Source organism: Bufo gargarizans, chromosome 3, assembly GCF_014858855.1.
Source record: "Bufo gargarizans isolate SCDJY-AF-19 chromosome 3, ASM1485885v1, whole genome shotgun sequence".
Lineage (NCBI taxonomy): Eukaryota > Metazoa > Chordata > Amphibia > Anura > Bufonidae > Bufo > Bufo gargarizans.
Genome location: NC_058082.1, coordinates 158538181 through 158609528, shown reverse-complemented (window position 1 = coordinate 158609528; position 71348 = coordinate 158538181). Strand labels below are relative to the sequence as shown.

Below are 71348 nucleotides of genomic sequence, written 5' to 3'. Positions count from 1 at the left end.
ACGAAAGGAATTCTGCACACAGCACTCTCAGATGGCAATGAAAGGCAGTGTGAGTCTAGGGATCTTTACAACTGCATCTAATCATCATATTGACTTTCCTAGTAGATCACTGCTCTCCTGCTGATTAGATGAGCCAGAAATGATACCTTCAGCAGCACTCTATAGGGGAGGCTGGACTTGGAGGGAAGGTGTCAAAGAGCTTCCAGGAGGGATTTGATAGATTCTCGTGTAAAGCCTCATCCACGCTTCAGTGTTCTCCACAGACAGCACATGTACCCATTCATTTTACGCCTCATGCACACGACTGTTTGTCAGTTTTTGCGGCTCCGATGCGGACCCATTCACTTCAATGGGGCCGCAAGAGATGTGGACAGCACTCCGTGTGCTTTCCACACCCGTTGCTTTGTTCCGTGGTCCGCAAAAAATATATAACCTGTCCTATTCTTGTCCATTTTTTGGACAAGAATAGGCAGTTATATAAAGGGCTGTCCGTATTTTGCGGACTGTAAAACGCACAACGGTCGTGTGCATGAGGCCTTACTACGGTCCGTGTTTGGCCTCATGCATACAGCCGTTGTGTCGGTCCGCATCCGAGCCGCCGTTTTGGCGGCTCGAATGCGGACCCATTCACTTGAATGGGGCCGCAAAAGATGCAGACAGCACTCTGTGTGCTGTCCGCATCCGTCGCTCCGTTCCGTGGCCCCACTAAAAAAAACATTTTATATTAAAGGCTGTCCGTGCTGTTCCGCAAATTGCAGAACGCGCACGGACGCCATCCGTGTTTTGCGGATCCGCAATTTGCAGACCGCAAAACACACCACGGTCGTGTGCATGCGGCCTTTATAGCATGGATTCTTGCTCTATTTTGTCCATGTTCACGGATCCATCAAGTCTGTTAGTCTATGGGTTCATGAAAACCACGGATGTTTCATGGATCATTAGAAAATGATTTTTCAGCTGTGCTGCGTCAGTGAAACACGGATGACACACTTAACCCTTCACGGGCAGCTTCATGCACACAAACGTGGTTTGGTGCCGCGTTTTCTGTGGCTCGGATGTGATCCCATTCACTTCAATGGGGCCGCGAAAGATGTTTTGCAGACGAGGATAGGCATTGTTGCAATGGATTCGCAAAAAAAAAGGATGCCATACGGACATCGTTTGTGGTTTGCGGTTCTTAAAAAAAAAAAAAAAAAAAAAAATCGTGTGCATGTAGCCTTAAGCATGGACGTGTGAGTGAGGCTTAGGCCTGTATTTCATTGTGAGTGAGTGTGACAGGAGAGTTTGACCACCTGCCTACATAGAAGAGAAGCTCTGAACTGGCAGTCAGGCTGGGGACCCATAAAGCCGCTTTCAGACGAGCGAGTTGTACACTTCGGACTGCGAGTATAAGAGAGCTCCCATCCTGAACTTCCAGCACTGCCGGGGGGCACATAGCATTATATTGATTTGTGATGCTATGTAACACTTACAGTTTGGGAATGTATTGGATAACACTTACAGCATTAGGTCAGTGTTAGCCAATACATTTCAGAACTGTAAGGCCCCTTTCACATGGGCGAGATTTCCACGCGGGTGCAATGCGTGAGGTGAACTCATTGCACCTAGGGTTGTTGCGGGTATCGAAATTTCGATACCCAATCGATACTTTTGTCCCGGTATCGATACGATACCGGGATTTCAGTTTTTTCGATACTGGGCTGCGCTTCTGCGCAGCCTAGTATCTCTGAACATGAGCGCGCTGCTATCGGTGCGCTCATGTTCTCTCAGCAGCACGGGGAGAAGGAAGCTGTCCTCCCTCCCCCTGTGCTGCTGCCGCTGCCACCAATGAGAAGAGAGGGGGGGGAGGAGGGGCGGGCGCACTGCGCCACCAATGAGGGTAGAGGGGCGGGCGCACTGCGCCACCAATGATAGGACTATTTTTAATTCCCACACAGAGCGGCGCCCAGCGATGTCTCAGCACTCACCATTAGTCCTGGGCGCCGCTCCGTTTGCCCGCAGTGCCCCATTACTGTCTCCTCTCCTGCTCCACATGCTGCTGATTACTATCGGAGCGATGGGAGGAGACATCAGCTTCACTAGTGGGCGTTCCTTCTCCCTGCGCTGCGATTGGACAGCGCTACAGCCAGGAAGAAGGAACGCCCACTAGTGAAGCTGATGTCTCCTCCCATCTCTCCGATAGTAATCTGCAGCATGTGGAGCAGGAGAGGAGACAGTAATGGAGCACTGCGGGTGAACGGAGCGGCGCCCAGGACTAATGGTGAGTGCTGAGACATCGCTGGGCGCCGCTCTGTGTGGCCTGATAGTGAAAGTCAGTCTTTAACACAATACAGGAGGAGGGTGCCGGCACCCTACCGCTGACAGGGAGCTGCGATCAGAGGCAGTTAACCCCTCAGGTGCGGCACCTAAGGGGTTAACTGCTGATCTGCCAGTACCCGCCTCCTGTATAAAGGGGTAATTTGTCATTGGTGGTTCAGTGTGCCCCCCCCCCCCCCCTCAACCCCCCATCCCATTAAAATCATTGGTGGCACAGTGCGCCAGCCCCTCTCAACCCCCCAGTATTAAAATCATTGGTGGCAGTGGCCACAGGGACCTTTCCCCTCCCCCTCATTGGTGGTGCAGAGGCAGCTTCTGATCGGAGCCCCAGCTGTGTAAGCCATGGCAGCCAGGACGCCACAGAAGCCCTGGTTGCCATGGTAACATCCCTGATGCTGTGTGCACAAGGCACAGAGCAGCAGGGACAGTGTGAAGTCCTATTCACCCTGATAGAGCTGAATAGGACAAGGGATGAAAGATCCCAGGTTCTAGCCCCTAAGGCTACTTTCACACTTGCGTTCAGAGCGGATCCGTCTGAGACTGATCCGCTCATATAATGCAGACGGTGGATCCGTTCAGAACGGATCCGTCTGCATTATATTGTAAAAAAATTCTAAGTGTGAAAGTAGCCTGAACGGATCCGTCCAGACTTTTACATTGAAAGTCAATGGGGGACGGATCCGTTTGAAGATTGAGCCATATTGTGTCATCTTCAAACGGATCTGTCCCCATTGACTTCCATTGTAAGTCTGGACGGATCCGCTTGCTGCAAGCAGCGTTCAGGTGTCCGCCTGCTGAGCGGAGGCTGAACGCTGCCAGACTGATGCATTCTGAGCGGATCCGCATCCACTGAGAATGCATTAGGGCTGGACGGATGCGTTCGGGGCCGCTTGTGAGCCCCTTCAAACGGAGCTCACAAGCGGACACCCGAACGCTAGTGTGAAAGTAGCCTAAGGGGGGAAATAGTTATTAAATAAAAAGTGTAAAAAAAACCCCCCACCAAAATATGAAGTATAAATCACCCCCTTTTCCCAATTTCACATATATAAAATATATAAATAATAAACATATTACATATCGCCACGTCAGAAAAGTCCAAACTATTAAAATAAAAAAATAAAAATCTAGGTGGTGAACGCCGGAACAGAAAAAAATAAATAAAAACTGCGCGATTCGCCATATTTAAAAATGCGGAATGCACGTGGCTTTTTTGGTTTATTTTTTTTCGCGTGGTATCAAGTATCGCAATACTTTTTCATGGTATCGAAACCGAATAAAAAATTCGGTATCGCAACAACTCTAATTGCACCCGCACTGAATCCGGACCCATTCATTTCTATGGGGCTGTGCACCTGAGCGGTGATTTTCACGCATCACTTGTGCATTCCGTGAAAATCGCAGCATGCTCCTCTTTGTGTGTTTTTCAAGCAAGTGCAGATGCGGTGTGATTTTCACGCACGGTTGCTAGGTGATGATCGGAATAGAGACCCGATCATTATTATTTTCCCTTATAACATGGTTATAAGGGAAAATAATAGCATTCTGAATACAGAATGCATAGTACAATAGGGCTGGAGGGGTTAAAAATAAATAAAAATAATTGAACTCTCCTTAATCCACTTGTTCGCACAGCCGGCATCTCTTCTGTCTTCATCTGTGAGCAATATGACCTTTGATGTCACTATGTTCATCACATGGTTCGTCACATGATCCATCACCATAGTGATGGATCATGTGATGATCGTAGTGACATCATCAAAGGTCCTATTCCTCACACAACAAGACGGAAGAGATGCTGGCTGCGCGAACAAGTGGATTAAGGTACTATTGTACTATGCATTCTGTATTCAGAATGCTATTATTTTCCCTTATAACCATGTTATAAGGGGAAATAATACAATCTACAGAACATCAATCCCAAGCCCGAACTTCTGTGAAGAAGTTTGGGACGGGGTACCACAGTCAGTTTTTTTTTTTTTTTAATCACGCGCGTGCAAAACACATTGCAGCCGCGCTATAAAAACTGAACATCGGAACGCAATCGCAGTCAAAACTGACTGTAATTGCGTTCCTACTCGCGCGCGGTTGCTGCAATGCACCGGGACGCATCCGGACCTAATCCGGACACGCTCGTCTGCAAGGGGCCTAAGGGTTACATAGCATCACAAATCAATATAATGCTATACGCCCCCGGCATTGCTGGAAGTTCAGGATGGGAGCTCTCTTAGGCCCCTTTAACACGAGTGAGTTTTCCGCGCGGGTGCAATGCGTGACGTGAACGCATAGCACCCGCACTGAATCCTGACCCATTCATTTCAATGGGTCTGTGTACATGAGCGTTGTTTTTCACGCATCAGTTCTGTGTTGCGTGAAAATCGCAGCATGTTCTATATTCTGCGTTTTTCACGCAGCCCTGGCCCCATAGAAGTGAATGGGGCTGCGTGAAAAACGCATTGCATCCGCAAGCAAGTGCGGGTGCGATGCATTTTTCACTGATGGTTGCTAAGAGATGTTGTTTGTAAACCTTCAGTTTATTCAACGCGATTAAAGAACAATGTCATCAAACGCATTGCACCCGCCGCAGAAAAAAAACGAACGCACCTCGATAGCATTCGCAGATGACATTTACTGGACCTATAGCTGGCTTGAAAATTCCAAGCTGAGCATGCTGACAATTTACGCACTCGACGGCATCGTGACCTAATCACCGCTCGTGTGAAAGAGGCCTAATCACTGCGCGCTCAGAGTCCGAAAGATACAACTCGCCCGTGTGAAAGGGGCCTAAGTGTTCAAAACGTATGAATGCAACTGAGCTGGGATGAAATCAATTTACTCCAATACAATGCCAACTCATTAGGAATATTCAAATATGTAAAAAAATAATAATAATATGCTGCAGTGTTTCTTCAAATTTTTTTACAGATGGGATCTGTTCTGTTTTAGCAAGACAAATAGGGGGACATTTATCAATAATAGCGTAATTTGGGCCAAAGAAATACTGACATTACAAGTAAAAAGTGGTGATTGGTTTCACCTCCCATATAAAAAGGCGCGCACCACTTTTAAAATATAAACCTGATCATCCCCCTTTTTCTCTCCATTTGCGACATTTCAGCCACCCCCCCCCCAGACCACACTTGAGACATTTGAAACATATTTATGACTTTTGTAATAACATTTTTTATTTTAGAATATAAAATTTAGTAGCATATATGTAGAAAGTGCGACATTTACAGTGATAAATTGCGAATCTTGTCTCAGATTTGGGACATTTTTGAAGTTGTTTTGTTTTTGTTGGATGTCAATTTACTAACAACTTTATTTAGATGGTTTATATTAGATAAAAATAAACGTATCCTGTTTTAATACCTATCACTTGTTCCCACGAGTTGGTTTTCTTTTCGTAAATGCGACTTCTTTTGAAAAAGTTGCATCTTTCTGCCATAAATGCGACTTTTTACACAAAACACCACCACATAAGCTGGCTTAATTGTCCGCAACAATTTGAGCCTTTTCTGCAGATAAGAGGATGATAAATGAGGCGTAATATGCACCAATTGATAACCCCGAACACTTTGACATTTATAACTTATTTCTGGCGTGATGCATTCTTTATGGTGAAAATTCTGGAGAAAACTGTTGATATATTTTTTTGCGCATTTTACACCATAATTCTGGCGCAACATGCTTAGTAAATGTCCCCCATACTGTACGAATCAAAAAAAAAATAGGGGTTGTGCACTCTGTTTATACTTATGGCCAATCATCAGGAAAGGCCATCAATATCTGGTCAGCTGTAGCAGTAGCTCTGGTGTAGTGGATGCTGTTGATTATGACAGCGCTGCTCCCTATCGCTTCAGTGGAAGCGGCACTGCAGTAACCAGTGGACTTACCAGTGAACAGCTGGTATGCGGGCTGTTGGACCAGGGGTGGGGAACCTTTTTTCTGCCAAGGGCCATTAGGATATTTGTAACATCGTTCGGGAGCCATACAAAATTCTCAACTTAAAAATTTGACTGCGCTATTGGGTCAAACATATAAGTGACTTAGGGGGGAAGTCACAGAAATTGCGCTTCAATAAAAAAAATAAAAAAATCTAGAGCGCTTTATTCTTGCAGCACAAAATGGCACCTGCACTATATCTATTACATATAGCTGGATCTGCTCTGTGTTGGCAAGAAATATACTGTATGACAAATAGAGGGGTTTTGCACTCCTTTTATATTGATGGCCAATCAGGAAAGGCCATGAATATCTGGTTCCCCACCCCTGGCCTAGTCTGTCACATATGAATCACTGACGCGTGCTGTCCATGTTCTCTATGGACAGCACATGGAACCGTTAACAGTAATGTGGTTTTTCACTGACCCAAAACAGCAGAGACATGCACTTTTCTGGTCCACTCCACGAAGCAGACCATGCATGCCCATTGAAGTCCATGGGTAAAAAAACACCGACAACTGGCAGGAGATGCACTGCCTGGAATTCGGATGTCACAGCGGGCACAAAAACAGACATGTGGACCTTTCTCAGACTGACTTCTTTACAGATAAAACCCTGACCGTTTTGTCACAGATGATTGAAAGAGGTCTAAGGGACATAGATGCCTCCACAAAGCTCTGTTGCCATGTGCTTGAGCCCCGAGTGACGCTGTTGTCCTCTTGCTTCTCCAAGGAGATCACAAAACAATCCCGAGCACAAGCAGCGGAATCGCATACAGCCAGTCTTATTTGCCATTTTATTATTAGGGGCTTTTTAATAGGACAGATGTATATGATTTGTATATTTCAGTACAGCTTAGGTTACTTCACACTTGCGTTCAGAACGGATCCATCTGCATTATAGTTTAGAAAAAATTCTAAGTGAAAGTTAGATGGATCCGTCCAGACTTTACATTGAAAGTCAATGGGAGACGGAACAGTTTGAAATTGAGCCATATTGTGTCAACTTCAAACGGATCCGTCCCCGTTGACTTACATTGTAAGTCTGGGTGTCCGCCTGCTGAACGGAGCGGAGGCCAAATGGTGCCAGACTGAAGCATTCTCAGTGGATCCGCATCCACTCAGAATGCATTGCGGCCGTACGGATGCGTTCGGGGCCGCTTGTGAGAGCCTTCAAACGGAACTCACAAGCGGAACCCCGAACGCAAGTGTGAAAGTAGCCTAAGATACGTGAAATCGAAAACGTCCCCTATCTAATCATGCACAGGCTGCTGCTTTGGTTCTTCTCACTTTAGCTGTCTGTTCTGATTGAAGCAGGAGGTAGGGAGCTGGTTTCTATTACTGCAATGGTAAAATAATTATAACCTGCAAGCAACTGAAGCAGCAGTAGATAAAAATGACTAGCTATCTAGCACAGAGATGCCCAACCTGTGGCCCTCCAGCTGTTGCAAAACTACAACTTCAGGCATCCCCTTATAGCTGAAGGCTATCCATGCATGATGGAAGTTGTCGTTTTGCAACAGCTGGAGGTTCATAGGTTGGGCATCCCTGATATAGCACTTTAATTTTGGGGCAGAATTTGGAGACCTCTTAATTCCTGTTAATTTTTTTTCCTTTGAGGATAAGACATTTGGTACATAAGACCCATGTTTGTACTTGGATTTGTGAAAGTAATTTGGCTATATCATAATCTAATTTATGGGCAGACTATACTTTAGTGGCAAGAAATTATAAATTACCCTTGAATTACAGAATCTGTTTTATTAGGCTAGTTTCACATGAGGGTATTCAGCTCGGGAAACGCTCTGTGTGGGAGCAGTATTTCTCGGACTGAAAACTGCTCCTCTTACGTGAGCTTGCAGCATCATAATGATTTATAATGCAGCGAGTGCCTGTCTCACCACAGGTCTGCTGAACCGTAGTCACATAAAGAGGTGACTACAGATCAGTACACCCACGGAGAGGCAAGAATTCACGGCATCATAAATCATTATAATGTTGCAAGCTCATATCAGAGGAGCAGTGTCCAGTCCAAAAATACAGCACCCACACAGAGCGTTTCCCAGACTGAATATCATTATGTGAAACTGGCCTAAACATGTATACAGGGCAAACTGTCAATCAATGCATAAGGAGGGGGGAAGGTTATAACTAAGATAATTGTATAATATAAATGATAATCTCTGTATTCATCAGACTGGCCACAAGCATCTTAGTGGTTATAGGCAGAAATTCCCTCTACCACTCCTGCAATGTGATCCTGGGATGAGAGATGCTGATGTCCTTATGGAGAGCGACTTCATCAGCGTGAGGAGTTTTATGGGCCAGGAACAAGGCTCCTTACACTGCTTAAGATGCCCTCCAGAAGGACATATAGTACACCCCAAATCTTGACCTAGGCTTCTTACCCAATTAAGCCAGTACTCTGCTCTGCACTGATGAGGGGCAATCACCCTGAAACAGCTGACTGCAGATGAGATGCTGGCTTACTTAATATCGGAGTCATTGACCTTTAGGATAGCTGCCTTACATCTAGTGGCATCAGAGACAGAGCTTAAGAGTTTATTTGCATCCCTTCTTCTCTGGGATGCTGGTGGATTCCTATTATGACTGATGACTAGTGTTGAGTGAAGCGAGCTTCGGCTGCTACATGTCGCTTCGTTCAAAACTTCGGATTAATACTTTACGGAGATCCATCTCCAAACAGTAGTAAAACGTAAGGGCGCCAATAAGCCGAAGTTAGTTATTCATGAAGTCGCACGTGACTTCGTTAAATAACTTCGGTAGTTGATTTTTAAAGTGGAAAACCACTTTAAAACTTGAAACCGAACTTGGCTTCAGTTCCGACTAGTACCTCAGAACTGAAGCAGAGTTCTGTTTCAAGTTTTAAAGTGGTTTTCCACTTTTTACAGGGGAAAAAAGCCTTAGGGTACATTCACACGTCCGTAGTGTATTGCAGATCCACAATGCACCCCGATAGAACTGCCTATTCTTGTCTGCAATTGCGGACAAGAATAGAACATGCTCTATTTTTTTTCCAGAGCTGCGGACCAGAAGATCGGGGCCGCGCTCTGGAAATGCGGATGTGGACGGTACACTGTGTGCTCTCCGCATCCATTCCTGCCCCATTGAGAATGAATGGGTGTGCACCCGTTCCGGATATTGCGGAACGGATGCGGACCCATTCCACGGACGTGTGAATGGACCCTTACACAATGTTTTTCTAGGAGGAAAAAAAATGTAAGAATATATATATATATATATATATATATATTTTTTTATATTTCTTACTGGTATTGCCCCATCTCTAAAAACTTGTATTAGAGAATTTACATATTATTTATTTTACATTGTGAATGCTGTATAGACAATTCCCAAAACACAATGTAGGAATTGCTGTCCGTACGCCCCCCTCAAAAAATGGTGCTGTAACAAGCCACAATATGTAACATTGATGGGGGAAAAAACAAAAAACATTGGGTATTCCTGCTCCCATTCAAGCGAACAGGAGTTAAGCTGCAGTACCCCGGCAGGGCCACTAGACAGCAGACCGATACCTCTGTTTCTGGCTCCATCCACGGTTTAGTTTTTCACTGCTGCCTAAATAACTGATATGGATTGCATCCCCAGGCTGGAAATCACATTTAGAGGGGTTACCCAGGTAGAGATAATGATGACCCTGTCCTCAGGATAGGTCATTATTATCACAGCGGCGGGGGTCAGAGTCCCCTGCACACCTGCTGTACAGCACGTGTTTAGTATTGCAGCTCAGCCCCATTCACTTCAATGGAGCTGAGCTGCAACTAAACCATGTGACCGATGTGCGTTGACCTCACATGGCCTAGAGAGGTTGTGGTGCTCACAGCCTCTTCTAACAGCAGGGTCCCAGGTAAATCTGATATTGATGACCTATCCTGAGGTTAGGTCATTCATATTTCTAGAATAACACTTTTAAGACCCAAACTAGGTCACTTGAGGGTTAACAACACGTTTATGGCTGCTTTCACACAGCCATGTGTAGTCTGTGAAATGTGGTCTATGTGATGGCTGCATTTCCAGGACTGACCACGGCTTATGTGAGCCAAACTTATCATAGTGATATATGATGTTGTGAGTTTGGCTCACATCAATCATGGTCAGTCTTGCAGCATAAAAGACACTGAAAGGTGCCACAGGCGTGCATAGGCTATAGTAGTCCAAAAAATTGGTTCTATAAACAGCTTGTTGCATTCATATGTTTTTGTTGGAGGCTTTGTTAGGGATCTCCATCACAGACTATGTTTAAAAAAAAAAAAAAGAAAAAAAAAGAAAGAAAAGGCCAGGCACCTTGAAATAAACCTGACAGAACCAATTCTAAATAATGGGTCTGTCAGAGTTTTCAATGTTGGGCTCCTATAACTAAACAGAACAACAGAATTACTTAGCGCAAGTGTGAACGAGGCCTTACGTCTTGGGCTGTAATGTAACTCCTCTCAGACTCGCTGCTAGTGATTTAAAGGTGTTGTTCCTATTCAAGTTTTTAAACCAGCACCTGAATCTGAGTATTTTGTAATTGCATGTAAAATCAGTGGCGTACCGCCAATATAGGCAGCGCACGCAGCTGCTATGGGGCCCGTGGCAAGGGGGGGCCCGGAGTGCATGAAAGGCTCCGCCCCATGTCTGTAGTTTTGTATTAATCATTGCCAGTCTTCCGTCCCGATCCCTATCTAAAGCTTGGGCGGGCCCTGCTTCCCCTCTGCTCAGCCCCCTCCCCCCTCCCTCGACCCAGCCAGTGACATACCGCAATGCCGCTCATTCTGCTCTGGGCACTCGCACTGCACTGGCCAATCAGCATTTAGCGGTGCAAAGCTCCTGCTGCTGATTGGCCAGTGTGCGAGTCGCAGGCTCAGAAGACAGCAGCAGATCAGAGCAGAACTGTGCAGGCGGCTGGATGGGCAGGACGGCAGGCTTGTGCTTACCGCTCTCACGTTACGCGCTGCCGCTGCCACTACCTGCCTCATACTGCCACTGAGACCCAAGTCCCATCCCAACTACAACCAGCCCCCAGCATCGCTGGCATGCCCCTTGCCTGTTGCGTGCCACTGCAAATCTGCCACCAAGGACAAAGTAAGTTGTACACTCACAGCAGTGAGTGACAGACTCTACGTTTAAAAAAGTTCACAGGGTGTGGTGAGGGATGGGTATTGTGGGAAAAGGGCAGCAGCAGCAGCAAGAAGAGTTCCTGCAGGTTTGGGGGGGCACTGTTCTAAAAGGGTTATTATATAGAGGATTTAGGAGGACAGTGTGCCCCAGCCCCCCCCCCCCCCCCCCCCAATGAACTCTGCAGTTTAATTGCTAATTTGGAGTACTGTGTCATGGGGGGATGGTTAGTGGGGGGAAGAGGGCAGCAGAAAGCAGAGTTTCTGCAGGGTTGGGGAACACTATTCTATAAGGCCTCTTGCACACTGCCGTGTTTCACGGCCGTATGCGGGCCGTGGAACCGCGGCCTGGATCCCTCCTGAGAGCAGGAGCGCACGGCGTCACTGGTTGCTATGACGCCGTGCGCTCCCTGCTGCCGGCACAGTACAGTAATACACTGGTATAGATCATACCAGTGTATTACTGTATTGCGGCGGCGGCAGCAGGGAGCGCACGGCGTCATAGCAACCAGTGACGCCGTGCGCTCCTGCTCTCAGGAGGGATCCAGGCCGCGGTTCCACGGCCCGCATACGGCCGTGAAACACGGCAGTGTGCAAGAGGCCTAAGGCTCATTATTATTCAGAGGACTCAGGACAGTGCACCACCCCCTAGTAATTTAACTCCTCAGGTCCCACGATCAATTAATAGTAAAAAAAAATTATAGATTCATAGTTAAAAAAAAAAAGTGAAAAAAACAAACAAAACAAACACTGATATATTAAACATTTAAATCACCCCAATTTTACATATAAAAATATATAAACAATAAAAAAAAATCATATTATCTATTGCCGCGGCCGAAAATGTCTGCACTATTAAAAAAAAGAACCTGTACGGTGAGCGCCTTAACAGAAAAAAACAACAACAAAAAAGGGCAGGTGGTGGGATGGGCCAGGGATGGGTAGTGGGTGGAATTAGGGGGCCCAATTCAGATTCTTGCTATGGGGCCCAATGATTTCTATGTACGCCCCTGCATGTAATTAAAATTTGTTCTGTTATTTCTTTGTCCGGCTCACTAAGGTGGTCGCACATGCTCGGTTTCATGCTTCAACTGCCTCCTGAGCTGTGATAGGGAGAGCATGGACACGCCCCCTTAGCTGTGAAGGGGAGAGCATGGACACGCCCCCTGAGCTGTCAGCTTGATATAACTCTAGCAGAGCAATGAATGGGGAGATCTGTGTGACGTACAGGGCTGGTTCTAGCTTAGTCTCTTTCTAACAGTCATTTTTTTTACATTATTTATGGGATAACCCCCCTTTAATCAGCCTGGAGTTCTACATTCTGTGCAGTCCCCTCACTTATAGTCTTTGTGAGCCTGCCTTGTGGGCATTACTCCAGCATTAGAATACAATTGTGGGATCACCATGGTCAGACGGTTGCTCTTCCAATTTTCTTTTTCTCTATAGGAATATAGTAATCATGACTTTCAGTATAGTCGTTCTCATTTCAGCCAAACAACAGTGAAGGGAAAGGCAATAAAGGAATATAAAAACGTAAATGAATATACATCAGTTATCCATAGAGATAATGATAACTACTGAATATAGACAATTTTTATGGCATCACTAGAAAAGGCTCTGCACTCATGATGTTAGAATGAAGAAGGGTAAAGATTGCAACACAGATGTAAAGTTCAGGATGGTCTTGGCTGGTGCCAGGTTTTTTCCTGGAGTCACCCGATATCATATTTCTGTACAGTATGTCCTTCAGTACAGACATTCTTTGAAATCTAAGTTTAGTCCATACCCCTTTCCCCCTTTGCAGGAACAGGGGCTTTAATACAGTCCTAATCAAAGGTTTAAGACCACTTGAAAAATGGCAAAAAAATCATATTTACATTGTTGGATCTTAACAAGGTTCCAAGTAGAGCTTCAACATGCAATCAGAAGAAATGAGAGTGAGACAAAACATTTTTGAGCATTCAATTAATTGAAAATAACGATTAAACTGAAACAGGCTGTTTTTCAGCTGATCTAAATTTTAGGACCACATGCCTTTAAAAGGCCAAATCTGTGCAAAGATGTGGATTCATTGTCATTTTCTGTCAGGTAGTCACACGTTGTGATGGCAAAGGCAAAAAAAACTCTCCCTTTTTGAACGTGGTCGGGTTGTTGAACTGCATAAGCAGGGTCTCTTACAGCGCGCCATCGCTGCTGAGGTGGGACGCAGTAAGACAGTCATTTGGAATTTCTTAAATGATCCTAAGGGTTATGGAACAAAAAAGTCAAGTGGAAGACCCCAAAAAATGTCATCAGCACTGAGCCGGAGGATCCAATTGGCTGTCCGTCAAGACACTGGACGATCCTCGACCCAAATTAAGGCCCTTACTGGTGCTGACTGCGGCCCCATAACCATCAGACGGCATCTGAGACTGAAGGGCTTCAAAAACAAAAAACGTCTTCATAGATGTCGTCTGCTTGAACGCCACAGAACTGCTCGTTTGGGACAGAAAGTTTTATTCTCCAATGAGAATTTTTTTTACCTTGATGGACCTGATAGTTTCCAACGTTACTGGCATGAGAAGCAGATCCCACCTGAGATGTTTTCTACGCGCCACAGTGGAGGGGGCGCCATAATGGTCTGGGGTGCTTTTTCCTTCAGTGGAACAATGGAGCTTCAGGAAGTGCAGGGGCGTCAAACGGCCGCTGGCTAAGTCCAGATGTTGCAGAGAGCATTCCTCATGACTGAGGGCCCTTGTCTATGTGGTAACAACTGAGTTTTTCAACAGGACAACGCTACAGTACACAATGCCTGGAGGACAAGGGACTTCTTCCAGGAGAATAACATCACTCTTTTGGCCCATCCTGTATGTTCCCCTGATCTAAACCCAATTGAGAACCTTTGGGGATGGATGGCAAGGGAAGTTTACAAAAATGGACAACAGTTCCAGACAGTAGATAGCCTTCGTGCGGCAGTCTTCACCACTTGGAGAAATGTTCCGACTCACCTCATGTAAACGCTTGCATCAAGCATGCCGAAACGAATTTTGGAAGTGATAAACATAACATCGGAGCTACTCATTACTGAGTTCATGTTTGGAAGTTGGATTTCTGTTTTGGGTTTTCTTTTTTTGGAGGTGTGGTCCTAAATTCTTGATCAGCTGAAAAACAGCCTGGTTCAGGTTATTCGTTGTTTTCATTAAATTGAATGCTCAAAAAATGTTTTGTCTCACTCCCATTTCTTATTGTTGCATGTTGAAGCTCTACTTGGAAACTTGTTAAGATCCAGCCATGCTAAATATGATTTTTGCAATTTTCAAGTGGTCTTAAACTTTTGATCAGGACTGTATGTGTGTTAGTTGCCTTTCATCAATGCCTCACCTTTACCCTATTGTCACCCATTTGTTAAAGGAATGATTTTTTTCATTTTTTACAAATAGCAGGGATGATCAGATTAATAAATTAAAATAAAAATGTGATACTTAACCTCTGGAATCCTATTTGATTACAGCACTGCTACAACTTTGACGTGCCATATACCACAGCAGCCAGTCACTGGCTCGGTGTGGGAATGGAGGTGGTTCTGGACGATAAGAATGGCATTTTTTTATTATTAATCTGATAGTTTTCCTGACGCTCGTAAACCTTTAACAACTGCTGCCAGATTCCACACAGATTATAGCGGATTCCTGGGAGCCACAGCAGTGGAGTACCCTGAAATCCGCTTATTATTTGGAAATTCCTCTAAAACACTCCATACATCTTAGTTACAAATCAAAATGTGTAAGCTTCACAAAAGAACATGTTGAGATACAGTTTCTGTAAAACACTGTATTTTCACTTTAGAGTAGGCCCATCTTTTAAACACAGCATAGGCAGCCATACTGTAGACTAAATCATTATATACGGGTATACAGCTCACTAGTGACAGCAAAAAGGTTTGAAGCAGATTTATTGCCAACTACTGCAAGTCAGCAACACATATAACTGGCTACCGACATCCCTGGGGGAAGAGGAAAAAAAAAAAAAAACATAGGCTATAACAGCAAGCAGCACCTTGAACATACAGTAGATAATTGGGGATGGGCTCATGCACTGCTCACCACTCTGGGGCACTTGACTGTAAGGCGTCATCCACACGACTGTATCCATTTTGTGGTCCGTAAAATACGGATGCTGTCCATATATATATTTTTTTGTTTGCAGACATACAGATGCAGAAAGCGCACTGACCATCATTTGGGCGCTTTCTGCATCTGTGGGTCTGCAAACAAAAAAAAAAAAATTATATATATATATTTATTTTTTTGTTTTGTTTGCAGACCTACAGATGCAGAAAGCGTCCTAGTGATGGTCAGTGCGCTTTCTGCATCTGTATGTCTGCAAACAAAAAATATATATATGGACAGCATCCGTATTTTACGGACCACAAAATGGATACGGTCGTGTGGATGACGCCTTACAGTCGAGTTCCCTAGAGTGGTGAGTAGTGCATCCATAAATGTCTGTTCTGCAGAAAGACACAACACATCTTATACTTGGCCGCAAAATGCAGGGTGTTCTGCAAAAAGACACAACACATCTTATACTTGGCCGCAAAATGCAGGCCATGGACAGACTGAAGTCAATGGGTCTGCAAAAAAAAATGCGGCTGAAGCTCGGATGGGATACGTAATTTGCGGATCTGCAATTTGAAGACTGCAAAATACACTGTCGTGTGCATGAGGCCTTAAAAGGGATTCCTAGAAGGTGCAGCTTGTAGGATGGTAAAGAGCAGTTGTGCCAAAAGTCAGGCAATGCCTGTTTATAGTGTATGTGTGTACCTTTACATTATTTTTTTTATACTTGTTCCCGTTTTGTTGGTTTGTCAGTCACTATACGTTTCCTCAATCAATAACGACACGGCACACAGGCGGGAGTTGAAGACAGCATGTTTCACAAAGAGATGGCTCTGCGTTCTAGCCTTCAGGTCCCAGTAAATCAAGCAATAACTAATAAACAAAGACAAGTGGTCCCTGTCTATTGCGCCCAGGAAAAAGCAACAGAGAATTAGAACACAATAAAAATGGATTCCAGCGAGGAGTCACCACATGTTCAATGCTTTTCTCTAGAAGGCTTTTCCGTGGCGTGCACTCCTGGTTCATACAGCAGCAGTGTGATAGGTGGGCAGTATTGCACTTTTTGTAAACTCTTGCACCAGGATCAGATTTCCATCTCTTTGTGCTTTTGGAGACCCAAGAGGCAAGCTTCATTTTCTTAACTTTTCCCCATGCGGAACCTGCATGCCATGCATAAATACATATACTCTTTTCCCTGGTGAAGAGCCAACTAGTGCATTAAAGCAGACTTTAAGGCCCTAAAGCAAATGGTGGACCCAGCCTTGAAGACAATGACAGTTACTGTGGCACTTTTGCTTTCTGTATCATCTTGTCGATCTCCGGCGGTCTTTTGGCACAAAGGATCTCAAGTCTACTGTCATGTTGTACCCTGCTATTCCAATTCATACTCATTTGCATAGAATATAATGCTTTCAAATAACCACTGACGGCGATCATGATCTCCGTTCCTGCTATGGTGTGTCTCCATTGTTGGGCAGTTTAACCATGCAGTAATCAGCCAGTGTTTAAAAATAAAAATAAAAAATGCACCATAATTTCATGTTATCAATGCAACATCCTTAGAATGCATACAGTATAACAAAATATTGGGCACTAGAGCTGGCACAGAGTGGAAATGGTCATGTGTTAGGAAGAGGGCGCACGTAATCAGTCAACAAGAGGTATATGTGATCGTAAAACCAGCAGAGCCGTCCTGTAATGCAGGGGATCTGACTATGATGGTTTAGGACTACAGGCCTAGCCTTTGTCAGTGGTGCCACTATGGCAGGAGTAAGAGAAAAGTCCCTTTCCAATATATGAGTAACAGTGGGATGCAGCACCCATCTCATCCTATCTGAGAACTTAAAACAAAAATATAGGATAACACACGGTTAAAATGAGTCAGTCCCAGGTGGTCCTAGTCCTGCTACAGTGCAGCGTACCAGCCTGGACCCTAGCGATAACTTATACAATATATTTCTCAGCACAAAATCAGATGTGAAATTAAATAAATATGGTTTTAAAAATAAAAAAATACAAAGAAAAACCTAGATGTGTTTCTGAGCTCATAAGTCCCAGAAAGTGCACAGAGTTTGAGACTCTGGTTCCATATTCATTGTGTGAACTTTGGGTTGGTTTGCGCTGATGTTTCATTGCGGTCTCTCCCTTGCCAGTACAGCTGATGTGAGGGCATCACGTCTGATGTATTTCATGAAACATCAGTTCACGGGGAATTGATGTTTCTGGACCAAAGGTCTTCCCTGCTCGTCTCTCAAAGGCTGCGACCATCTGCTTCACTACCTCATCGAAAAAGACAGCGGCCAGCTGGGAATGCAGCAAGGACCGAAATTCAAAGGATATCTGTAGGATAAAGAGAGCAAATCAAGTTACAGCTAGAAATCATTAAAAAAAATTGTTTAAAGGGCAGGGGATAACTATTAGATCGATGAGGGTCCTACCACTGGGACCGATACCGGTCATGAGAACAGGAGTCCTGTACCCCGTGAAGACCTCCCCACCCAGAAATGAATGGAGCAGCCAGAGTATGTGTGCATCCGCTCCATTCATTTCTAGGGGAGTTTGGGAGATAGCCAAGTACAACGCTCATCTATCTCCGGGCCTCCCAAAGAAATGAATGAATGTATTATTTCAGTCATCTCATTATTATCACAGGCAGAGCTACAATAATAGATAACACATGACCCAACATTCACAAAAGGGGATGTGACAGCTTATCTACTCCCTCCTAACCTCTGTACAGATCACAGAGCATGCCTAGAACATTCTCCCATAGAAGACAATAAGTTGGCTCCTGTCTAGTTTGTCTATGACCCATGTGGCTGTTGTAAACAATCTCTCTGAAGCTGGGTTCAGACCTGAGCGTTTCACAGCGAGTTCCTACGCGCTGTAAAACGCTCAACAGGCAAGAACCAATGATTCCCTATGGGAATGGTTCTCACCTGAGCGTTTTACAGCGCGTACGATCGCGCTGTAAAACGCCCGACGCCCTAAGAAGTACAGGAGCTTCTTTGGGGCGTCTTGTCGCGCGTTCCCGTACATAGACTCCAGCGGGAACGCGCGACAATGGGCGTTCGCTTGTTCCGGAGCCGCGATTGTAAACGCGCATAAAGAGCGCTCCATCCTGTAACGCTCAGGTCTGAACCCAGCCTAAACGCTGTTAGGCAAGATTGCCGCCCTATAACCTTGGATAGAGAACAGGATAAAAAAAAAATAAAAAAATATAGGCAACACATTCCCTTTAATTCCACTGTCTAGTTAAATAGCTACTAGAGAGGGGCTGTTGAGTTATTCTGATTGCCCAATTGAATTTGGGAAGCAATTTGTTCCCCTAAAGTGGGGAAAATTGACTTGTACCTCACAGGGGATGTTTTGCCTTCCTCTGGATCAACTTGCAGGATAACAGGCCGAACTGGATGGACAGATGTCGTTTTTCAGCCTTATAAACTATGTTACTATAACACAGCCCACTCCCAAAACAATATTGCCATTGTTTACTGTAAAATACATTTTATTGTGCACACAGTAAATAAAACATTTTTTCTATAAATTACACCGTAATTTATGTATCCCAAACCAATGCCAAAAAATAAAATTTCTCCCACAAGAAAATAAAAAAACAGCACAATTTGCTGCTGTAACGCAAAGAGGCAAAAAAAATAAAAATAATTATATTATATTATGGTGGATCACCTGGCTGCCATCATGTAATTGGGTGAATTAGACACTGAGCACCTATCAGTATATTGAATAAGTATTAATGCTGTATAGACAGGCACCCTACATCTAGTCACACGCAGAGAAAGATATATAAAAAGGTACTGAATGAAATTTGATAAGGTCTGGGGAGACTGGTGTGCATCTCCGCTCACCTTGCATACTTCGCATTTGCACTCGACAGCCGACGGCCCTCACTGATCCCCTGATTCCCTACCCCATGAGCAGGAACCTTGCAGTGTTGCTGTTGCTGCTACTGACATTAAGCCCTTTGTGTAGGCACTATGTTTGCCTCATGTAAAATGTCTACTATACAAGTCAATATCATGTAATCTCGCACCTGGGACTCCCGATATATATCAATGTCATTGTGTATTAGGGCTATCCTTGCATTTCTTAAATAGCCCCTGCGTGGGTTATCATGTTGTCCTATGTGTGCCATACTTGTGTCAACCTCTTTTAATAAAACGAGAGAAAAAAAGAAAAAAAAAAAAAAAAGTACTGAATATTTTATTCCATTGCCAAAACTAATATACAGAATACAATAAAGATGTAAATAAAATATAAATAAAAAATACAAGATAAAAAGGTGTGTGTCACACAAGATATGGATAAAACTGTAAATGCAGGGAATATGCCCCTAGAGCAGTGATGGCGAACCTGTTAGAGACCGGGTGCCCAAACTGCAGCCCAAAACCCACTTATTTATCGCAAAGTGCCAACACAGCAATTTATCCTGAATACTACAGTCCAGTATAGTATATCTTCCATGTAGTTTATCATTTAGGTATAATGACCTGCCTACATTCAATGTGCTGTCCATGCTGTTCATAGTGCGCCCAGCGCTGATGAATGGCTGGTAAAGTCCAGAGTATATTGGTACACAATAGACTTTCCAAGGTGCGGGTGCCCACAGAGAGGGCTCTGAGTGCCGCCTCTGGCACCCGTGCCATAGGTTCGCCATCACTGCCCTAGAGGGAAAAAATATCTCCTATAAATATCAAGTCAATATTTCTTATTATTGTCAAGACAGATATTGGACAAACAAAAGTGACGTTGTGTCCTCCTAAAATGTCTGGGGGGGGGAAAAAATAAAAATAAAAAATAAAATAATTAAAAAAAATCTGGTGGTCAATACCGGCTAATTGCAGTCCTTATAAATGTACCATCTTGTTGACTGGTATAGCTGTATGTAGTGGTTAGAATCAAAAGTTTAATATATTGATGGCCACAATCAGTTATATATGAGAATCACAGTTAATCCTTTATAATGGCGGAGTTTTGTAAATCACAGTTCATTCCAGCTGGCTATGCTTTAATAGTATTAATGGAGGTCTTTCTCCACCACAGCGGTTTGATCATATACAGGTATAAATAGATTATATGCAGTTGGGTATTGTGCTAACCCCGGCGTCTCACGTAGCTGTACTTCCAATATCCCAAACTGCCGTTACCTGTCTTGGCGTCTTCACGGCTTGCTGCCGATCATGCAGGCCCGGCTTCCCTTTTGGGATTCCCCGATGAGTGTAAAACGTGGGTGGGACATCACTCCTTCAGCGTCCCAGGTGTATCATGCCGGTCTTTTACAGCGGATTTGCCAATCACTGAAAAGGCAGTGTTGTAGTTGGAAGCGCTTCCAAAAGGGTTATTGAATGTTATCTATCTATATCATGGGGCATGCGGGTATAGTCACTAGTCACCAGACGCATTTCGGAGTTCCGACCTGACTCCATCAGTGGTTACCCACGTATACCCATAAGGCTTTTTTTTTTTTTTTACCCCATCTTTGGTTACACAAAATCTGAAATGGATATTGGATTTTCTTTTACGCAGACAATTTATAGTTAGTTTTTTTCTTTGTATAGATTTATCTGGGAATAGTTGCATATCTTCCATTCTCAATTATCAAAAGTCCATGATGGGCAGTACCTCATATATTCCAATGTTAGATTCCAGATTGCTTTGTTGCGGTAACTCTGTGTTTTTTTCATTACATGCGTTTTTTAGTATGTATTATATGGGAGATTGCATTATAACCGTTCCATTACATATTTCTTGAAAGGGAACCTGTCACTGGGATTTTGCGTATAGAGCTGAGGACATGGGTTGCTAGATGGCCGTTAGCACATCCGCAATACCCAGTCCCCATAGCTCTGTGTGCTTTTATTGTGTTAAAAAACCTGTCCCTGACTCATCTCACATACAGGACACATCTCAGGGTAATTTGCATATGTATCAAATAGTTTTTTACACAATAAAAGCACAGAGCTATGGGGACTGGATATTGCGGATGTGCTAACGGCCATCTAGCAACCCATGTCCTCAGCTCTAAACCCAAAATCCTTGTGACAAGTTCCCTTTAAAAATATCAAACATTACTCTATAAAAAAAAAAAAAAAAAAAAGTCTTACTCAAGGAGAAACATTTCTTCTAAATCAGGCATGCTCAACTTGCGGTCCTCCAGCTGTTGCAAAACTACAACTCCCAGCATGCCTCAACAGCCTTCAGCTACAGCAGGGCATGGTGGGAAGGCAAGGCCGCAGGTTGAGCATCCCTCTTCTAGATAAACATTGATAAAGGGGACATATGGACTTCATGTGTAAAACGTAGTATCCTAGTTGTTCTTAGGTCACTTATTTTTTGTATTTTCTATTTTCATTTCCATTTTTCTTATTTCTATTGTTGCTTGACAGATTTTATTCAGTATATGTGAATTCTTCATCTGCATATATATGGTAGACAGGGGGGGGGGGGGGGGCTCCTACCGAGGGAGGGTCGGAGTGCTGATAAACAGCCAGATCCTCCGTCGGCCAGGTGCGCCCGCCCCAGGAGTCTATAAGGAGCCAAACAATTCAAGGTCTGCATTAAGCCCTTCCGGTATAAAGGTGTTAAATTTAAATAAATATATATTTTTATTCTGTACGTGATATTTTCATAACGTGATTCACTCCCCTTCAGTGTTCCACCACCATTTCAATAGGTGCAAAGGATAAACCCATTGGATCCTGGTTATGGTGTAGCTTAAAGTGTTTCAAAAGTGAATGTTTTTCATACCCATTCCTGATATTATTGATATGTTCCGATATTGGTTTTTTAAGAGTCCTTTTCGTTCTCCCTATATATTGTTTTTTGCAGGGACACTATCATGTAGATGACACTCGTGCTATTACAGGTAAGGAATTCTCTTATTTAATGTTCAAACGGGGTTGTTGTTGAGTATAGTTTTTCTCTCTTTTTCTGGAAGGAGGTTATTTTGCAGTTGCCACATTTATTACAATATAGAAACCTCTTAATTTTAGCCTTCTTGTCTTATTGTGTGGTTTGATGGATGGGGCGACTTTTAGTCCTAAGGGTACTTTCACACTAGCGTTATTCTTTTCCGGCACAGAGTTCCGTCCTAAGGGCTCTATACCGGAAAAGAACTGATCAGTTTTATCCTAATGCATTGGAGAGCAAGCCGTTCAGGATGCATCAGGATGCCTTCAGTTCAGTCTTTTTGACTTTTCAGGACGGAGATAGTACCGCAGCATGCTACGGTTTTATCGCAGTCCAAAATTCTGTAACATGCGGGATCCGGCACTTTTTCCCCATAGTTTTTCCGGAAGACACTGGAGAGACGGATCTGGCATGTCAATGCATTTTTCAAACGAATAAAGATGCGTTTTGACGTATCCGGCAGGCAGTTCCGGTGACTGAGCTGCCTGCCGGATTTCCTCTGCCGCAAGTAGCCTGAATTTGGGGCTTTTGTGTAAATAATCTGTGGTTTAATGGCAATGGAGGGGCCTATCAGTTTGTCTTTTTTTTTATCGTTTTCAGCAATAAAGAAGGTATTTCTATCAAGCTCTCTTACTTTGGCTAGAGATGTTTCTACCTTTGTGAGAGGGTATTCTTTGGCAAGGAATTGATCTTTCAGTAATTTAGCTTCATGTTCAAATCCCTCCTCACTCGTACAGTTGCGTTTTGGACGTCTGAATTGACCTTCTGGGATGTTTAACAACCATCTGGGTAAATAACGGGAGTGGAGGATAAAACTATTTCTTGCTGTTGGTTTTTGAAACGTACAGCAGGTCAATTTATTATTCTCTACTCTGATTTGTAAATCTAAAAATTCTATTTGATGTTTGCTTATATTGGATGAAAAAATATGAATCGATCTTCCCATTGGCACATAAAAAAAGTTTGCATAACTGGGGGCGAACCTGGTGCCCATGGCTGTTCTGACCTGGAGGAAAGATTCCGATCCAAAGAAAAAATAATTGTGCTTTAAGATAAATGCCACTCCTCCTGCTAAATATTGGATTTGTTCCGCTTGAAACATATGACTTTTTTCCCAATTGTGTTTTCATCGCTTTTATACCCTGTTCATGATCAATAATTGTGTATAATGATTGTACATCTAAGGTGCCTAAAATCCAATTGGGGTTCTATTCCAAATTTTCTATTATTTTTATAGTTTGTGTACTATCTTTTATGTACGTTTTGGTGTTCTTTATTACAGGAGTAAGGTAAATAAATATAATTTAATTTAGAAAAAATATATACTACAATAGTACATAAATACTCAATTTTATTAAGAAAATCACAAAAGACACATGATCAGCACTGGTCACAAATAAGACAATACATACAGGTTACAATACATGTTAAAAACCAAGTGAACCGATGGTGGGCTGCCAATACATATATCTAAGGTAAAGTGCGAGTGCATATATGCACTCGCACTTTACCTTAGATATATGTATTGGCAGCCCACCATCGGTTCACTTGGTTTTTTAACATGTATTGTAACCTGTATGTATTGTCTTATTTGTGACCAGTGCTGATCATGTGTCTTTTGTGATTTTCTTAATAAAATTGAGTATTTTTGTACTATTGTAGTATATATTTTTTCTAAATTAAATTATATTTATTTACCTTACTCCTTCAATCGGTTATATATATTCTAATTAGGGGTAAGCCCGCAATCTTGTTAGGGCTATATATAGGTTGTTCTTTATTACAGGTTGGAGTAGTTTTCTATATATTGCGATAAGCTTGATGTTAAAGACCCAATCCCTAAGATTATTGGGCGACCTGGTGGATTCTCCAGATTTTTGTGTACTTTTGGCAGACAAAAAATAAATAAAAAAATGGTAATCTTTGTTTTGTGTTCAAAATAAATGTGGCTTCTTGTTCTAATAGGATCTTATTTTCCACACCCTTTGACAGTAATTTGAGAGTGAGTGGCTATATTCTTTAGTGGGATCTTTAGTTATTTTCTTATATGTGGTTTGATCTAACAGTTGTCTGGTACATTCTTGTTCGTATTTTTTAGTGTCTAAGATCACAATCGCTCCTCCTTTGTCTGCTGGTTGAATGAGGATATTGTTCCGAGTTTGTAACTGTTTTATTGCCCGAATTTCCTGGCTTGAAAGGTTATTTCTATTAGTTTGGATTTTTATACAGCTTATTCTACGCATTTACAGAATGTGGCGATTTCCTGTCTGGGAACTTTGGTCGATCGTTGTTTTCGTTCCGTATGTTTATATCTTTCACCATTTATTGTGGCTTGTGTAATGGGATTTTTCATAAAGTATTTTTTATAAACACAATTTTCTAATAAATTTCTCTATCCCTATAAAAGTATGAGATTTGTCCATTTTGGTGGTAGGTGCGAATTTTAAACCTTTGTTAAGAAGTTTGGTTTGAGAGTCTCAGTGTAAAGGTGCTAAGATTTATTATTGCATCTTTAGACTTATCTGTGCCTTTCTTCTGTTGTAAATTCTTAGTTTTTCGTTGTCCTCTCCGAATCTCTTCTTTTTTCTTGTGTGATGTCTGTTGTATTATTTCTGAGGAACTTCCTGTGTATAATTGGCTTCCGTGTTTGTGATGGCGATATTCCTTGTGTTCCCAATCCAAATTGTCCTGTCTCTTCCTCAGATTGTATTGGTGTGGTATTAAAGGGAGGGGTGTGTTGTGTTCGATTTGCTGATAGTCGTGACATCCTTCAAATTAGTGACCTGTAATGTTGCGGTGTTTTGTCTAAAAAATGTTCACTTGACTGTTTCATATCTGTTAGTAACTGGGATATTAAACTTTGATTGTGTAATATCTTGGTCCTTTTCTCCTATCTCTCTAGTGACTTTGCGAGCATAGTTCTGTGGTTTCTCTAGTATTTTTTTGGTTGTGTACTGTCCTGATTTATTTTATTTTTTAAACAAATTTATCCATAATTTCCCATTCTAATTTATCTAAACTTTTGCATATTCTGTCTTGCCATATGTTGTATTCCTCGTTCTTTGGAAGTTGTTCTATCGTCACTTTTATATTATTTATTTCCTCTGTTGTGTCATTCAAAATGTGAGTTCTTCTTTTGATAATTAGTTGAACCAGTTCTATAGATTGGGTCATTAGAAAAGATTCCCACTCTTTAATGAAATCTGTCTCAGAGGTCCTGTGCTGGGGTTTTAGATAGGTATAGACCTTTAGGGATTCTCCCATGGTCTATTTTTTTTTTTTAAGGACCTAATCAATGATGAACAACCAGGGAACACAACCAAATCTGGATTAATATTTACTGTCAGCCATGTTCCCACACCAACCATCTGCTGAAAGGTAGAAGAGGTAGTGAGCTCCACAGGGGGGGCCCCTGCTTCAAAGCCAACCAGATTTGGTTGTGCTCCCTGGTTGTTCATCATGGACATCGGGAATCACGCAGAGCGTAAACGGCTAAAAGCTGAACTATTTACATTTGACATAGAGGACACAGATACAAAATAAGGACAAATCTATGACAGAAATTTTTAGGGAACTGGAAACACTTTTACACAAACAATTGAGACAGACAGAGGTGGGAGATTAGGTCCTTAAAACAATAAATAGACCATTGGAAAATCCCTAAAGGTCTATACCCATCTAAAATCCCAGCACAGGACCTCTGAGACAGATTTCATTAAAGAGTGGGAATTTTTTTATTTATTTTTTAGAAACAATCAGGAAAGTACACAACCAAAAAAAATAATATATACTAGAAAAACCACAGAACTATACTCGCAAAGTCACTAGAGAGACATGAGAAATGGACCAAGATATTACACAATCAAAGTTTAATATCCCAGTTACTAAGGCTACTATCACACTAGCGTTTGGTGCGGATCAGTCATTCATCTGCACAGACGGATCCGTTCAGATAAAATAACCACATGCATCCTTTCAGAACGGATCTGTTTCTATTATCTTTAACATAGCCAAGACGTCTTGGACACCATTGAAAGCCAATGGAGGACGGATCAGTTTTTTATTGTGCCAGATTGTGTCATAGAAAACGGATCCGTCCCCATTGACTTACATTGTGTGTCAGGATGGATCCGTTTGGCTCAGTTTCGTCAGACGGACACCAAAGCGCTGCAGGCAGGGTTTTGGTGTCCGCCTCCAAATGGAATGGAGACGGAACGGAGGCAAACTGATGCATTCTGAGCGGATCCTTTTCCATTTAAAATGCATTAGGGCAAAACTGATCCATTTTGGACCGATTGTGAGAGCCCTGAACGGATCTCACAAACGGAAAGCAAAAACGCCAGTGTGAAAGTAGCCTAACAGATATGAAACAGTCAAGTGAACATTTTTTTATTTTATTTTTTTTTTTAGACAAAACACTGCCACATCACAGTTAACGAATTCTGAGGATGTCACAACAATCACCAAATCGAACACAACCCCCCCCCCCCCCCCCCCTAATACCACACCAATACAACCTGAGGAACAGACAGGAAAATCAGGATTGGGAACACAAGGGATAATCACCATCACAAACATGGAAGCCAATTATACACAGGAAGTTCCTCAGAAACAATACCACAGACATCACACTCAAGAAAATAAGAGAAATATTCGGAGAGGACAACGAAAAACGAAGAATTTACAACAGAAGAAAGGCACAGATAATTCTAAAGATGCAATAATAAATCTTAGCACCTTTACACTGAGACTCTCAAACCAAACTTCTTAAAGGTTTAAAATTCGCACCTACCACCAAAATAGACAAATTTCTTGATACTTTTATAGGGATAGAGAAATTAGAAAATTGTGTTTAAAAAATACTTAATGAAAAATCCCATTATACAAGCCACAATAAATGATGAAAGATATAAACATAAGGAACTAAAACAACGATCAACCAAATTTCCCAAACAGGAAATCACCACATTCCGTAAATGCGTAGAATCTGATATACCGGTAAGATTTATAAAAAAACAAAACTGATAGAAATAACCTTTCAAGCCAGGCAATAAAACAGTTACAAACTCGGAACAATATCATCATTCGACCAGCAGACACAGGGGGAGTGATTGTGATCTTGTACATTCTTCGTATTTTTTAAATGTCTTAGACAACTGTGGTTTGATCTAACTAAAAGATCCCACTAAAGAATATAGCCACTCACTCTCAAATTACTGTCAAAAGGGTGTGGAAAATAAGATCCTATTAGAACAAGAAGCCAAATTTATTTTGAACACACAACAAAGATTACCGGTTTTTTTATTGTCTGCCAAAAGTACACAAAAATCTTGTTTTGAGTCTTTAACATCAAACTTATTGCAATATATAGACAGACTACTCAAACCTGTAATAAAGTAACCAAAAAGTAAATAAAAGATAGTAAACTATAAAAATAATTGCAAATTTGGAATAGAACCCCAATTGGATTTTAGGCACCTTAGACGTACAATCATTATACACAATTATTGATCATGGACAGGGTATAAAAGCGATGAAGACACAATTGGAAAAAAGTCATTTTTAAAGCAGGACGAATCCAGGAGGAGTAGAATTTATCTTAATGCACAATTATTTTTGCTTTGGATCGGAATCTTACCTCCAGGTCAGAGAACAGCCATGGGCACCAGGTTCGCCCCCAGTTATGCAAACCTCTATGTCCCAGTGGGAAGATCGATATATAGAACATAGACTGGGGACGGACCTGGTGCTATGGCGTAGGTACATTGACGACATCATATTTATTTGGCAGAAGGGACAACTAGAACTCCAAGCATTCCTTGAAGAAATTAATAACAACTTGATTAATTAGCATTTTTCATCCAATATAAGCAAACATCAAATGGAATTTTTAGATTTACAAATCAGAGTAGAGAATAATAAATTTACCTGCTGTACGTTTCAAAAACCAACAGCAAGAAATAGTTTTATCCTCCACTCCAGTTGTTATTTACCCAGATGGTTGTTAAACATCCCAGAAGGTCAATTCAGATGTCTAAAACGTGATGCAAAATTACTGAAAGATCAATTCCTTGCCAAAGAATACCCTCTCACAAAGGTAGAAACATCTCTAGCCAAACTAAGAGAGCTTGATAGAAATACCTTCTTTATTGCTGAAAACGCTAAAAAAAAAAAAAAATTACAGGAAATGTATGGTGTTTCATCCTTATATTACCATTAGGGCTGCAACGATTAATTGATATAAATCGATAATATTCGATAACTGGATTCGTTGCAGACGAATCCAGTTATCGAATAATCGTCCGATTCGTTGTCGGCGCCGTTTACCCGCTTTCGCCCGCCCCTTCATCAGACTTGCATAAATTACATACACATCATCGCCGTCCTCAGCCACCCAGGCTCAGCCTCTTCCTCCTCGCTCGATGCAGACTCCGCCCACCGACGCTGAAGTCACGTGTCACAGAGCCTCTGAGCGCAGTGTGTGAGCGGCGCGAAAGTCTCTCTCCTCAGCTCAGGGCGCGAAACTAAGGCTCCTCAGCTCAGTCCCACTCCCTCTGGACTGGCTCTCAAGGTAATGTCTGGTCACTGGTGCAACTCTACATGTATTATGACGGGCTGCACGTGGCCCCAATTATGAATGATTATGTCCACCCTGTCGTCCATGCTCCCTGCCTGCCTGCAACTAGCCACCACAAATTTGAAATAGCAGGCAGTGGGGAATGGGGATGAGTCTCAGTCAGACAAGTGACTGCCATGAACAGTGCACTCTGCAGTTACTGTATGGGGGGAGCAAAAGGACTGCACTCACTGACTGCAGACATGAGGCATGAGCGCAGCAGCCACAATAGGATACAGTGGGGGCAGCAGGCCAGCAGCCACGCAGACGGTCTACTGTATACTGTGTGGGGGGCCACAAGGAGACATATTATGAGGGCAGCAGTAGCAGTCTGTGCGTGTCTGCTGACCCATAATGTCTCTCCACTCTCCATGTCTCCTTGTGTCCCCCATATACAGTAATATCTTGTTGTCTCGCAGCCCCTCGCTGCCTTCGGTAGGCCAGTTGCCCGCTGTATAATGTGCCCTGCTTAGGGCTCATTATGTCACTGCTGCTTTTTCTGTCCCTATTAGGTGGCGGTCTAGTAACTTAGGTCTACTACTTCCAGAGAACAGTGGTGCGGAGTCGGACTGCGGTGCAGTAATTCACCTGAGAGAGACATTGCAAGGTGAGGCAGGGCTGTGGTGGGTCAGGTGGGGGGAGCAGTAGTGGATACATTTTTGTTAATATGCTGCTGCTCTTTTTTCTGTCCCTATTAGGCGACGATCTAGTAAGGTCAGGTCTACCTGGTCTACCACTTCCAGAGAACAGTGGTGCGGACTGCGGTCTACGGTGCAGTAATTCCCCTGAGAGAGACACTGCAAGGTGAGGCAGGGCTGTGGTGGGTCAGGTGTGGGGAGCAGTAGTGGATACATTTTTGTTAATATGCTGCTGCTCTTTTTTCTGTCCCCATTAGGTGACGGTCTTGTACTTCCAAGTTCCAGAGAACAGTGGTGCGGTGCAGCAGTACGAGAATTCCCAATCCCCTGAGAGAGACATTGCAAGGTGAGGCAGGGCTGTGGTGGGTCAGGTGTGGGGAGTCAGAAGTGGATACATTTTTGTTAATATGCTGCTACTGGTTTTTTTTCTGTCCCTATAGGTGACGGTCTAGTAAGGTCTACTGTGCCAGAGAACAGTGGTGCGGTGCAGTACGAGAATTCCCCTGAGAGAGACACTTCAAGGTGAGGCAGGGCTGTGGTGGGTCAGGTGTGGGGAGTCAGAAGTGGATACATTTTTGTTAATATGCTGCTGCTCTTTTTTCTGTCCTTAGGAACTGCATTATGGCTGATGCAGGTGAGACTGTGACCCCTGAGAAAAGCAGGCGGACAAAGTCATGCAAGGCATGGGAGCACTTCACTCAACATCCGTCTAACAAGTTGGTTGTCTGCAAAGTCTGCAAAATCTGCAAAGCAGCGCTGGCGTGGCACGGCAGCACAACCGCAATGAACGAGCACTTGAGGAGGAAACACGTTGGCGTCACAGAGGAAGGAATAACCCCGTAAGTAATAATATGATCTGTATTAATTTATGCAGGTAAAAAGCTCTTTCTGTCAAACCTACTCATTTACGTGAGTAAGTTAGACAGAAATAGATTTTTACTAATATATTTCTTTTTCAATCATTTTCAGTAAGAAGCAGCGCTCCATAAGTGAATTTCTGCATGTAAATCCCCCATGTACACCAGCACAAGCTTCTGTTCTCACAGATGCTGTATTAAAAATGTTAGTCACTGACATGCGACCACTGTCCATGGTTGAAGACAAAGGATTCCAGAGCATGGTCAGTGCACTAAATCCTTCATACAAGCTCCCATCAAGAACCCATTTCACCACACTAATGGAGAGGAAGTACAGGGAGACCTTTTCAGCATGTGACAGATACCATTAACCATAATGAGAGCAGAATAGCGTTGACTGCAGACATATGGACCAGCGTAGCAACTGAGGCTTACCTTGGCATAACATGCCACTACATAGGGGATGATTGGAAGATGAATTCCATCAGTCTGACAACCATGCCCCTGGAGGAGAGACATACAGCTGCACACATTGCAGAATGGTTAGAGGAGGTTTTGGAGAGATTTCAAATTCCACCTAAAAAAATGATTGCCCTTGTCCATGACAATGCTGCAAACATGGTGGCTGCTGAGAACATCCTGGAGGAGAAGCATGGATGGTCCAGTATCCGGTGCACTGGCCACACTTTGCAGCTTGTTATTAATGGTGCAATGAAAAATGCAGTTATTGATAGAGCTGTCAGTGCTGCCAGATGACTGGTTGAACACTTTAAAAAAAGTGAATTAGCCAGCACCAAGTTGAAAGAGAAGCAGAAGCAGATGGGTACAGCAGATCATAAGCTTGTGCAAGATGTCAGCACCAGATGGAACAGCACTTACTATATGGCCGATAGACTCCTTGAGCAAAGGTGGCCAGTTACTGCAACCTTGTCAGACCTATCAGTTACTTTAAAGGCCAAACATTATCGTGATCTAAAGCCAGAACAGTGGACTGTTCTTGAGGAGCTTTGTACAGCACTTAAGCCTTTTGAGTGTGCCACTGTGTTCATGAGTGGGCAAGAGTATCCATCTCTAGCTTCCCTTCCTGCAATTGTCAAGGGGTTGTTGAGGTCCACTGAGCGTGCTTCCTTTGAAACTGCAGCCATGAGGAGCTTCCAAGCTACAGTAAAGGACCAGCTTCACAGCAGATGGCATGATATCCTATCAGAACAGGTTCTAAATCCTGTCATATTTTCCACTGCACTGGACCCAAGATTTAGGAAGCTGAAGTTTCTGACACCTGAACAAATTATAAATGTGCAGGCAAAAGTGCAGACAGAGCTGCTTGCGCTAAGAAGAACCCAGCTCCTGGAAGAGCAGCAGGAAACTAGCACGTCTACTGCGACAGCTGACGCTGAGCCAGGACCTTCAACACCAAGAACATCAATACTGGAGAGTCTCTTCGAGTCTGGTGGCAGCAGTGAAGAGGACACCGAGGCACAACACATGGAGGAGGATATTAACACAGTCATCCGAAATGAAGTACAGTCCAATTTTGCTGAGAAGCCTCTCCACAATGATGGCAACCCTTTGAGCTGGTGGAAGTCTAACGAAGACAGGTATCCTACATTGGTTAAACTTGCAAGATCATACTTGTGTATCCTAGGTACATCCACACCATCGGAACGCCTCTTCTCAGCAACGGGCAACATAGCGTGTAAGAAGAGAGCTAGCCTCAGCCCTGACCATGTGGATATGTTGTCTTTTTTACATTGTAATGCCAAATTTTTATAATTATGTAACTCTTAAAATTGTTTTAATATGGCTTTTATACATATTTTTACAAGTAAAATGACATAATCCCATTACTTTGAGTTTTTGTCGTTTTTCAAATTAATCGTAGAAATTAAATCGGCAACTAATCGATTATTCAAATAATCGTTAGCTGCAGCCCTAATTACCATTCAATGCTCAATATAAAAAAGTAGAAGGGATCATTAGAAAACACTGGCACCATATTCAAAAAAGACACACTGATAGGCCCCTCCATTGCCATTAAACCACAGATTTACACAAAAGCACCAAATTTAGGACTAAAAGTCGCCCCATCCATCAAACCACACAATAAGACAAGAAGGCTAAAATTAAGAGGTTTCTATATTGTAATAAATGTGGCAACTGCAAAATAACCTCCTTCCAGAAAAAGAGAGAAAAACTATACTCAACAACAACCCCGTTTGAACATTAAATAAGAGAATTCCTTACCTGTAATAGCACGAGTGTCATCTACATGATAGTGTCCCTGCAAAAAACAATATATAGGGAGAACGAAAAGGACTCTTAAAAAACGAATATCGGAACATATCAATAATATCAGGAATGGGTATGAAAAACATTCACTTTTGAAACACTTTAAGCTACACCATAACCAGGATCCAACGCGTTTATCCTTTGCACCTATTAAAATGGTGGTGGAACACTGAAGGGGAGTGAATCACGTTATGAAAATATCACGTACAGAATAAAAATATATATTTGAATTTAACACACTTATACCGGAAGGGCTTAATGCAGACCTTGAATTGTTCGGCTACTTATAGACTCCTGGGGCGGGCGCCCCTGGCCGACGGAGGATCGGCGTCTGGCTGTTTATCAGCACTCCAACCCTCCCTCGGTAGAAGGCCCCCGTCCCCCCGTCTACCATCTATGCAGATAAAGAATTCACATATACTGAATATACGGTATCTGTCAAGCAACAATAGAAATAAGAAAAATGGAAATGAAAATAGAAAAAAAAAAACACAAAAAATAAGAAGGACCTAAGAACAACTAGGATACTACGTTTTACACATGAAGTCCCTATGTCCCCTTTTTCAATGTTTATCTAGAAGAAATGTTTCTCCTTGAGTAAGACTTATTTTAATAGAGTAACGTTTGATATTTGTAAAGAAATATGTAATGGAAGGGTTATAATGCCCATATAATATATACAAAAAAAACACATGTAATGAAAAAAACCGCAGCGTTACCGCTTTGGAATATTACATTGGAATATATGAGGTACTGCCCATCCAGGACTTTTGATAATTGAGAATGGAAGATATGCAAGAGAAAAAAAAAAAAAAAAGGAAGACAAACTATAAATTGTCTGAGTAAAAGAAAATACAATATCCATTTCTGATTCTGTGTAACCAAAGATGGGGTATAAAAAAAAAGCCTTATGGGTATACGCGGGTAACCACTGACGGAGTCAGATCGGGACTCAGAAACTCATCTGGTGACTAGTGACTATACCCGCATACCCCATGATATAGACAGATAACATTCAATAAGGCTGAGTTCACACGGGCGTGACGGATATGTTCAGGATGCGTCCCGGGTGTACTGCAGCAAACCCGCGCAAGTAGGTACCCAATTGCAGTCAGTTTTGACTGCGATTGCGTTCCATTGTTCAGTTTTTATCACGCGGGTGCAGCAGCATCTTGGTTGCCATGGTTACCGATCAGAGCCCCAGCAATGATGGGGGGGGGCCAGGCAGCAGTCATGTACACAGTTCTTTTAGTATATTCTAACCTGAAGCGTCCCCATCACTCAGCTCTGAAAAAAGCTTTTATGCAGACGGATCTGAGGATTCGTCTGTGTAAAAGTAGCCTACGGCCACGGACCACGGACGCGGATGCCAATCTTGTGTGCATCCGTGTTTTTTCACGGACCCGTTGGCTTGAATGGGTCCGTGAACCGATGTCCGTAAAAAAAAAAAAAAAAAAAAAATAGGACAGGTCCTATTTTTTTTTTTTACGGACAGGATACACGGATCACGGTCTCGGCTGCAAAACGGTGCATTTTCTGATTTTTCCACGAACCCATTGAAAGTCAATGGGTCCGCGAAAAAAAACTGAAAACGGCCGTGTGCATGAGGCCTAAAGTAGTAAGAAGAGACCGGCAGCTACGCAATCAGGAGGAGAAGGGGAGTTAATAATTATTTTTTTTTAACCCTCAACTGACCACCTACTAAGCGTTCTGTATTAACGAATGCTATTATTTTCCCTTATAACCATGTTATAAGGGAAAATAATACAGTGAATAGACTGTCACCTAGCAACCGTGCGTGAAAAATCGCACCGCATCCGCACTTGATTGTGATTTTCACTCAGCCCCGTTCACTTCTATGGGGCCTGCGTTGCGTTAAAAAATGCACAATATAGAGCATACTGAGATTTTCACGCAACGCATAAGTGATGCGTAAAATAATCACCGCTCATGTGCACAGCCCCATAGAAGTGAATGGGTCCGGATTCAGTACGAGTGCAATGCGTTTACCCCATACATTGCACCCGCGCGGAAATCTCGCCCGTGTGAACTCAGCCCAACCCTTTTGGAAGCGCTTCCAACTACAACACTGTCTTTTCAGTGATCGGCAAATCCGCTGTAAAAGACCGGCATGATACACGTGGGACGCTGAAGGAGTGACATCCCACCCACATGGTACACTCATCGGGGAATCCCAGAAGAGAAGCCGGGCCTGCATGATCGGCAGCAAGCCGTGAAGACGCCAAGACAGGTAACGGCAGTTTGGGATATTGGAAGTACAGCTACGTGAGACGCCGGGGTTAGCACAATACCCAACTGCATATAATCTATTTATACCTGTATATGATCAAACCGCTGTGGTGGAGAAAGACCTCCATTAATACTATTAAAGCATAGCCAGATGGGATGAACTGTGATTGACATCACTAAACTCTGCCACCATAAAGGATTGACTGTGATTCTCATATATAACTGATTGTGGCCATCAATACATTAGACCTTTGATTCTAACCACTACATACAGCTATACCAGTCAACAAGATGGTATATTTATAAGGACGGCAATTAGCCGGTATTGACCACCAGATTTTTAATGCGTTTTTCCCCAGACATTTTAGGAGGACACAACGTCACTTTTATTTGTCCAATATCTGTCTTGACAATAATAAGAAATATTGACTTGATATTTATAGGAGATATTTTTTGCCTCTAGGGGCATATTTCCTGCATTTACAGTTTTATCCATATCTTGTGTAACACACAACTTTTTATCTTGTATTTTTATTTACATCTTTATTGTATTCCGTATATTAGTGTTAGCAATAGAATAAAATATTCAGTAACTTATATATCTTTCTCTGCTTGCGACTAGATGTAGGGTGCCTGTCTATACAGCTTTAATACTCAAAAACAAAAAACTGTTTCTGGTCATTAACTCTTATTTTTTTGGCAGCTCGGATGCGGACCCATTCACTTCAATGGGGCCGCAAAAGATGCAGACAGCAATCCGTGTGCTGTCCGCATCCGTTGCATAGCCCCGCAAAAAAAAAAAAAAATATTATAATAAATATATATATATATATATATATATATATATATATATATATATATATATATATATATATATATATATATATATATTAACAACAACAACAACAACAACGTCCTATTCTTGTACGCGCTTTGAGAACAAGAATAGGCAGTTATATGCAAAGGCTGTCCGTGCCGTTCTGCAAATTGCGGAACGCGCACGGACGCCACCCGTGTTTTGCGGATCCGCAATTTGCGGACTGAAAAACACACCACGGTCGTGTGCATGCGGCCTTAGTCCCACAAGGACTTTGACATGCAATTGTTTGATCGCTTCTATAATCTGTACAAAAACTTCTGGAAAAAAAAAGGGGGGGGGGGGGGGGGCTTGGTTTAAAAGTTGCTCAAAAGGCCCACTTCTTCAGAAACTGACCTACGCTACTCAACTGTATATGCAGTTTCCATCTTCACCTGTTAGCTGCTTTTTTCCCTTGCAGACGGCATGCCGAAGCGAGCAGCACCTTCTCGCTCTCTCTCTCTCTCTCTCTCTCTGTACCAGTCAGTCACTCAGTAAGCTCATGCTTTCTTTCATGGTTTAGGTTCTATATTTAAACATTTTCTTTCAGGTTCCTTGATAGTTGATCACCCATCCCCCAAATTGGAATAAACTATAGAATAATATAATATAATATATGGTATAGGAGGAGGAATTAGAAAACAAATGTAACATACCGAAAAGTCTACAGTGCACGTACGAGGGTAACCAGGGATGCCAGGACTAAAGCGCCAAATAGTCTCCAAATGGTTAAAAAGACGACCATCCGTACAAACAGCCTGAAAATATAATGGATATAAGAAGAAAGTGAATGTCCTTATCACAGCACAATGCAGAATTCTCAGCGACCAGACTCAGTTGGGACAGGTTCCAATGTTCCTGGCACAAAGCAATCTCAAGTAATACTGGTCTCCGTCCATGTCTTGTGACCTTGAAATCTACCTTACCCTTTAAAAGGCTGCAAAACGTATTTGGAACATGGCCAACCTGGCAGAGGCCCTGGCAGATTTATGCGCAGTGAAGAAAGACACAATGAAATCCTACCGTAGATGAGGTGGATGCGTGCCAGAGGATCCAGAACGTACAGCCCCCCAAGATACAGTATTAAGGGGGAGTTCACATCAACGTTTCACTTTCCATTTTAACAATCCGGTCAAATGGAAAATAATGGAACTGCTAAAACTGAACACTTTAAATGCATTCTATTTTGATACGTGCTCATAGAGTTCAATAGAAAAAACACAAAAAACAAAGCAGCATTCCATTCCATCAGGTTTCCGTTATTTTGGATGAAAAAAAAAAAAAAAAAGTCCTGCAGACAGATCAAAATGGAATACATTTAAGGCTACTTTAACATCTGCGCTTTCCCTTTCCGCTATTGAGATCCGTGCTAGTATGTCAATAGCGGGGGAAAAACGCTTCAGTTTTGTCCCCATTCATTCTCAATGGGGACAAAACTGAACTAAAAGGAAACAGAGTGCACCAGAATGCATTATGTTCCGTTTCATTGCGTTCCGATCACGGACAGAATAACGCTGCAAGCAGCATCTCTGAGTGCGTCCTGGGAAACTGATCAAGACGGATCCGTCATGACTCGCAATGCAAGTCAATGGTGACGGATCCGTTTTCTCTGACACAAGAAAACGGATCCGTCCCCCATTGACTTACCAGCACAAACTCTGGTGTGGAAGTAGCCAATGTGTTTAGTTTTGCTTTCTGTTTTAGCAATGCCATTATTTTCGTTTTAATCACATTTGAACGGATTGCTAAAACGGAAAGTGAAAGGCTCATGGGAACTCCCCCTAACACCGGGTATGACTGCATACAAGATTACAGTTGGTTTCTGTGCAGCAAATTTAATGGATATTTGATATTTCATTGTCATTTGCTTTTATGTAACTAAGGCTACTTTCACATTTGCGTTCGGGGCTCCGCTTGTGAGTTCCGTTTAAAGGCTCTCACAAGCGGCCCCGAACGCATCCGTCCAGCCCTAATGCATTCTGAGTGGATGCGGATCCGCTCAGAATGCATCAGTCTGGCAGCGTTTGGGCTCCGCTCCGCTCAGCAGGCAGACACCTGAACGCTGCTTGCAGCGTTCGGGTGTCCGCCTGGCCGTGCGGAGGAAAACGGATCCGTCCAGACTTACAATGGAAGTCAATGGGGACGGATCCGTTTGCATTTGACACTATATGGCTCAATTTTCAAACTGATCCGTCCCCCATTGACTTTCAATGTAAAGTCAAAACAGATCCGTTTGCATTACCATAAAAAAAATTAAAAAAAATTTTTTTGTTTTTGTTTATGGTAATGCAAAAGGGTCCGTTCTGAACGGATCTAAGCGTTTGCATTATAGGTGCGGATCCGTCTGTGCAGATACCAGACGGATCCGCTCCGAACAAAAGTGTGAAAGTAGCCTAAACCATATACATTGCATTATGAAAAGATCTGCAACAAGTCATCATACTTTTCAAAATCTCTGCTTGCTTGCAGTGAACAGAAAGAATCAGGATTTTACATCAAAGGACCGAATCTGCGCAGGGCTTGCCTCAGTGTTTCGGATCGGGTTTCAGGCTCTGAAACTTCGAAGGTACGGTCACACGGTTGTTGCAGGAGTGGATTCGAAAAGTGGAGACACAAGCCCTGATTTATCAACAGGGGATAGTTTGAAGTGGGTCTGTAAGGCCAATTTCACACGAGCTAATTTAGTCCATGAAATATGCTCTGTGTGACAGCAGTGTTTCCCAGACAGAACGCTGCTCCTGTGACACAAACTCACGGAATTATATTATAATAATTTATAATGCCGTGTGTTCCTGCTCTGAACTGTACTCACATAATGCCATCAGTACAATTCAGTACAGCAGAAGTCAGGTAGGAACACACAGTATTATAAATCATTATAATGCCGTGGGTTTGTAAATACGCTTGTGTGAAATTGGCCTAAAGCTAAAGGTCTGTGAGCCAAACTTATAAAAGTGGCACACAGCACTTGTTAAATTTATTTAGGACTTGTCAGGAGCAAAAGATTAACATTGGGCCGGCGGGGGTGCCAAAGTGTCGGACCCCGGACAATCTGATATTCATGACCTAGCCTGAAGATAGGTTGTCAAAATCGTAAACCAGACAAACCCCTTTAATACCTTTTCTCCCTTATGATCCAATGTCTGATTTTGGCTTAAAAAACGGCATCAATACACCAGAACGTGCGGCAGCACCCTCAGGGTATGTTCCCACAAGGCAGCTATGCCACAGACTTTCCACCGCGGAACGGTGCGAAAATACGTGCATGGATTTGAAATTCGCTGTATGCCAATTTATGCTGCAGATTTCCACCACACCCTATGCAATGCAAAGGGAGCAGTTCTAGTTACACTCATGCAATCCTCAGGATGAAATCCACATGTCTTAGGCCTCATGCACACGGCCGTTGTTTGGGTCCACATCCGAGCCGCAGTTTTGGCGGCTCAGATGCGGACCCATTCATTTCAATGGAGCCGCAAAAGATGCGTACAGCACTCCTTGTGCTGTCCACGTCAGTGGCTCTGTTCCGCAGCACCGCAAAAAAAATATAACATGTCTTATTCTTGTCCGCGATTTGCGGACAAGAATAGGAATTTATATTGCTTGCGCCCGTTCCGCAAATTGCGGAAGGCAACACGGGCGCCTTCCGTTTTTTGCGGATCCGCGGACCGCAAAAAACGGCACGGTCGTGTGCATGAGGCCTTATGCACATTTTGCAGTAGATTTTTTTTTTGCAGAAATTACATCCACTGGGAACATACCCTTAATGTTTTTATTCACAGACAGTAAGCAGAGAACTTGAAACAGCAAGGAAGTGATGCAGTCAGTACAATTCACGTTATACAATCAATCATCTTGTTCGATTTACAAAACCACGGAACCCTCATTTTTTATTCTCTGTACTTACGTTAATTCCACATTTTCCATCATTAAATCCCATTCATTTATTTTTTATTATAAAAAATTAAACTACCACGCAGTCCATGTATTTTGGCGAGATGCTTCTGCACAGGAAAGCATAGTTCACCATGCTTTTCCATACAGTTAAAAATATATTATACATACAGAAACATAGACAAACCCAACGAGGACCATTAGGACACTTTTGGCCTCTAATCGGATGAATGGAACCATATACCGTTAGATATATTTGACATACACAACGGGAGCCTCCATGGCATATGGCAAATGTGATATATGGTAATATACCAGTATAATATGGCAAAGGCGGTATAGCTGAAATACAAATGAAATCATTCTTAGGTGCAGTCTTATTTTTGCACATTATGGTGCATGCTGCTATATGCTCCTTTCTGTAGAACAACTTATACAAGGCCTTACAATAGATCATACACTCACTTTGACTAAATGAGGGCGCACTAGTGTGAGGATAGACGTATACCGTTCCAGGATGGGTGGGAAGCCCACTTCCAGCTGTGCTTTAGCATATCCAGTACGCTTGGAGATAACGGTGGACGTTTTACACCAAGGCACAAACAGTTTGTATTCTTCCACATTGGACACCACTTCGTACATCTCCTGCATGGAGTACCTGAGGAGTAACAGCAAGCACATCAGAGTCACATAGATCACAATGGCCAAATACTAAGGTTTTTGTAACCCTGGAGGGTAGAAATGTCGCCGGGTGATCGATTACGTGTTTTATAAAGATAATAATGGAGTATACACGACATGGTGGTAGCGAAGATTACAATATTACTATTGCCCCTGTGGAAGCATTTGATTCTGCCCTGTAGCAGGCCACGCCACGTGTTTGAGTTGTCCTGGTGCAACACGGCCGCATACATCTTATGGCTCAGTGCAAACCTATGGCGGCAGCTCTCTGGCAGCGTTTGCATCCACAACCTACAACTGCAGTCGTTATCTAGCATATCAGCCCTAGAGAAGGGGCATTGGAATGCAGACTATAAAATAAAAAAAATCTAAGGTCATCTTTTATATGGAAAGCAAGTAGATGAATTACAGGCTCACAAAACATCTCACATACATATTACATTATGTTCCAGCCTGGCGGCCTTTTTAACGTTTTAAAATGCTTTATTTAAAAAACAAAAAACAAGTTTCAGTTATTTATATATTTTTTAATTTTACAAGTGTTCTTAGTTTGTCACATTTTGTACATGTATTTTTCCTGGCTTTTTCTGTCCTGTACAGAAAGCTATGGGAAAAACTCCATACCTAAAGCATGCTGTGTTTAAAGGGGCTTTCCGGGACTAGAATACTGATGTCCCATCATCAGGATTAGGGATGAGTGAATCGTCTTTGGATGCTTCATCCGAAGTCGATTCGCATAAAACTTTGTTTTAATACTGTACGGAGCGGGCGTTCAATACAAAGGTTTTTTAACAGTAGAAATTAATTTCCAAAGTTATTACACAAAGTCTCACAAGACTTTACGAAGTAATAACTTCGGCTTATCGGAGCCAATACATTCTAATACTGTACAGAGTTCCCGCTCCGTACAGCATTAAAATAAGGTTTTATGCGAATCGAGTTCGAATGAAGCATCTGAAGTCGATTCGCTCATCCCTAATCAGGATAGTTCAAGGGATGGCTAACCCTTCAGCACCCAAGCTGTGGTGAAACTACAACTCTCAGCATGCTCCATTCATTTTTATGGCGTTCTGAGAACAGCCAAGCAAGTGTGCATCTTGAGCGTCGTAGTTTTACCACAGATGGGGTGCAGGAGGTCAGCCGTCATAGGGATAGGTCATCAATACCTGATGAGCAGGAGTCACACTCCTGGCACCCTGCCAATTAGCTGTTTGAAGAGTCCACAGCGTTCATAGGTCACATGATCTAGAAGCAGCTCAGTCCAATTCAAGTGACTGCAATACCAAGCATGGCCACTATACAAACTATGGCGCTGTACTCGGTAAGCTGTGAGGAGGCCACAGCGCTCACTGGAGCACCGTGCTCTCTTCAAAGAGCTGATCGGTGGCAGTGCCCGGTAAAGCAGAACCTAACTAGTAAAACAAAGAGCATTTTCAGGTGCCAAAATACAGCTTATATAAAAAAAAAGTATTTTGTATTACTTGGGCTACTTTCACACTAGTGTTTCTATTTTCTGGTATTGAGTTCTGTCATAGGGTCTCAATATCGGGAAAAAAAATTTTTTCCGTTTCGTCCCCATTCATTGTCAATAGGGACAAAACATAACTGAACAGAACGAAGTGCACCAAAATGCATTCCGTTCCGTTTGGTTGCGTTCTCCTAACGGAGGTCATAGGATGCGAAGCAAGACTTTCAATGGAGTTAGTGATGGATCTGTCCTTGCTACGTTAAGGCTAGATTTACACTACCGTATGTGTTTTGTGCTCCGAAAATTGCGGATCCGCAAAAAACAAAACAGATGACGTCCATATGGCAACTGTTTTTTTTTGTGGATCCATTGTAACAATGTCTATCCTTGTCTACAAAACGGACAAGAATAGGACATATTCTATCTTTTTTTGCAGGGCTACGGAACGGACATACGGATGCTGTCCACATTTTTTTGTGGACCCATTGAAATAAATTGATCTGCATCCTATCCGGGGGGGGGGAAAAAAAAAAAATAAAAAAAAAAAAAGGGAACGGACACAAACAAAATACTTTCGTGCGAATGTAGCCTAAAGATAATACAACATGATTCGTTCAAAACTGATGCAGATGGTTGTATTATCAGTAATAGAAGCGTTTTTGCTGAAACCTGCCGGATTCAGCAAAAACGCTAGTGTGAAAGTAGCCTTAGAGAAAAGCTGGAAAAATGTCAATGTGCCACAAATATAGAGTCAAATAGGGTAGAGGAGATCTTCTGGGAGGATATGTGTAAGCATATGTAATGCCAGCAGACACAGCAGCTGCATTAGCTTATCATGTCCACTGCAGATACAGCCTCCTGCTGCCGCATACTTTCACTTGCAGGTAGCTTGACATGATCATGCTTGTTTTCTTACATATTGTGTAGTCAATTTTGTATCTTTCCTACAAACGTCAAGAAATGTATACCTAATTATTGCAATTAAAGGATTCCCATCAGAATGTCTAGGTGCAGAGCAGGAGGGTCTCACATAGAAGGGAGTCTGTCCCATATAACACACCAGTCATATGGGCGCCAAACCTCTTAGTCATCTGCTGATCCTCTATTCCTTGGCTGAGCAGGGAGAGGGGGCAGAAATCTGCTACCAGACCACCTTTATTGTAATAGAAGAATTATCATGTTGAAATCCAAAATGTCCAATCCTTCCCCCAACATCTGTATTAGGCCTCATGCACACGACCGTTGTGTGCATCCGTGGCCGCTGTGCCGTTTTCAGTTTTTTTCGCTGACCCATTGACTTTCAATGGGTCCGTGGAAAAATCGGAAAATGCACCGTTTGGCAGCCGCATCCGTGATCCGTGTTTCCTGGCCGTGAAAAAAATAAGACCTGTCCTATTTTTTTTCACGGCGAACGGTTCATGGACCCATTCAAGTCAATGGGTCCGTGAAAAATCACGGATGCACACAAGATTGCCATCCGTGTCCGTGATCCGTGTCCGTTTTTTCCTATCATTTCAATAACAAACTTGACTAGATATTTTTTTTTTTTCATGTCCGTGGATCATGGAAGACCCACGGATGAAAAAACGGTCACGGATCACGGACCTACGGACCCCGTTTTTGCGGACTTTAAAAAAAAACAAAAAAAAACAAAACGGTCGTGTGCATGAGGCCTAACTCATGTAATATCCATGCATAAGGACACATAGACTAGTGCTAGCCTTTCAGTGCTCTCCAGTTCCCCAAATGGAAGCAGCTGCTCCTATATACAGCATAGCTTCAGTAGCTCTCGTGCACTGTAATGGGAGCTATGGAAGCAGCGAGTGCCAGAGCATTCTGCTATTTCCCGGCCAGGTGGTGGTCGGGACTGTCTCCTCTCGCTTTAGTAATGGCTAGACAAACCCTTCACATGGCCCAATGCAGCAAGCGATTATCTGGAAGGAAGCGTTCCTCCCTATCACCTGCTTGTCAGTGGAGGAGATTGTTGCTATTACATGCAGCCATCTCCTCCACAGTATGGGGAGGAGCGTTTGCTAATGCCATCGCTTGTCCCCATACAGAATTATTGTTTGTCGGCAGCAGAGCGTTTTTAGATCGCATGATCTGCTGCCGGCAAACAACGATTTAGGTGTCCGCTCAAACAATCCTACTGCCCGATGAACGAGCGTTTTACTCGTTCAAATGCAGTACCTTTACACCGGCAGATTATTATTAATAATCTATCTGAACATTGTGCTCTGTAAAGTATGTATTACACTGCCAGATTTTCTGCCAGATGACCGCTAGCGAGCATTCATAGTAACACATTTGTTAGCGATCATCTGGCAGTCTAATACTGCCACAGAAAACCTGATGAACGAGCACTCATTCATCTGGCAATCGAGGTCTTTCAGCATGCTGAAAGATCACAATTTGCCGGCGGCACATCGTGCTGTCTGATCAATCTAATCGGCAAACAACTAGACAGTATGGGGACGAGCGATGGCCTAACGATCTTTCCTCCCCATGCTGTGGAGGAGATCGCTGCATGTAATACCAGCGGTCACCTCCGCTGGTGAGCAGGCGATTGCAGTGAAGGAACGCTTCCTTCTCAACAATCATCTGCAGAATCGGCTGGTGTAGTACAGCCTTAGGCCCCATGCACACGGCCGTGTTTCACGGCCGTGTGCGGGCCGTGGAACTGCGGCCTGGATCCCTCCTGAGAGCAGGAGCGCACGGCGTCACTGGTTGCTATGACGCCGTGCGCTCCCTGCCGCCGCCGCAATACAGTAATACACTGGTATGATCTATACCAGAGTATTACTGTACTGTGCCGGCAGCAGGGAGCGCACGGCGTCATAGCAACCAGTGACGCCGTGCGCTCCTGCTCTCAGGAGGGATCCAGGCCGCGGTTCCACGGCCCGCACACGGCCGTGTGCATGGGGCCTTAGACGGTTGATGGCAATTGCTAAAATGTCATTACCTTTAGGCCCCTTGCAGACAACCGGCAGCTCCCGGCCTTACCTCCCAGCACTGACCGGGTCACATAGCATTATATTGATTTATGGTGCTATGTAACCCTTACAGTTCAGGAATGTATTGGATAACACTGACATAATGCTGCCAGTGTTATCCAATACATTCCAAAACTGTAAGAGTTACATAGCATCATAAATCAATATAATGCTATGTGACCCGGTCAGTGCTGGGAGGTAAGGCCGGGAGCTGCGCTGCAGACTCGCAAAGAGACAAACGCTCGGCTGCAAGGGGCCTTAACTTATTGCCATTCATTTACATTCCTGCTAATTCTAGGCTTTGAAGTCAAGGAGTCGCTCTTATCTGTGTATGCACAGCCACAGAGGGAAGGCTCTCAACACTGATAGGACAGACTCCTAGACTTCAAAGAACAGAATGAGCAGAGATATAAAGGTTTAAAACTGAATTGGATTCTTTTCCCATAAAACTATATACCAATCTGCTCAGCTCCACCATGTTCAACATGACAGGTTCCCTTTAGGTATAGGTCTGCATACCACATACATATTAGAGCGTGCTGGCCTCTGTTAAGCTCCTTTTACACAAGCAGAAAATTGCTCATAATATAATGGTTGGTGATCGACAATATAGCAAATTCATTGTTAAAATGAGCTTTCACAGTGGGCAATTCCTGGGAATGAACAGCATCATTCATAACTCATTCATGTGGCCATACATCCAGTTTACACAGGGCGACGGGCTACTGACAAACTATCAATTTTTCCTACCAGATAAAAAAATAATAATCCACACTCGCCCCGCAAACAAAATGTCCTTGTTTGTCTGGTGAGCGCAGGGCCTCACATGGGGAAATGATCGGGAATGAACATTCCTACCTACTTTCATTCAGCCAATTGTCAGCCCACAGCGATCTGGTGATCAGGAGACAGTATGTGGTCATCAGATGATGGTGATTAAACCACAGACCAGAGATCCATTACCATCGATCACTGTCTTTTGTGAATATGGTCTAGGATTTACAATGCGATTCTATCTTTATGGCTTTGCTTGTAGACTGACAAATTGGAGCCTAAAATGGTGGGACCATTGTCTTGAATAATGAGTAGCCCAAGCTATTTGGGGCATTCCAAGGATTGCCGACATCCTTGTCTCTGCTAAAACACACATTGGGTGGGTGTAATTTATAGTCTGGTTGAACCCCCTATGTGGCATACCCGCTTTCCTACATATTACCTTTTGGGGGTTGAGTCAGAAGCTCTCCATATACATTAGACTCATCTGAACCAGTCTCAGTAGATACACTAATGTGAACGGGAGACAAAGGGAATCTGTCACCTAGTTTGAGCATATTAAACTGTTAACATTACAAAGTTCACTAAACTACCTTCATTCCAGCAAGGGTCTTTTTCTTTTTTTCATGTTGTCATTTAGATTAAAAAAAAGCGATTGTTCAGATATGCTAATGAACCTTCAAGGTGCCCAGAGGGGCGTTATTCCTCTCGTCTAGAGCCCTGTAACGCCCCCCTGCAGTGCCCAGCCCGCCTATATTTCAAGCCCAGCACGCCTCCTCATAGATAAATTTCCTCCCACAGCCGAGCCGAACTGCGCTGCCCCCTCCGCTACGTCATATAACTTATTCAACAGACGAACCTCCTTTTTTGCCCATGAAATCTTGCGCAGCCGCAGTATCGCCGACTGCCTGCGCCTGTCCGATCCTACGGCTCCTAAGGGCAACAGCGCTCTGATTACATCACTGGGCTCAGCGCATGCCCAGTGACACTATTGAGGCTGTTGCCCTCAGGAGCCATAGGATCGGACAGGCGCAGGCAGTCGGCGATACTACGGCTGCGCGAGATTTCATGGCCAAAAAAGGAGGACGCAAGGTTCGTCTGTTGAATAAGTTATATGACGTAGCGGAGGGGGCGGCGCCGCTCAGCTGTGGGAGTAAATTTATTTATGAGGAGGCGGGCTTGAAAGTAAGGCGGGCTGGGCACTGCAGGGGGCGTTACAGGGCTCTAGACGAGAGGAATAACGCCCCTCTGGGCACCTTGAAAGTTCATTAGCATATCTGAACAATCGCTTTTTTATCTAAATGACAACATGAAAAAAAGAAAAAAAAAGACCCTTGCTGGAATGAAGGTAGTTTATTGAACATTGCAATGGTAACAGTTTAATATGCTCAAACTAGGTGACAGATTCCCTTTAAGTCCCTTGTTGAAGACTTTTGTTATTTATGTGTTGTTGGGATCTGAGCATTTTACTTGTGACCATGCATAATTTTCTATTATATTTTATATATTCATTTCCCCTATAAGGCATTACTGGTGGTTACAGATGAGCACAATCTACATTATCATAAGGGATAGCACTTTCAGATATTTAACAGACCCAAGAGGAGTCACGAGACACCCCACAACCCTGACGGGAAGAGTCTCACTTCACCAAATCAATGTTTTAGAAGCCATTTTGTGGGCATGACTGCACTGACCGGTCCGGGACATTATACTGATGTCTTAGTCTAGAGACAATCTAGCAAGATGGTAGTAAAATAAATTTTAGCCAACACCACAGCCTGAAAAAAACTGAAAAAGGGATCACCGACTATGATGATCCTGGCTTCATGATATTAAAGGGCATCTGTCAGCAGTTTTGTATCCATCAAGCTGGCTGACCTGTGCGCTTGGCAGCGGAAGGCATTTGTGTTGGTCACATGTTCATATGTGCCCGCATTGCTGAGAAAAATGCAGTTTTAATATCTGCAAATGAGCAACTGCAAGAGGCTCGGTTCTCTCTGCAACTTCCACGCCCTCTCCACTTTGATTGACAGGAACGGGCAACACAGATGCCTTCAGCCGACAAGTGCACATGCAACAGGTCTGCCCGTTTCATAGGTACAAATCTGCTGACAGATGCCCTTTAACTTCCAGGTAAAAAAAATAAAAAATTTCACTCAAAATTATGATTATAACTGAGCATGTCAATAGAGCTGCAACAAAAAAAAAAAGTGTTAGGACTAAAGCTATAAAAGAAACATCCATTTACCCCATAATCCTCCTCTCAGAGTATTCCTTCCGCTTGTTAGTCAATGGCCCAGTAAATCCAAGGAAGCCTCGACAATGCTGCACACATGGGTTGCTGACACCTTGCAAAACCCCCTTCGAAGCTCTCGTCATGAGGATGCCACAGGAAGACAGATGTCTGCAAAGCACAAGGAGAGTCAGAGGAGCAAGACATGACATTCTGGCTGATGCAAGACCGCTCTTATGGACTACCACAAGGTACCGGGAATATCTTTTGACCTTTGCCACAGACAACCTAATGCAGGGTTGGAAGAGAAGGTACCTCATGCACTTTCAGGTTATACATACTGTAGATATAGGACAAAGATGTGTGTGGCAGAAACCACATACAATCTATGGACAAGCTCGTTGGCATTTTCTCTTCACCTCTGGCGATGCTTTCCCCTCATTGTTCATTGTTGTCTCTGCCTGACAACTAACACTCTTATCACCTGCCAAGAGGAGTAGTGCGAGGGAAGCCAGAGCTTAAAGGGGATGCGTCATCAGAAAAAGAACTATTAAACTATTTTTCCGTGTTAAAACAATTTAAGGAATTTTTGGTGAGGTTGTTTTTAAAATCAACATCTAGAAGAAAAAAAAATCCTGCATTTTTCACACTAGCCACTAAGCCTAACAATAAGCTCCACTTCTTAGCCTGTACTGATCATTCTAGGGCAGTTATCTGCTTATCATTTCAAGCAGGATTACAATAACAGATATCACCTCTATATAGATAACATATGAATCACCATTCACAATAGGTGATATGACAGCTTATCTACTCCCTCCTGACCTCTGCACAGGTCACAGAGCATGCCTAGAAAGCTGTCCTGTAGAAGTCAATGAGCAAGCTCCTGTCTATTGTGTCTATGGCCCTGGTGGCTGCTGTAAAGCTTATCTCTAATTGCTGTTAAAAGGGTTGTCTCACTTCAGCGTTTATGATGTAGACAAGTTAATACCAGGCACTTACTAATGTATTGTCCATATTGCCTCCTTTGCTGGCTGGATTCATTTTCCCCATCATATTACACACTGTTTGTCTCCATGGTTACAGCCACTGCTGCAATCCAGCAGTGGTGGTTGTGCGTGCACACTATAGAATATTTTTTTTTTAACCAGCCTCTAACCAGCCTCTCTGGTGGCCAGGACCATGGGATTGCACATAGGCACACATGCGCAGCGGCTCCCATCGCAAGCACCTTGTATCTGCACTGCTGCAGTGGTCATAACCCCTGGAAACGAGCAATGTATAATGTGATAGAAAAATGAATCCAGCCAACAAAGGATGCATTATGGACGATCACAATACATTAGTAAGTGCCCGGTATTAACTTGTCTACATCATAAACGCCATTTGCTGAAGTGAGACAACCCTTTTAACAGCAATTATAGATACGCTTTACAGCAGCAGTAGTAAGTGGCTTGTATTAACTTTCTCTACATCAGGCATCTCAAACTGCGGCCCTCCAGCTGTTGCAAAACTACAACTCCCAGCATGCCCGGACAGCCTACAGAAGTGCATTGTGGGAGTTGTAGTTTTACAACAGCTGGAGGGCCGCAGTTTGAGATGCCTGCTCTACATGATAAGTGCCATTTGCAAAGTGAGACAACCCCTTTAAGAACTGCTCAGGCAAGATGGCCGTCCCCATAATCATGTTCAGAAATTGAAAATGTATTTATTCTATCTGGAAATAAAAACAGATTAGATGGGGGGGGGATAAAAAAAAAAAATTATAAGGATAAATGTTGCTATCTGCTTTTAACTGGCCTTTTAGGCCTCTTTCACACGGGCGTCGCGTGTGAGGGCCGGATAGGATGCGTGTGCGTTGCCAGAAATTGCGCAATTTTTCAGCTCGAGTGCAAAGCGTTTTAATGCGTTTTGCACGCGCGTGAGAAAAATCGGCACCCGAACTTCTTTGGGATCTGTGTTGTGTAAATTTTATTATTTTCCCTTATAACATGGTTAGGGAAAATAATAGCATTCTTAATACAGAATGCTAAGTAAATTAGGGATGGAGGGGTTAAAAATAAATTTTAAAAAATAATTCAACTCACCTCATCCACTTGTTCGCGCAGCCCGGCTTCTCTTCTTTGATGACCTGGGAGAAAAGGACCTGTGGTGACGTCACTGAGCACATCACATGATCCATCAATGGTGATGGATCATGTGATGGACCATGTGATGTGCGCAGGTCCTTTTCCTCCTGTCATCAAAGAAGAAGAAAGAAGAGAAGCCGGACAGCACAAACAAGTGGATGAGGAGAGTTACATATTTTTTTTTTTTATTTAACCCCTCCATCGCTAATTTACTTAGCATTCTGTATTAAGAATGCTATTCTTTTCCCTTATAACCATGTTATAAAAGGAAAATAATAAAGATCAGGTCCCCATACCGATCGTCTCCTAGCAACCATGCGTGAAAATCGCACCACATCCACACCTGCTTGAGATTTTCACGCAGCCCCATTCACTTCTATGGGGCCTGTGTTGCGTGAAAAAACGCACAATATAGAGCATGCTGCGATTTTCACGCAACGCACAAGTGATGCGTGAAAATCACTGCTCATGTGCACAGCCCCATAGAAATGAATGGGTCCGGATTCAGTGCGGGTGCAATGCGTTCTCCTCACGCGTGGAAAACTCGCCCGTGTGAAAGTGGCCTTAGTGACCACACACATTTTTTTTTTAAATTGCATTCCAAGAGCTATAACTGCTTTGTTTTTTCATCAATATACCTTTATGAGGCCTTATTTTTTGCAGGACAAGTTATCGTTTTTAATACACCATTTGGGGAACATATAATCATTGATTAACACCAGCTATCCGTCTTAAACCCACTTTGTTCACTTCAGTAAAAAGGCGTATTGGTGGTCACTAAGGGGTTAAAAGGTATCAACCACTGATGAATTTCATGTATTTTTTTTAACCTTCCATTGGCTGGCTAAGACGCTACAGATATAATTTTTTACATATTCGCTTTAAGGTCTTGTCTGTATTTTGGTCTGAAAAAAAATTGATGCGCAAAACATGGCTGCCCTCAATTTGCATTCCATACTTTTCTCACTCCATTAATAGAAAGGACTGTCACACGGATGTGGAAAAATCTATGAGGTGTGTATGGCCCCGCAGAAATGAATGGGTCAGGGTCCAATCTGCAAAAAATGCAGATGGAAAATACACTCGTGTGCATGAGGCCTAGTCACAACTCTGCTTTTAAAGGAAACATGTCACAATGAAAATGCAAATTTATGTGCAGGCAGCATGTTATAGAGCAGGAGGAGCAGAGCAGACTGATAAAGTTTTATGGGAAATTATTTGGCAAAACTTGTAACTGTAAACATTAAAATTCCTGCTCATTCTGGGCTGTGAAGTCCAGGAGGCGGTCCTATTAGTGATTGACAGCCTTCCTTCTATGACTGTGTATACAGAGATAGCTGTCAATCACCGATAGGACCGCCTCCTGACTTCACAGCCCAGAATGAGCAGAGATTGAAATGAATAAAATACAAGTTATAGTGAATCTTTTCCCATAAAACTATATATCAGTCTGCTCAGCTCCGCCTGCTCTTTAACATGCTGTCCTCAGCTCAGACACCAAATGCAACGTGACAAGTTCCCTTTAAGCAAAAGCCCAAAAACGAAATGTAAAAACTACAATTGGAAACCGGGTAGATCTGGCCAGGCACTAAGCAGCCTGCATTACAATGATTTAACCTGATCCCCGGTGTCCCATACAGGGAGGATATCTTAAGTAAAGGATGGTACGAACATTATCCGCGGTGACGGCGATCAGATTTACCACTGACAAATTCTCTAACGTAAGGCTGCGTGGCACCCGCCCAAAACAAACGGGGCCGTCAGACGGTAAATACTCCGAGCTTAATACCTAGAATTGCAGATTATTATTTCATGCCCAATAAACCCAGGAACACAAGAGGCATTGAGGAGAAATCGTGTGTATTCAGGGCAAGGCACTGCATGAAACCGGTCCGTGCAATCGTCTCACCTTGACGCGACCCTGAAGATCCAGTGCACGTCCTTCCTTTATGGCCCACTGGGCTATATATACTGTATACTACCCCACATGACTAGAATGTAGATAGACATATACCTCTCTTAACATGACAAGCCGTCTAAGGGAAGGAAACCTTCCCCGAGGCCTGAACTGTTCTCTTCAGTGTGTAATATGGTAATTGGAAGATATTTCCATCCATAACACAGTGTTATTAGTTACATAATACGGCTCTCCGGCTAAATCTACCACACATGCTAAAGAGTCACCTCCCCCGCCCGTCGGGCCGTCTATTACCAGTTTACTTCCAGTTCTGCGCTGTTTACCAGCCAAGGCCTCGCTTGGCAGCACTGCAAGTCCTGACAATTCTCCGAGAGGTAGATGTAATACACATTGCAGCGCGAGGACTTCCTCAAATGCTGACAGGACCATTCCATGCACAATGTGGCAGACGTTTCCTGAGGACAAAGACCCGCAGGAAGCACAGGCCCCTGGGTGCAAATGATAATTCAGAGTCTCCTGACCATTTCACCTCTAGGAACCAGAGCGGACATCTGCTTTATAAGGGTCTCCGCGGTCTCTCATGAAAACGACCCCCTTTAAATTAAATGAGGGCTCTTTACCAAATCTAGTGCCAAGGGAAAAGTGGCAAAGTTACCTGTACCAACCTATCAGGCCTGTGAACACTAAGAGGAAGGGGGGTGTAACGCTGGTCTATTATATCTCCTGCGCTGTTGAAGGATGCACCAAATTTATGACGAGGTGCTCCTCCGGAAGTCTGCATGCCTAGCGCTGCCGTAGATTGCGGTCTTCAGTCTCGCTGCCTCCTTCTCAAGGGTAGATTTAGGCGCAAGGGCACTTAAAAAGTGACAAACACAAGGTTGTGTGGGGAAGGGGGGGTGTAAGACGACAATGATTGGTGCAAAGGAACAGTGGAGCAGAGCAACCAATTTCCCCCACATCTTGTGGATCGTGGACCCACTGAAGTCAATGGGTCCACACCGCAATGCAGGGTGCACACGGCTGGGTGTCTGATTTGTTGATCTGTGGCCTTAGATATAAGCCTGGCATTTCCATGTGACCAGCCAACTATCTAACGTGTATGGAGGCCTCCAGACTCCAGAGATAAGTATAAGTATCTGTCCTTTCTTCTCATCTCCACCTCCAGGGCCCATGCATGCTAGGCCAAGCTGTGCATACATATGAATGGGGGAGGGGGTTGGTAGACATTGCTGTTGACCAAGCAGCTATGTAACATGTATGGTCAGCTAAGAGCTGGAAAAGGTAAGATTGTGGAACTCCCCCGCCCCAAAAACATGTAAGGCGTGTAGGCTCTCACACTATGAACAATGGGCATTGAGCGCTACAATTTTATTTTATAGCGTTATTAGCCATATATTCACTACATTAAATAAATATCCATATTATAACAGTTCACTAAAGCCAAACATCTCCTAGACATGGGGGGGTTGGTAACATAGCTAGCAGAACCTTCACCCCCGTTTATGTTGGGGAGGGAAGGGGCAGCAAAAAGGCACAAAAGCAGCTGCCACATTGCGGGCACATGCACACGGCAGTGTAGTGGATTTTTCTGCACCAAATTAGCAGATTTTGACGCAGACTTGCCCCAGAGCTCACCCCCTGGCATTGCAAAGGGCGAAATCTGCACAAACAATTGACATCCGCACCGCAGGTCAATTCCCACACATAAGAGAGCCTCTGATGCAGCTGCCATCAGGCAGATCTGTCAGGACTCTCCTATTCCCACTGGCAGCGGTGCAGCCCTGCTCTTGTGCTATGTGCTTGGCTCAGTATGCAGACAGCTCATCGCCTTGCCCACTTCAGTCAGATGACGGAGGTATCACGGGTTCACGTGTCTTCTTCTAATGCCAGTTTGGCTATCACATATCATTGCTCAATTTTTAGCTGTACGCTGGCAGTACAGGTCTCACGCCCATAGGGCAGCCAGCTACATGCCTTCACCGCACACCCCCTCGGCTTCTGCATGACCAAGGTGCAGATGTCACAACCCATACTTACAATGATGTAAAGATACATTGAAGGAAAAAGAAATGCAAAGAAATTCTTAGATTGCTTCTTAAAGAGACTGCAATATAGTTTTGACAAAAAAAAAATTATGTTATAAGCCTAGAGCACGCCGAGTGCCCACAATTAAGGAAACACCCTGGGCAAAGCCTATACCTAGTGCAGGGCCTAAATTGGGAGTACACAAGAAGACTTTACATTATCAGCTGTGTGTGCAATGTGTCTTTAAATGAGTTTTATTTACATACAGCTCTTAAAAGGGTTTTCCAAAATGTTCCTATTTTAATGGCCATCAATACCTGATCGGTGGGGGGCAGACTCCTGGATAGGTTGGGACATCAATTAGTAAAAAGCGGGCAACCCCTTTAAGAGACAAAGGGGGGCACTCCCTATGAATTCTCCTGCTACTACACTATGCTGCGGAGCGCTCCTAAACATAATAGAGACCTAAATGGATAATAAAGCACAAGTGCTAAATATTAGGAGACTTCACGGCGACTGAAGAAAACCAGCCAGGCCTGGAGTGCTCCTGCGGCTTTTACAGTTTAACCTTCATGTTACCTTTTGGTAAACGCAGATACTGGATAATTTATTGTGTGCTAAAGGCAGAAAATACCGGTATAAGGCCAGGTTCACACAGCGGAGCGCGGGTTTATACATCATTTTTATAGCAAGCAGTTAATTGCTTCTTATAGTACTTTTCAGAAGATCCTAGTTTATCAGGCGAAGCGCTGGAGTCCTCTCAGTGATGTGTGGACACCCTGGACTTCTCCGATATTCATGAGCTGCCGGCCCACCCACCGCTGAGGGTCACGCGGTCAGGTTTCCTGAGGCAGTTTTGGAAGCCAAAATCAGGAGTGGATCATAATAAGGAGAGAAAGTATAAGGGCTGTTTCACACGAGCGGATGCCGTGCGTGGCATCCGCTCCGTGAAAGACGCCAAGACCCGATGCAGACTGCATCGGGTCTTGGCACTCTTTCACGGAGCGGATGCCACGCACGGCATCCGCTCGTGTGAAACAGCCCTAAAGGACGGATACGGCTTACAAAACCTGACCGTGTGGCCGTACTCGGGAGGAGCCCACCTCTCGTGAATACGAGGACTCCTGGTTTCCCATTGTGCGGCTCATAATCGGTACTGCAAGAAGACAAGAAGGGCTCTTTACACAGTGCGTTCTATTCCGTATATTAAGAAAAACTGCATCCCTGGCGGATATCGGCCCTATGGTAAAATGTACAAAAAGAGCAATGGTAAAAACCCTTAGGTTCAATGTGAGGAACTCGCTGTGTGCGTCAGCGAGAGGTCTCGTTCTGACCTCCGCTCCTCCGTAAGGATCGCACAGCATTATACCGATATAGCGCTGTGTTCCATGAGAGTAACTGAATAAAGCCTCATGCATACGGCCATAAGTATTTTGCAGGTCGCAAATCACAGATCAACAAAATGTGGATCCCGGCCAAGTGCATGCTGCCACTTTTTTTTTTTTTTTTTTACTTAAACAGAAATGTCCTCTGTTTGTGCGCAAAACGGACAAGAATAGGACATGTTCTGTTCCCTCGGCCCCGCAAAGAAGATGGATGTGCGGAGCAGCGGATGCGGACAGCAGTGTGCTGTTTGCATCTTTTGCTGCCCCTCTGAAATGAATGGGTGCGGACTGGTTGTAGAACAAACATATGGTCGTGAGCATGAGCCCTTAAGCCTCATGCAGACGTCCGTGGAACACGGTCCGCGAGATACCGGACTGGCATTGCAGGAGCGCATAGTCATTGGTTGCTATGACTACGTGCGCTTCTGCAGTGCCAGTCCGGTATCTCAGAGACCGTGTTCCACAGACGTCTGCACGAGGCTTTACACCAGGCATGCTCAACCTGCGGCCCTCCAGCTGTTGCAAAACTACGACTCCCATCATGCCCTGCTGTAGACTGATAGTTGTAGGCTGTCTGTGCATGCTGGGAGTTGTAGTTTTGGGCATCCCTGCTTTACACTGACAATGCTGTCACTGTAATACAATAGATTCCAGGACTCTCGGGGTCACACAGCATTATAAATCAGTATAACGCTGTGCGATCCTGACAGAGGAGGGGAAGTCAGAACAGGAACTCTCAACGCATGTAGCGAGTTTCTCACTTTGAACTCGCTCATCTGTGTCTGGCCTTAGTGACGGACCGCTATAGTCAGGGTTTATGGCATTACCTTATGCCGTTCTCAGATCAGGCAGCGTACAGGTCCCTACACACATGAATTTTGTTGTTTGACAAAAACCACCTCCTAATTAACAAAAATATTGCAACACTTGTGTGCCCTGCGCTTCGTATTTCCAATAGAGGAGTTTTCCCGCATTAATAAAATATATTTAAAAAAATAATACTGAAAACCACAAACGTGCAAAAATAAAATAAAAAATCCTGTGATTTTTGCGGCAGAAAATTCTGCAACTGAAATAGGGCTTGCAGAAATCCATGTGCTGGCCACCCCATTCAAATGCCTGGAACTGATTTTCAGTCGCAGAATTTTCTGCCACGTGTGAAGGCTCCCTTAGGTCTAATTCACACGACAGGGATCCAACAGGGCTCAGCAAAAACGCTTCCGTTACTGATAATACAACCATCTGCATCCGTTATGAATGGATCCGGTTGTATTATCTCCAACACACTCAAGACGGATCCGTCATGAACTCCATTGGAAGTCAATGGAGGACGGATCCATTTTCTATTGTGTCAGAGAAAACAGATCCGTCACCATTGACTTGCATTGTGGGCCATGACGGATCCATTTTGCTCCGCATCCCAGGACGAAAAGCGAACTGCAGCCACAGCGGTTTGCTCTCCGGTATGGGAACGGAATGGAATGCATTTTTGAGCACTCTGTTCTGTTCAGTAACGTTTTGTTCCCATTGACAATGAGTGGGGACAAAACGGAAGCGTATTTTCCGCTATTGAGACCCTATGACGGATCTCAATACCGGAAAACATTAACACGTAGCCTTACAAGAAGGCCAGTGTTTCACTCATGAGGGGTCTGTGTGTCATCTGTATTCTACGTGTATTGCCAGGGGATTTCCAGGGCATCTGCTACCAATGGTCGGTGAAAATCACTGAGAGAAGATAGACGCCATCCATGCTGTGTCAGTGGTCTTCACAGACCCACATATTTCAATGTTTGTGTTTGGTTCACATCATAGATTAAAGTCACGTATGTCTCTTGTTTCCCTCCAGTCTAGTAAAAGCAGGGAGTAGCCCACAGCACTACTGTGAGCGCGCTGCCTTCTCAAACAGCTGATCGGTAAGGGTGCCGGACCCCCGCAGATCAGATACTAATTATCTATCCTGAGGATAGGTCATCAATAGTAAAAGCCCAGAAAACGCCTTTAACTTATCGGAAAACCCATTTAATCTGGTGACAGGTTCCCTGATTTTTTTTTTGTTTATTATTCACGCGCCATCAGATGTGGTTAGTGTTGAGCGAACTTGTGTTTTAAGTTCAGCGTCTAAAGTTCGAATAATCATGTTATGGATTCTAAATTCCGTTATGGTCTGTGGTAGCGGAATCCACAACGCGATTCTTCAAACACCCGAACTTTAGACGCCAAACTTAAAAGAACAAGTTCGCTCAACAGTAGAACACTAGATGTGGTATCTCAGACCGTATTTTGCCCTTGAGGCAGTGTTTTCAGGGCTGCTGAGAGGAATGTGGTGAGAGATTCCGTGGGGCACCCCATTTCTGCCCACAATGCAGTGCCGGTCCTGCGCTGCTAGTGCCCCCCATCTACACCAGCGCCCTTGGATTGTGCTACATCGCCAACCCAATGTGTACAATGGCTGACATCCCGAATTGTGCAGCTAAATGGTGACTTCTCATATGGGAATCCATATAATGGAGCCATTTGTCTTCTATGGGGGGGGGAAGGCTGCATCCTGCTGCATGTGTGAACAGCTCCATAGAACAAAGGCTGGCTAAACCAGAACTATTGTGATGGAAATACTACAGATAAGGCCTGGAGCCATTCCTCAAACAACCATATGTTTTCTGGTCTCAAATTAACACAAGTAGTCTGAGAAAGAATATAATTTTATCCAGGTTAAACTGCCCACTGACACGACCGGTGAGCCCAGTGACCGCTCAGCACAGCAGGTCTGATAACATCTCCTCAGACTCAGTGAACGGTGGTATACACAACTTTATCATTACTGGGAGAGACCATTAGAGGCCTGAGATGTAGGGGGGGCATCCATGAAGGTTCCTGGCCTTCTACATGGCTCCTCAGCGCTCGGAAATACCATTCCCTTTCCCCCCCCTCAGGCACCGTCTTCCACCCACAGAAAAAGCGCCGCAGGTCTCCCCTATACTGATCACATCAATACCTTTTACTACAAGCTTCACGTGACTGCGCCCTGGCCCCGCCCTGTACCCACACGCGCCCCCCATAAATACTCTTACCTGATTGGATGACGCTGCCCCCTCGCCCGGCAGCTCCGGAGCCCCTGGAATGTCTGGAGCTCGACCCAGTCACTCAGGGAGCGCGCCCCCACACCTGTAAGGCGACCCGCGCATTTGGCGGCCATTGCTTCGGGACTGGAAGAAACCGATGAGACCGGAGTGTTGTTTGGGAGGAGCCGCTGCTCGGCCGGACTCCTCAGTCTGACCTCGGAGAGATGCCGGTTCAGATCTCCACTGTCACTGGATCCTACGTCATTCCGTTACCATAGCGATACATGGTGACGTTATCTCGTGAGATCAGAGGTGACGTTGGCGGGAGAATGGAATTCTGGGAGTTGTAGTTTGTTATCTGTAACGCTATGTTCCCGCTTTTATCCTGACGTACAGGAGAGTTTCCACAGCATCGTTTGTACTGGTGTTGGCTGTGAGGTAGGGGACAGAGACAAAAACTCCCAGGGCTGGTACAATGGGGTGTGCACCCGGACCCCCGATATACACGTCTATATCTCATCACATTCCTTCCTACTGCTTAAATAAAGACATGGAAATAAAGTTTTCACGTTCACAACATTCATTAGGTGTGCGTTATTTACTTGCCACTTGTGTTAATTGCATAAGGCAGTGTTCACACAGCGGATTTGGACACTGTTTTTGTTTGTTTTTTTAATTAACCACTTAAGGACCACAGGTTTATACCCCCCTAGTGACCAGGCCCTTTTTTACAAATCGGCACTCCACAACTTTAGCGGTTTATTGCTCGGTCATGCAACTTACCACCCAAATGAATTTTACCTCCTTTTCTTCTCACTAATAGAGCTTTCATTTGGTGGTATTTCATTGCCGCTGACATTTTTACTTTTTTTGTTATTAATCGAAATTTAACGATTTTTTTTGCAAAAAAATGACATTTTTCACTTTCAGCTGTAAAATTTTGCAAAAAAACGACATCCATATATACATTTTTCGCCAAATTTATTGTTCTACATGTCTTTGATAAAAAAAAAATGTTTGGGCAAAAAAAAAATGGTTTGGGTAAAAGTTATAGCATTTACAAACTATGGTACAAAAATGTGAATTTCCGCTTTTTGAAGCAGCTCTGACTTTCTGAGCACTTGTCATGTTTTCTGAGGTTCTACAATGCCCAAACAGTAGAAAAACCCCACAAATGACCCCATTTCGGAAAGTAGACACCCTAAGGTATTCGCTGATGGGCATAGTGAGTTCATAGAACTTTTTATTTTTGTCACAAGTTAGCGGAAAATGATGATGATTTTATTTTTTTAATTTTTTCTTACAAAGTCTCATATTCCACTAACTTGCGACAAAAAATAAAAAATTCTAAAAACTTGCCATGCCCCTCACGGAATACCTTGGGGTGTCTTCTTTCCAAAATGGGGTCACTTGTGGGGTAGTTATACTGCCCTGGCAATTTAGGGGCCCAAATGTGTGAGAAGAACTTTGCAATCAAAATGTGTAAAAAATGGCCTGCGAAATCCGAAAGGTGCTCTTTGGAATATGTGCCCCTTTGCCCACCTTGGCAGCAAAAAAGTGTGACACATCTGGTATCGCCGTACTCAGGAGAAGTTGGGCAATGTGTTTTGGGGTGTCATTTTACATATACCCATGCTGGGTGAGAGAAATATCTTGGCAAAAGACAACTTTTCCAATTTTTTTATACAAAGTTGGCATTTGACCAAGATATTTTTCTCACCCAGCATGGGTATATGTAAAATGACACCCCAAAACACATTCCCCAACTTCTCCTGAGTACGGCGATACCACATGTGTGACACTTTTTTGCAGCCTAGATGCGCAAAGGGGCCCAAATTCCTTTTAGGAGGGCATTTTTAGACATTAGGATCCCAGACTTCTTCTCACACTTTCGGGCCCCTAAAAAGCCAGGGCAGTATAAATACCCCACATGTGACCCCACTTTGGAAAGAAGACACCCCAAGGTATTCAATGAGGGGCATGGCGAGTTCCTAGAATTTTTTTTTTTTTTTGCATAAGTTAGCGGATATTGATTTTTTTTTGTTTTTTTCTCACAAAGTCTCACTTTCCGCTAACTTAGGACAAAAATTTCAATCTTTCATGGGCTCAATATGCCCCTCACGGAATACCTTGGGGTGTCTTCTTTCCGAAATGGGGTCACATGTGGGGTATTTATACTGCCCTGGCTTTTTAGGGGCCCTAAAGCGTGAGAAGAAGTCTGGAATATAAATGTCTAAAAATGTTTACGCATTTGGATTCCGTGAGGGGTATGGTGCGTCCATGTGAGATTTTATTTTTTGACACAAGTTAGTGGAATATGAGACTTAGTAAGAAAAAACAAAAACAAAAACAAACAAAAAATTTCCGCTAACTTGTGCCAAAAAAAAATGTCTGAATGGAGCCTTACCGGGGGGGGGGTGATCAATGACAGGGGGGGTGATCAATGACAGGGGGGGGATCAATGACAGGGGGGGGATCAATGACAGGGGGGTGATCACCCATATAGACTCCCTGATCACCCCCCTGTCATTGATCACCCCCCCTGTAAGGCTCCATTCAGACATCCGCATGATTTTTTACGGATCCATGGATACATGTATCGGATCTACAGAACGCATGCGGACGTCTGAATGGAGCCTTACAGGGGGGTTATCAATGACAGGGGGTGATCAGGGTGATCACCCCCCCTGTAAGGCTCCATTCAGACATCCGCATGATTTTTTACGGATCCATGGATACATGTATCGGATCCACAAAACGCATGCGGACGTCTGAATGGAGCCTTACAGGGGGGTTATCAATGACAGGGGGTGATCAGGGTGATCACCCCCCTGTCACTGATCACCCCCCCTGTAAGGCTCCATTCAGACATCTGCATGATTTTTTACGGATCCATGGATACATGGATCGGATCCACAAAACGCATGCGGACGTCTGAATGGAGCCTTACAGGGGGGTTATCAATGACAGGGGTAATCAGGGTGATCACTCCCCTGTCACTGATCACCCCCCCTGTAAGGCTCCATTCAGACATCCGCATGATTTTTTACAGATCCATGGATACATGGATCGGATCCACAAAACGCATGCGGACGTCTGAATGGAGCCTTACAGGGGGGTTATCAATGACAGGGGGTGATCAGGGTAATCACCCCCCTGTCACTGATCACCCCCCCTGTAAGGCTCCATTCAGACATCCGCATGATTTTTTACGGATCCATGGATCGGATCCACAAAACGCATGCTGACGTCTGAATGGAGCCTTACAGGGGGGTTATCAATGACAGGGGGTGATCAGGGTAATCACCCCCCTGTCACTGATCACCCCCCCTGTAAGGCTCCATTCAGACATCCGCATGATTTTTTACGGATCCATGGATACATGGATCGGATCCACAAAACGCATGCGGACGTCTGAATGGAGCCTTACAGGGGGGTTATCAATGACAGGGGGTGATCAGGGTAATCACCCCCCTGTCACTGATCACCCCCCCTGTAAGGCTCCATTCAGACATCCGCATGATTTTTTACGGATCCATTGATCGGATCCACAAAACGAATGCTGACGTCTGAATGGAGTCTTACAGGGGGGTTATCAATGACAGGGGGTGATCAGGGTGATCACCCCCCTGTCACTGATCACCCCCCCTGTAAGGCTCCATTCAGACATCCGCATGATTTTTTACGGATCCATGGATACATGGATCGGATCCACAAAACGCATGCGGACGTCTGAATGGAGCCTTACAGGGGGGTTATCAATGACAGGGGGGTGATCAGGGAGTGTATATGGGTGATCACCCGCCTGTCATTGATCACCCCCTGTAAGGCTCCATTCAGACGTCCGCATGTGTTTTGCGGATCCGATCCATGGATCCGTAAAAATCATGCGGACGTCTGAATGGAGCCTTACAGGGGAGTGATCAATGACAGGGGGGTGATCAATGACAGGGGGTGATCAGGGAGTGTATATAGGTGATCACCCGCCTGTCATTGATCACCCCCCTGTAAGGCTCCATTCAGACGTCCGTATGCTTTTTGCGGATCCGATCCATGTATCCGTGGATCCGTAAAAATCATACGGACGTCTGAACGGAGCCTGACAGGGGGGTGATCAATGACAGGGGGGTGATCAGGGAGTTTATATGGGGTGATCATGGGTGATCAGGGGTTTATAAGGGGTTAATAAGTGACGGGGGTGTGTGTGTAGTGTAGTGTAGTGTTTGGTGCGACTTTACTGACCTACCTGTGTCCTCTGGTGGTCGATCCTAACAAAAGGGACCACCAGAGGACCAGGTAGGAGGTATATTAGACGCTGTTATGAAAACAGCGTCTAATATACCTGTTAGGGGTTAAAAAATTCGGATCTCCAGCCTGCCAGCGAACGATCGCCGCTGGCATGCTGGAGATCCACTCGCTTACCTTCCGTTCCTGTGAGCGCGCGCGCCTGTGTGCGCGCGTTCACAGGAAATCTCGCGTCTCGCGAGATGACGCCTATTGGCGTTAGTGTGACCTGGGAGCGCCGCAGAGATGACGCCTTTCGGCGTTAGTGTGACGGGAGGAGGTTAAAGTGCGTTCACATGTGGCAGATTTTGTTGCAAAACATCTTCTGCAACCGGAAATCAGTTCCATTCATCTGAATAGTAGTTTTTTGGGGGGGCGGGTAGTGCTCTCTAATGCAGGCATCCTCAAACTGCGGCCCTCCAGCTGTTGCAAAACTACAACTCCCAGCATGCCCGAACAGCCTACAGCTATCTACAGCAGGGCATGGTGGGAGTTGTAGTTTTACAACAGCTGGAGGGCCGCAGTTTGAGGATGCCTGCTCTAATGGCTGCTGATGTACTGAAAACCTGACAGGAATGTTTGGCTTAAAAATGACACACAACTCCTTTTTTGCAAATTTGTGAACGCCACATGACAATATTTTGTCGCACAGATATCATTGCACCGCATTCGACATATATTGCACCAGCACAAAAGGGGAAACAGACTGGCGTAAAAAGGCGGTCTTTGTAAGGCCTCTTTCACATCAGCGCTAAGATCTCCAGCAGAACAGCCTGTCGGTGCTCTCTGGATCCGGCTCAGCCACATGTTACTGCAATACCCGCCAACCACGTTGCCTATAATGGGATCTGGCAGATCTCAAATATGACAGAATGTGGCCGCACAAAAACCGCTGCGCGGCAAAGGCGATACATGTATGTGTAAAGTTGGTATCTCTGTAGTGGTACACACCAGCATAATAAAGTTGCATGGTGTACACAAAAAGTAATGTCAGAGTTGCGGCCATTTCTTCATTCTGCTTCCTAAAAGATCACAAAGTCATATGTACCCCAAAATAGTACCAATAAAAATGGTAACTCATCCCGCAAAAAAATTGAGTAAAAAAATAAAAATAAAGTATGGTTCTCCACTGTAGGGTTAACTCAGGGTCTCTTCAAATGTAACATGGCACCTAAAAACCATTCCAGCAAAATCTGCCCTCCAAAAGCCATATGGCACTCCTCCTACCCTTATAAACCCTGCGCTGTGTCTATACAGATGTTTACAACCACATATGGGGTGTTGCTCTGTTCAGCAGAAAAATAGGTCATTTTCTCCTGTTCCCCCTTATGAAAATAAAAGATTTGGGCCTAAAGTGACATTTTATTGTAACAAAAGTATGTACTGACCTGGTAGTCTATTTGGGGGTTTCTAACGTAGGGGTACCTCAGGGTCTCTTCAAATGCGACATCATGGTGCCTGGGGGTGAAAATGGGTAGCAAATTGCAGGATAACTTTCTTATGCTAACCCTTGTGAAAAATTTGGGCCTAAAGCTACATTTTCTTGTAAAAATGTAATTGTTCATCTTCACAGTCAAGTGTTTCTTCATTCCATGAAAGGCCTATTCAGCCAAAGCACTCACTACACCCTTTAAACATTCCTTGGGCAACAGACCCCAAAAATCGATTCCAAGGTCCGAACTCTAAATTAACATAGATGTTCAACCATGTAGTGTTTTATAAACTGCTTAAAAGGTTATAAAGTAATAAAAGTAGCGATAAGTTATTGATAACCCGCCACTCACATCCCAATGACTGGCTGCAGTGGTCACATGTCCGAGTCGAGCAGGACTTGGAAGTAGAGAGACAGGAAGCCGCAGAAGGTAGTGGAGGACATCAGAAAGATATCACCATTTGTATTATTTTATCACATTCTCATCAGTCTTCAAAAATAAATTGAAATGGCTGGACAACCCGTGCTTAATACAGACCCCCAGACCAGCTACTAAATTGATACAGTCACCAGATGAGACATCAAAATTAAGATAGACCTCCAGACAAACCCCAAAATCAATACATACTCCCAGACTAGACTTCAAAATTAATACAGGCCCATAGATCCCCGAATTAATAAAGACCCCCAGACAGACTGAAAAATGAATACAGACCCCTAGACTTCAAGATTAAAGACCAGGTCAAACCCCCAAATGAATATAAATCCCATATCAACCCACATATTCATACAGGCCCTAGATTAAACACCCAATTTATACAAACCTCAGATTTGTACAGACCCCAGATCAGCTCCTAAAGCAGTGATGGCGAACCTATGGCACGGGTGCCAGAGGCGGCACTCAGAGCCCTCTCTGTGGGCACCCGCACCCTAGAGAAAGTCTATGCTATAGCACTTATGTGGAGATACAGACTACGTGAAACTTGCCTAAGCAAAAGGGTTTATATTGTTTCAGTATGTGCATCCTGTTTATTTTTGCCTTTAATAAACTGTTCCACTGAACACTAACCCACTTGTGCCTACCATTTGATGCTACCCACATACTTTAAAACATATTTAATATCCACAAATAGCTCATTAGAGGAGGCTGCTCGTATGGGTGTATATATTATTATTATTTACATTTTTTTCCTGTATTGTGGCGATGTGTACAGTAAAAGTCCTGGAAGGGGTGTATATCTTACCCAGGTTCCTCAACTGGGTGAGATAAGTAAAGTCCAGGAGGATGGCGCTGGCTTCAGCAAACATAGTTGCTGGAGCTATTTGTTTTGTTGGAGTACAAGGGCTGGATTTTATTTGGACTGAGAAGGTAGGTTTGGAAGTGAGACCTTCATAGTCCACCCCCCATTCCACATCAGATTTTCCCCTAGCCTGAGGCCATCGCAGATGAGGCCTGCTGTAATCAAGGAGGCATAAAAGCAACCCTCTGTGTGTCAGTCTGAGAAGAGAGGACTTGTAAGCAGAGGCCTAATGAGGCTCTGGGTGGTCTCAGCCAGGAGGGCTGAGGGGCCATGAGGCTTTGTGTGACCGGACCTCTTCTCCGTATGGACTTGTGTTTGATGACTGGATCTGCTAAGGCTTGGAACCTGAGATACTGTGTATAACTGTACTTAGAGGTGAGTCAGGGAACACTACTGTGTATAAGTTAGAGCCCAGACATGCAGGTGTTTATATCATTTTGATGCTTATGTTTGTGTGGGTGCTGAAGTGCCACAATAAAGCACCAGTTTGGACATTAAATTCGGTTGTCTGCAAAGAAGTCTGTGACTGCGAACCCCCTAAAAGAGAGCAATCCCTTACAGTATATTTTAGTGTAGGTGTTTCTAAGATCTTTATTACAAGCAGCTTTGCATCTGAATCTGGGTAGGTTATTGCCTAGCTTGGCCTAGTTGTTTTAAAGGGGTATTCTGGTAGGTAAAAGTTATCCCCTATCCACAGGGGATCTATCAGATCAGTGGGGGTTCTACCACTGGGACCCCCACTGATCACAAGAACGGGGGCCCGTACCCCCTGTTGCTCCCCTGAAATGAATGGAGCTGCTGGCACATGTGTGACCAACCTCTCCGGTCATTTCAGGGGAGCAGCAGGAGGCCTGCAGTGGGTCCACAATGCACGGGCACTGACCGTGGGGAAGCCGCATGTGGATCGCAGACCCATTCATTTGAATGGGGTCCGCGATCTGTCCGTTCCGCAAAAAGATAGACCAAGTTCTATCTTTTTGCAGAATGGAAGCACGGAACGGAAAACCACAGAAGCACTCCGTAGTGCTGCCGTGGGGTTCCGTTACGCATCGCATCTCCGGATTTGCGGACCCATTCAAGTGAATGAGTCCGCATCCGTGATGCGGAATGCACATGACTGGTAAGCCGTGTATTGCGAAACCGCCGTATGTGGTCCGCAGCACGGGCATGGAGCCCTTACGTTCGTGTGAAAGAGGCCTGTGTTTGGGTTATCTGAGGACCAAGAGACACCGTGATTACTTGGGAAAGGCAACTGCTATAAGTGAAGTCAAGTTCTTCTGAACTAGATTAAAATAGTATATTTTACATAGTCTGTCAGAAGTAGGAGGCTTATCCGCCCTTCATTTGAAAACGTGTCTCATGTCAGGCTTTGAGCATATCAGTAGTCAATAATTAATGGAGAGACAAATGATTGATTATCCAGTTGCTGACTGCCGGTTGACTATATACATACGGGCAGCTGGCACATATCTGTGCATGAAAGTTTCTAAACGTCCTTAAAGAGATGCAGCTGCATGTTAATTGTGAAGGAGCGGGGATCCTGCTGTCAGTAACAACTGGGAACCCCCAAGGGAGGGATGGTCTTTCACTGTCCCTGCCTTTCCAATCCTCCTATACATAGCACTCGATGGTCCTAGTGGCTTTGTGATCGCGGGGGTCGGATGTCTGTGTGAGCTGCTGCATCTTAGCAGACCCAGGTCAGCACTGCAGTGAGATTGTACAGATCTTTACAACCTCTCTGAGGGCTGTATTTCCTATGTAATTGGGACTAATAGGTCAGCCCCAGTTATTGGAGAAATCTGCAATAAATAAATAAAAAATAATAAAAATGTAATGTTAAGTGTCCCCCAGAGGTCTAGGTATGACCTTATAGGAAGCACAAAGTGTAAATAAAAATAAAATAAAAAACTACATGACACACTGCAGCTTCTAGTCCTGCCCCCGGCAACCAGAACTAACATAGTAACATAGTAACATAGTACATAAGGCCGGAAAAAAGACATTTGTCCATCCAGTTCGACCTGTCATCCTGCAAGTTGATCCAGAGGAAGGCAAAAAACCCCTGTGAGGTAGAAGCCAATTTTCCTCACTTTAGGGGAATAAAAATTCCTTCCCGACTCCAATCAGGCAATCAGAATAAATCCCTGGATCAACGACCCCTCTATAGTAGCTATAGCCTGTAATATTATTACGCTCCAGAAATACATCCAGGCCCCTCTTGAATTCCTTTATTGTACTCACCATCACCACTTCCTCAGGCAGAGACTTCCATAGTCTCACTGCTCTTACCGTAAAGAATCCTCTTCTATGTTTGTGTGCAAACCTTCTTTCCTCCAGACGCAGAGGATGTCCCCTTGTCACAGTCACCGTCCTGGGAATAAATAGATGACGGGATAGATCTCTGTACTGACCCCTGATATATTTATACATATTAATTAGATCTCCTCTCAGTCGTCTTTTTTCTAAAGTGAATAACCCTAATTTTGATAATCTTTCAGGGTACTGTAGTTGCCCCATTCCAGTTATTACTTTAGTTGCCCTCCTCTGGACCCTCTCCAGCTCTGCTATGTCTGCCTTGTTCACAGGAGTCCAGAACTGTACACAGTACTCCATGTGTGGTCTGACTAATGATTTGTAAAGTGGTAGGACTATGTTCTCATCACGGGCATCTATGCCCCTTTTGATGCAACCCATTATCTTATTTGCCTTGGCAGCAGCTGCCTGACACTGTTTTTTGCAGCTTAGTTTGCTGTTTATTAAAATTCCTAGATCTTTTTCCATGTCAGTGTTACCGAGTGTTTTACCATTTAATAAGTACGGGTGACTTGCATTTTTCCTTCCCATGTGCATAACTTTACATTTGTCAGTGTTAAACCTCATCTGCCACTTATCTGCCCAAGCCTCCAATCTATCCAGATCACTCTGTAGTAGTATACTGTCCTCTTCAGTGTTAATTACTTTACACAGTTTAGTGTCATCTGCAAAAATTTATATTTTACTATGCAAGCCTTCTACAAGATCATTAATAAATATATTGAAGAGAATAGGGCCCAATACTGACCCCTGAGGTACTCCACTAGTGACAGTGACCCAATCTGAGTATTTACCATTAATAACCACCCTCTGTTTTCTATCACTGAGCCAGTTACTTACCCACTTACAGACGTTTTCTCCCAGTCCGAGCATTCTCATTTTATGTACTAACCTTTTATGCGGTACAGTGTCAAATGCTTTGGAGAAGTCAAGATACACGACATCCATTGATTCGCCGCTGTCAAGTCTAGAACTTACCTCCTCATAGAAACTGATTAAATTAGTCTGACATGACCGATCCCTCACAAAGCCATGCTGATATGGCGTTATTTGCTTATTTCCGTTAAGATGCTCTAACATAGCATCTCTCAGAAAACCTTCAAACAGTTTACCCACAACAGATGTTAAACTTACCGGCCTATAGTTTCCAGGCTCTGTTTTTGGACCCTTTTTGAATATTGGCACCACATATCAAAATGACTGCTGTGGAAAGGGGACATCATAAAAAAAAAAAAAAAATTTGCATGCTGTGCATTAATAAAAAATAAAAATAAAAATATGAAAAACAGACTATTTTTCCCTTTTAACACTTTCTTCCCTTTAACATTTGACTTCCTTCTTGCTAATCATGATACCTGTAAACAAATCCGAGTCGTGCTCTAAAGCTAAATCAAACAAAAGTAGTGACAAGGGACAATCCTGCAAAGTACCTTTTTGAAGGGGAAAATTTGGGGACAAAAAGCCCCAGGAGTGTACTCTCGCCATCGCATTTGTATAGAGGCCATTCCGGAGGGTACGAAAATGCCCAGATATATTGAAATTACCCAACACCGTTTCCTGGCAGTCCCACCTAATAGTGTCAAAAGCCATCTTGGAGTCCAGAGCAAGAAAAATGGGAGATCTTCCCAGCAGAGAGCGGTTGTGGACCCAATCCAAAGTCCCCAGCACTTTTTCGAATGTTGGCCACTGCAGACCAACCCTTGATAAACCTGACCTGAGAAGGACCCACCAGTGATGACATTAAAATGGTTCTCCGGGAATAAAGAAAATGAAAATACATAAATATTACTTTATTATAAATATATTCCCAAATACCTTTCATTAATTATAATGGCTCGTCTTGTCTGGGGAGCAATCATCAGGAGAAATATGGCCGCTGTCCTATTAGTGCACACAGAACCTGTTCTAATCACATAGGACAAGTTACTTCACAACACTGAGCTAAAGAACTGCCTTAGCCTCCTCTCTGCTCTGCTTGTCAGGGAATATGGTCCTGAATACAGCTAAGATCTTCAGATGAATCTCTGTAGGAATGGAGTTCATGAGGAGACATAAAGTACAGAGAGGACAGACTGTGGTAATGAAGACTGCATAGAAGAGCTGCTGCTCATCAGCCACATCCGCCCTCCTCTCTGTGCTTCATGTCTCCTCATGAACTCAATTCCTATAGAGATTAAGCTGAAGATCTTATCATCTGTATTCAGGATCATAACACCTGACAAGTAGAGCAGAGAGAAGGAGGATGAGGCAGCTCTTTTTAGCTCAGTGTTGTGAAGTAACTTGTCCTCCTGTGTAATTAGGACAAGTTTTGTGTGTACTAATAGGATGGCGGACATTTTTTTTCTCCTAATGATTGCTCCCGAGACAAAACGAGCCATTAAAAATAATGAAAGGTATTTTGGAATATATTTATAATGAAGTAATATTTTGGTATTTTCATTTTCTTAATTCCCGGAGAACCCCTTTAAGGATCCCAATCTATCCGCCAATATTTTCGTCAGAATCTTTAGGTCTTGATTGATTAATGATATGGGACAATATGAGCTAGGATTTTGCAGATCCTTGTGGGGTTTCAATATGAGTTTTATGTAGGCAACGGTAGAATGTCTAGGGAATTGTCCCATGTGCAGGAGGATTAAAATAAGCAGTCAGAGTGGGGGAGAGCTAAGTAGAGAGTGTCTTATAGAACTCTCTCGTGAACCCATCAGGGCTTGGAGCCTTGCTATTGTGTAATAATTTAATGGTTTCTAAGATTTTCCCCTCAGTAATCTCAGAGTTTAAGACTTCCTGTTGTTCCTGAGTGATGGCATAGTGATGGCATAGTCACAGTTGACAAAAACTTTGTCCCTGCGCAGTATCGGTGTGGCTTTATATAGATTGGCATAATAGTCTCCCAAAATAGAATTAATAGTTTTGGGGTTTGTCTGAGAGACCCCTTTGCCTGTCTTTTAGGGAAGAGATTTTTGTAGGGGTAAACCGTCCTATGGCCAAATAAGCTAGCATACTTCCAGATTTGTTCTTCGTATCGGAAGAGATCAGTCTGGAAGGCAGACCAACGCATTGTTTCCTTCCTATTCAACCACCACTCAAAGTCTAGCTGCATACCATTTGTCTTTGTTACTGGGGGAAGCATTCTGCAAAAACCTGGTGTAGGCCTCCCTCAGTGTCTTACTCACTTCCTGGTATTTTTGAGAGATCATCTTATATTTGTATATTTATATTTATAAAATTTGCAGATGACACGACCGTGATAGGCCTAATCTCCAACAATGATGAAACAGCCTATAGGAAAGAGGTTGAGAACCTAGAGAGATGGAGTAAGAACAAAAACCTCATACTCAATACCAAGAAAACAAAGGAGCTAATTCTGGATTTTAGGAAGAAGAAACAAAATGGACACCATTCCATTAGCATTAATGGTGGAAACGTGGAGATAGTTCAAAGTTTCAGATTCTTTGGAGTTCATATTAGTCAGGACCTGTCATGGATAAAAAACACAACAGAAATTACCAAAACAGGCCTTCA

General features: G+C 43.7%; 1 protein-coding gene across 1 annotated transcript; it reads right to left on the bottom strand.

The window, feature by feature from the left end:
• Window positions 1-16289: 16289 nt before the first annotated feature.
• Window positions 16290-58774, bottom strand: COQ10A (coenzyme Q10A). Its single transcript, XM_044286606.1, has 5 exons — window positions 58503-58774; window positions 47990-48145; window positions 40288-40480; window positions 36585-36686; window positions 16290-17832 (listed from the first exon to the last, which is right to left on the bottom strand). The coding sequence occupies exons 1-5, from the start codon at window positions 58625-58627 to the stop codon at window positions 17665-17667; spliced, it is 744 nt and encodes a 247-aa protein (XP_044142541.1). The 5' UTR covers window positions 58628-58774; the 3' UTR covers window positions 16290-17664.
• Between the last annotated feature and the right edge of the window lie 12574 nt (window positions 58775-71348).

What these genes read in the sequence shown, in the direction of transcription:
- COQ10A (XM_044286606.1), bottom strand. Translation starts at nt 58,627, where the DNA reads ATGGCCGCCAAATGCGCGGGTCGCCTTACAGGTGTGGGGGCGCGCTCC. An exon ending in GGGCAGCGTCATCCAATCAG is followed by an intron (nt 48,146 to 58,502) that starts GTAAGAGTATTT and finishes TGTGCTTTGCAG; the next exon opens with ACATCTGTCTTCCTGTGGCA. An exon ending in TGCGCCCTCATTTAGTCAAA is followed by an intron (nt 36,687 to 40,287) that starts GTGAGTGTATGA and finishes TTATATTTTCAG; the next exon opens with GCTGTTTGTACGGATGGTCG.